At 37.4% G+C, this 72089-nt stretch overlaps 1 protein-coding gene and 1 long non-coding RNA gene across 2 annotated transcripts; one reads left to right on the top strand and one right to left on the bottom strand.

Moving 5' to 3' along the window:
• Positions 1 to 33550: 33550 nt before the first annotated feature.
• Positions 33551 to 36315, top strand: LOC115920555. The gene is made up of 2 exons (XR_004062393.1): positions 33551 to 34146; positions 35689 to 36315. It is a non-coding gene; the product is annotated as an uncharacterized LOC115920555 (long non-coding RNA).
• Positions 36316 to 50451: 14136 nt separating this feature from the next.
• On the bottom strand, positions 50452 to 68461 carry LOC115920632 (coiled-coil domain-containing protein 34-like). The gene is made up of 3 exons (XM_030976890.1): positions 68216 to 68461; positions 67167 to 67374; positions 50452 to 51589 (listed from the first exon to the last, which is right to left on the bottom strand). The coding sequence occupies exons 1-3, from the start codon at positions 68375 to 68377 to the stop codon at positions 51363 to 51365; spliced, it is 597 nt and encodes a 198-aa protein (XP_030832750.1). The 5' UTR covers positions 68378 to 68461; the 3' UTR covers positions 50452 to 51362.
• Between the last annotated feature and the right edge of the window lie 3628 nt (positions 68462 to 72089).

Below are 72089 nucleotides of genomic sequence, written 5' to 3'. Positions count from 1 at the left end.
AGGTATCATTATGTTGCGCTTGAGCTTCTCTATCTGTTCTTGACATCGGTTTATCTCTCTCATCTTTATTTCTTGCGCAATCAAAAGAAAACGATTAAATCGCGTATATACTGTCATTTTGCGCTATAAAAGGGCCATTTTGAAGCATGTTTTACATTTGCAAATATCTTTCTTAAAAAGGAAGCCATGGACTTCTAAGAGGTATCATTATGTTGCGCTTGAGCTTCTCTATCTGTTCTTGACATCGGTTTATCTCTCTCATCTTTATTTCTTGCGCAATCAAAAGAAAACGATTAAATCGCGTATATACTGTCATTTTGCGCTATAAAAGGGCCATTTTGAAGCATGTTTTACATTTGCAAATATCTTTCTTAAATAGGAAGCCATGGACTTCTAAGAGGTATCATTATGTTGCGCTTGAGCTTCTCTATCTGTTCTTGACATCGGTTTATCTCTTTCATCTTTATTTCTTGCGCAATCAAAAGAAAACGATTAAATCGCGTATATACTGTCATTTTGCGCTATAAAAGGGCCATTTTGAAGCATGTTTTACCTTTGCAAATATCTATCTTAAAAAGAAAGCCATGGTCAGCGATCACAAGCTATTTTTGCATACATAATGAACCGCATGACCTTTGACCTTGACCTCATGACCCCAAAATCTATTCAGCTCATCGGCTCTGCAAGTAACATACATGACCAAAGTTTGGCAGGAATCCATCAATCGGTTCTTCGGATAACGCGATCACGAGCTGTTTTTGCATACATAATGTGACCTTTGACCTTTGACCTTTGACCTTTGACCTCGTGACCCCAAAATCTAATCAGTTCATCGGCTCTGCAAGATACATACATGACCAAAGTTTGGCAGGAATCCATCAATCGGTTCTTCAGATAACGCGATCACGAGAACTGGACGTACAGACGGACGGACGGACGGACAACCCGAAAACATAATGCCTCCGGCTACTTCGTAACGGAGGCATAAAAACATATTTATGAAGAAAAAACGTAATACCGTAATTTGGAGGAAAAAACAGTAATTCCGGCAAAAACGGAATGGTTGGCAGCTCTGGCATATGGCATGTTGGTCCGGATCAAAAACTTGAAGCAATGCAGAACAAACGTATAAATCTTCAATACATCTTTACATCTCAATTTACCTTTAATTCCTGGATGGTATTGTGGAGTTTTCTCCTAATCGTTTCATCTTCTCTGATCCTGCCTTCTTTCTCCTCCACAGTAGCCTTGAGCGCCGCCACCTCTGCTTCCAGATCGGAGATCCTGCTACCTTTCTGTCTGCAAGAATCCACAGACTGCTCTTGCTGGTGCTAAATGTATAACAAGAGCAAGCAAACACAAAGAATACTTGTCAAAATGTACACAATGAGATCCATGTAACACTGTTGGTAGTTATTTGAGACAATTTATTGTCTCAAATAACTACCAAGGAAGACTGAACTGAAGCTTTGCTGTGGGGTAAAAGTACAGCTTTTTGCATCAATGACCCCTGCACTTGCTGATCTGTATGTCTAGGCTTGAAGTGTCATTGATTTTCTAAATGGCTCTGGGTTTGTTGACATATACTATAATGTACATGTGTCCCCAAGACAGTGAAAAATGAAATTATGTTTATAAAATTCAAACATGTAATTTTAGTATCAGGACCATTTATATTTTTCAGAAATGCCAATTTTTGGACCTTAATCCTATATTCATATTTAGTAATCAGATAGGAATACTATGATGAGTTTTTACAATTTTACTGTAAACTACCGTATTTGCCGGCGTAAAGGCCGCAGTATTTTCGGAAGAGAAAATTCAAAAAGTCTGGGTGCGGCCTTTGCGCAACAGCTAAAAATTCAGCGGTCAAAACAGCACGTCCATTCCTACATATGGGACTAAAATGACTATACAATGGTACAGGACATTTCTAGAATAACTCCACACATCTAACCGACAATTCTTTGTTGCATTGTTGACATAAAGACGAAAATAAACTTCATTTCTTATTTTTCTGACAAAATCTACCGGTAGATCTAGATTTAAGTATGTGCCATTGCATGGTTAAAAAGTAAAAGGGACCGTAACGGAGCTAGCTGCCGTGCAACGCAACTGCGCATCCTGGTATTCTATGTAGGATACCAAATCTGCCTGTGATGCAGTACTAATTTAAAAATCGATGAAGATTTGCTAGATTACAATCATTTTTGAGGTAAACTTCCTGTAAATTTATAAGAATATTGATAAATTTGGGTATCAGTTTGTAGAAAAAATAGTGTTCTAACAAGAAAATTAAGATTATTTTGTTTGGTCCGTTTGGTTTTTGTTTTTTTTGTCCTCTACGAAATGTCATAGTTGGGGGTGCGGCCTACAGTGTATGCAGCGCTGCGGCAAATACGGTATAGCAAATCAAATAACTGTGATATCAAACTCATTTGCTACAACTAGTCTTTCAGAATGTGTTTCAGAAATATTATTCATGCAAATTTTTGAGTTTCTTTTTTGAAGGCAATCACCGGATAGCATCTCACTTACCTGTGACCAAATTTAGTCAAAATACAATTAACAATTTCACAGTAATTAGAAATAAAGACATTTTTGAAGTTACAATCATTCAAACACAAATTGGCCACTCTATGACCTACATGAATCTTGCAAGATTCCCTTCCATTTGCTCTGTACTAAAACAGAATCAGAAATTTCTATTTACCATAAATTAGATATTCATTGAATTTAAAAACTAATTTTATGTTCATTATTGCAAAGTTGAAACGTTGATTCGACAAGGTTATCAAAATGTAATGCTTGGAAGCATTTGAAGTAAAGATTATTATAAATTAAAAAACGCTTAAATACAGCCCCGGCATAGCACATGAAGAGCTCTCCGAACGCTGCTGAGATTGTGTGAGATCACAGTATGGACATGATTTGCACAAGCAGACGATGTCCCATGACATCTCACACATTTTCAGTGCCTGTGTTTTCATCTTTTCTTGAGTTCTTTCTCTTACTTCACTACCGTCAGGCTAAATGTATAATCTATTGCCTCACTCTAAACCCCGCGCATGGTTGTGTTTTGATGACAATTAAATGCAGCGATACAAAACTAAAGGAGTCTGTCGCTTGTAAACAGAATAAGACGCCATTGTATATTCAGCTGCACACACCGCGGTATGTTCTGCGTTCCAAGAGGGAACAAATGCCGTCCTTACTATCATTCGGGGGTTTTTCAATTTGAAAGTCTGGTTTCTTTGACTGTTAATTAACCCCTATCCTGTGTATTTACAAGCAAAAGATTTTAGTTATCAGAATCGGGTCATATCCCCTTTTGAATGGTTTGACATGCCATTACATTTATATACACTAAACTAATAATTAGACAAATAATAGCTTTGCAATTATGTTTATTCTTTATGGGATGTCGTCTGCCTTGGCAGTATTGGTCCATATAGTGACGTCATTAAAACATCGTTATTTTTCCGGCGAATCTCTCGTATATCCCAGCTGCTATCGAGTCGCTATGGAGGTAGTTGTATTTGTAGTTTTATAAATCACCCGATATGTAGTTGACCTAAAACTTGTAAGATGGCCATCTGTTAGCTTACCAGTTTCTAGTGATACATGAGTTGACATATTTGTGATTTTCTTTGAATTTCACCTTTAAAGAAAATGTTCAATCATACATGTATCCTAAATAAAATTATTTCAAATATGTTCCTATACAACCCCTGTATCAAACAAAACTTTTCAATTATCACTAAGAGAATGAAAGTTTATGAAATTTCTGTAGAGAGCAAACTGGAGAGGAACTTGCTCGATATGTCAAAGTGTTGCCAATTTGTGTTTCACCGATGACAACTTTAAATATTCATGACTTTCCTGCTTTTAATCTGATATTGCTCAAATTTTTCATCAATTTGTTTCTTTTATTTTTCTGCTTTTATTTATACCAACTGATTATTAGGGTGGACTTCCTCTTTAATTGTAGGAGGTACATGTAGATAATAGACCAATATTTACCTTAGTGGCATCCAACTGCGCTATATGACCAGCTTGTGCTGCTGTCATGGAAGCTATAGAGCTTTTTAGACCCGAACACTCCCAACGTGATGCTGTAAGATCGCCCTCTACAGTCTCAATTTGTTGTTTCAGACTTCTCATCGTCATCTCCAAGTCTTCTTTCTGTTGATTAAGACGTCGCTCCACTATGGAATGCTCGTCCTCCGCATTCCTACAATCAGAAAACAAAGTTTGAAGAAGAAAATGATGGGGTAATCCCGGGTTTCGTTACCATTGACATTCTGGGCCACAAGACAGTCCACATCGTCATCATTCATACATTACAGAGATGAATCTATATTTTGAAAATAGTTGATACAAAGCAGTAAGCTTAACTCAGATCAAATACAGCTGCAAATAAAATTCACTAGGTTCTACTCTTAAACTATGATCCGTGTTGGGGGTACAATAATCATGAGGAATGATATCATATCCAGAATAAATTTGTATCAAACTTTCATCTCTGCATTGGCCACTATGCGGACATGGTAATGCAAGAAAGTAAAATACAAACAATTTGGAATTACTCACATGCTCTACAACCAATTAATCAAATACTCGTACACACAAACATACCCACTGACTACATGCCATATCCTGCCTTAATGCAGGCCTGCAGCTGTGTCAGATCTATGTTTAGATTTTTTAGATCTTGATGCATAGCTATTGACACTATGAAGTCAGAAGGTTCTCTATGAGATACACCATTGATATCTGGGCCCCGTTCATAGAAGCCAACGTTACTAGTTACTATCTCGTAAATTAATAGGCGAGTAAAAAGAACCAAGCCATAGCCTTAGTCGCAATACCACCGGAATATTTAAAAAAGTAATATTAGGAAAAATGCAATTATTTAAATGAATTAGTAACAAAAAGATTGAAAATGATACCAGGAAATAAGAGATGAAATATACTTCTAATTTTTTGTGTAGATTATACAATATAATTGTGAGTATTTCATTACATGACCAGGGCATCAGTTATGTTCTTGAGTTGGGTACCCCCCAGATATTTTCATTTAACAGTATAGTATTAATGACTGCTTTGAGAGACGCCTCGGGCAATAGCACAATTCTAACCTTCCCTTGAGCGTATAAAAACAACTATTTCTCGAATATCAAAGCAGTCATTCATACTTTTATATGCCGAAAACAAAAGAGTCAACTAATGACACCACCTTGGCCTTTCTCTAGTTTATCTGCACGGTTGTTTTTCATGAGTGTATCTTTGAGAGTAGACTAGGTCGCGCAATGCACGTAGACTGCATAGAGAGTAGCTCAAAATACACGGGGGCGGTGGGCGATTCGCCCCCGTGAGCTACATAATCGCCCCCGTCAGGTTGCTCACGGGGGCGATTGCAAAATTAAAAATCGCCCCGGTGGAATTATAATAAAGATTATCTTTTCTGTTATAACTTTATTACAATATTGAGTTTCAATTTTCAAACCTTAAACCAATGAAATGGAACTAAGATTAGCGTGCAAGATTTCTCGTTTTACGAGTAGGCCTATTATTACCGATTCAGCTTGCAGTGCAGTGCCGCCGTCAGCAGTGGTTATAGGCCTATCGCGCAAGGGCAGAAACATGGTCGGAGAAGTTTTTCGTTGTCAGCAAATAATGAACCTCGACCAGTAAATCAATATTAGGGACTTTTAGAATTGCACGTTGAGAACGTGGACTGCAACGTGTGACCTCCTTTTAAGGCACTGCCAGTGCTTAAAAGGACGCCACATGTGACTGTCAGTGCCTTAAAAGGAAGTAACACGTCCACGCAAATCTAAAAGTCACTATTGAGAACATGAACATGGTAACATGGGCAGATCTACGGGGGGGGGGGTTAGGGGTTTAACCCTCTCCTCCCACCCCCACCCCCGGACCCCTTCGGCTGCCAAGTGAAAATGTGATATTAAAGCGGGGGGAGGGGGATGCTGGAGAGGAGGACTACTAATCTATTTTATTTTTTTCAGGGGGCCAGGGGGCGAGGGGAAGTGAAGCGCCGTTTTAGCATGACTTTCTTTTTAACTCTTACTTTCACCTATCTCAGATAACCCTAAGTTTTTGGTTGCTGCTTTATATGTAGTTGATAATGCATGATTAAAGTAAAGAGAGAGAGAGAGAGAGTGAGAGAGAGAACCACCATCATTTTGCAATGGTTCAGGGTTCGTGTAATGTACATTTGAAACCATTTCTTAGCGTCTCAACCCTAAAAAAATAGCAAAACTATTTTTGAGGAAAAGCATTATACTGAATTATCTAAAGAATAATAGCTTTATATTGGATCATACTAATACTGATACGGGATAAAGACAATGTGGTATTTGTATAGAGGTATTCCAAAATGACATTCTGATAATCAACATTAATTTGTTCTGGTATCAATGTATATACGCATAATACAACTGATCAACGGTGTCGATTTGTATTCGTGGTTGGGGGGGGGGGGGGATAATAGGTGCCAAAATATTTTCGGCAATGGATCAAAGCAACCAAGAGGTAGGAGCGTGTGGCAGGTTGCACCCCTCCCTTACAAGTTATTAACCTTTTCAAGTCACCCTCAATAAAGATAACATTTCAGAGAATATGGGGCCTGTTAGGGTCCCACATGGGCTTGCAACTTGGGTTATTATCCTCTCAAGCGCGTAGCAAGAATTTCATTTTAGGGGGGCGGAAGTGAGCACGCGAAGCGTGCAAATCACTTACAGAGCGCGCAAAGGGCGCTCCCTAGGGGGTAGGTGCAGGGATTCGCGCGGAAGCTTTGATGTTTCATTAAATTATTAGAGAAAGAAGACGATTTGTTTTACCGTTCTCGACTCTTAATCCTTGTTTGAATAAAGTTCCCCTTCCTCCGCGCATAGCGCGGAAGCTCTGACATTTCATTAAATTATTAAAGAAAGGAGACGATTCGTTGTACCGGCATTCTTGACTCTTAATCCTTGTCTGAATTCAGTCCACCCCTCCCTCCCTCGCGAAGCGCGGAAGCTTTGACGTTTCATTAAATTATTAGGGAAAGAAGACGATGCGTTGAACCATTCTTGACTCCTTATCCTTGTCTGAATTCAATTTTCCCCCCCCCCTGTCCCGCGCGAAGCGCGGAAGCTTTGATGTTTCATTAAATTATTAGGGAAAGCAGACGATGCGTTGAACCGTTCTCGACTCCTTATCCTTGTCTGAATTCAACCCCCCCCCCCCTGTCCCGCGCGAAGCGCGGAAGCTTTGATGTTTCATTAAATTATTAGGGAAAGAAGACGATGCGTTGAACCGTTCTCGACTCTTAATCTTTGTTCTTCCTACGTCCCCTTCCTTTCTTCTTTCTCTCTCTCTCTTTTTTTGGCCGGCGTTTTTTTTTTTTTTTTTTTGGGGGGGGGGGGCGACAGCCCCTACCTCCTCCCACCTGGCTATGCGCCTATATCCTCTCTTTCTCTCATGATCTCTCTCTCTCCCACTCTCTACTTCTTTTTTGCACTTTTGCGCTTCGCGCTTAACATTTAGCTCGTTGCTTTTTAACGCTGCGGCTTTGCATTTGGCGCACTGCATTTCTATGATGCTGTTGATTGAATAAATTGAATAAATTCATCAATTCCTGATAAAGCCGTATGACCGAGAATTGAATTTATTTTTGTCTCATATACGGTTGTCTCATTTATTTATGTATTATGCAAATTAGATAGTAAAATGTGTATATTTATTGATGGTCATCTTGCGAGTAATAACCATTAACTACTCTCATCGGGCTCTCATTAATTTTTCTCTTAATTTTTTTTTTTGATGATGAATTATTGGGGGGGGGGGGGAATGATTGTACAGGCCATCCTCCCCACCTGAAATATTGGGGGGGGGGGATATATCCCACCCATCCCCCCCCCCCCGGGCTAAATAGGGTTAATAATACATGTACTTAAAAAAGAATAATGAAAAGAATAAAACTAGAAATTTAATTCGCCATGGGGACGAATTAGGTGGTCTGTCTTCAAGTCTTATGATAGATTATAATATTTACTATATTGAGAAAGGGAGAAGTTATATAGACATGTAAACAATGATGATCATCATGATGATCATGATGATCATGATCTTGATAGTAATGGGGATTACAATGATGATGATGATGATGATCATGATGATGTTGATGATTATCATCAACAGACCACGATGACATCAGACTGAAAAAAATGAGAAAACATTTAGATAGTATATAGTCTCAGCTACAACATACTCAAAAATCAACAAAAATCAAGCCGAAATAACGGCGATATTGCTCGCAAAAGACAAGAATGTAGAATCCAGATCTGAGAAAAAGTCATCTCCCTTAAGGATTACACGCCAAAAGTAATGGATCAAGTGATAATAGGGTAATATTAAAGTAAATATGGTTGTTTATTACATTATTTGCGATTGTACGTGTTTTAATATTCAAAGGAGATGGTACAGTGAAAGGTCAAAAAGAAAAAAAAGTGAAGAAAAAAAATTGTTGGAAACGCCCGGACTCGAACCAGGGACCTCGAGGTCGGAAGTCAAGTGCGTTACCGATATACCAAAACATTTCCAATAGAGATTACACGTAAACTGAAAATTGAATTCTCAAATCCCACTTTGTAAGTGAAATATGAGCATGATCCCGGCATCTGATCGAAAAATAAAGGGCACACTTGTGATAGCTTATTGTCTCAGCTACAACATACTCAAAGCTCAGCGTTAACGAAGATAAAAACGACGGAGATATTGCTCGTGAAAGACGGGAATGTAGAATCCAGTTTTCAGAAAAAGTCATGTCCCATAGAGAATACACGCAAAATGTGAAAAATTGACATGCCTCCATTAATTGCAAAAATATGCCATGATACCTTTGTCAAAATGATATATCGTGGTAACTACATTTGTAGAGAATATTCTCAGGTAGAACATATCAAAATTTGAAAGAAAATTGATCAATATTTACAGAGATACAATCAATTTTGCAAAAATCTGCTGACGTCATAATATGCAAATTGAAATTTTGAGTTCGGAGGCCATTATGATGACGTCATGAGTTAATTGAGGGTCAAATGAGACATGAAATCATATCTCCAACTCATGCTTTTTCCAATCATGATATAAAAGTTGGGGGTCAATTGACTATCTGAAGAGCTATTTCGATTTTTAAAATGGCATGTTTTTGATCAAATTTGCATTATATTGCCCATAGCAGCACGCGCAGATTCTAAACTTTGACGCGCGCTCAAGGCCTTATGAAAGGTCAAGAGTGACTGAAATTAATGCAAATTGTCATTTACGGTAAGAGGAATCTAAATCATGTACACAAAATTTGAATTTGACCTTTAACGCGCGTTGTGAGCGCGCGCAACGCGCGCGGGGACACGTACGGACGGAAAATTTCGAAATGCTTAAAATGACCTGATTCGTACTCTCCTTTAATATTTAAGTGATTTTGAGCATTTTTAAATTTTGACGCGCACGTACGCGCGCATCATGACCTTTATGTGACCTTTGATGACATGACCTATTGACCCTTGACCTGAAATATATGTAATATGAATATGAATGACCTTTGCTTATGCATCATGAAGATATGATGGGTAACGTGATTTCACAAAATGGCGCCTGGATGACGTCACGATGACCCGATGACCTTGAAAATATTCCTGTCACGTCTCATGACAATGACCTATGACTGTCAAAATTGACAGAAATTAACACAACCGATCTTGAGTTAACCGATAAACAAAAAACGGGAAGAAATAAATAAAAACTAGATTTGTAGTACTTGTTTGGAACAAGTATAGGTGGGCTCAGTGGCGGATCCAGGGGGGGGGGGGGGCCGGGGGGCCCGGCCCCCCCCCCCCTTTGAGAAAAAAAATCATGTAAAATCACGTGATTTTTACCTTTTTTGGGGGTTGGGCCCCCCCCCCCCCCTGGCGCTCAAGGGGGGGGGGTGCAAATTAATTTTTTTTGAGGATCAAAAAAAAAAAAAAAAAATTAAGAAATTAAGACAAGCGATCTTGAGTTAACCGATAAACAAAAAACGGGAAGAAATAAAAATAAATAATAATAATAAATAAATAAAGAAAGAAAATTCTGACGAAAACAATTGGTGATCTGTTTTCAACAGACCACCTAATAAATAAATAAATAAAGGCAATTCTTACGAAATTATAAGGTGGTCTGTACGATATACAGCCCACCTGAAAATAAACTAGATTTGTAATACTTGTTTAGAACAAGTATAGGTGGGCTGATCCAACCAAAAATTGAGACAAAATGAAGGATACATTTGAGAGAGCTTTTTGTCTCAGCTACAACATACTCGAAGTTCAGCGTAAACGAAGCTAAAACGACGTAGATATTGCTCGCGAAAGACGGGAATGTAGAATCAAGTTTTGAGAAAAAGTCATGTCCCATAGACAATACACGCAAAATGTGAAAAATTGACATTCCTCCTTTAATCGCAAAATTACGCCATTATGCTTTTGTCAATTTTGCCTTGGTCAATTAAAAATTGTGAATACTGCATTTGTAGAACATTGTCTCAGCTAAAACATATACAATTTTGGAAGAAAATTGATCAATATTAAGAGAGATACTATCAATTTTCCAAAAATATGATGACAACATAATATGCAAATTGAAATTTTGAGTTCGGAGGACATTATGATGACGTCATGAGTTAATTGAGGGTCAAATAAGACATGAAATCATAGCTCCAATTTATATTCTATCACAATATGAAAAAAGAACTAGATTTGTAATACTTGTTTGGAACAACATACTCGAAGTTCAGCGTAAATGAAGCTAAAACGACGTAGATATTGCTCGCGAAAGACGGGAATGTAGAATCAAGTTTTGAGAAAAAGTCATGTCCCATAGAGAATAGACGCAAAATGTTAAAAATTGACATGCCTCCTTTAATCGCAAAAATACGCCATGATGCCTTTGTCAAAATGAAAAATTGTGGTCACTATATTTGTAGAAAATTGTCTCAGCTAGAACATATTTAAATTTGGAAGAAAAACGATTTATATCTACAGAGAATATGCTGACATCATAACATGCAAATTGAAATTTTGAGTTCGGAGGTCATTATGATGATGTCATGAGTTAATAGAGGGTCAAATGAGACATCAACAAATACTTCCGAATCATACTCTATTAAAATATGAAAACAAATTTGGGGTCACCGTGCATCCTAAAGAGCTACAATGGATTTTGTATAGGCATGTTTTTGCCACTATATGCTATGTATTACAAGATGTCGCGCGCACGGAATTTTTTGTTAAACGGTCGATCATTCCGTTATTAATAGTCATAAAGAGACAAACATGGTATCAATTTGTTTGTAAAAATATGTGGAATATTATGAGAGGAAAAAAATGGCGATTCTATGTTGTGTTATAGTTTTACGGGCGAACACGCGCGCACACGATTTTTTTAAATAAATGCTTAAAATGGCCTAAAACGTATGCAAAATGATTTTAAAACGATTTTGAGCATTTGAAAATTTTGCGCGCGCATTGACGCGCGGACGTACGCACACGCGCGCGTTATTTGACCTGAAATTGACCGGACGGATATTGACCTTGATCATGATAAATATGAATGAGAAATAGCTTTTGGTTATAAAGATATGATCATGAGTTGATTTTCCGAAAATTTTACAAAATGGCGCCTAAATGACGTCATCAGTCAAGGTCAATGTTGAAAACGTTATTGTGCTTTGTACATTTCCCCATACATATGTGTGCCAAATTTGAAGGCATTTGATTGAGCCATTTTCAAGTAATCGTGCTTACAAAAAAGTGGTTAGAAATAAGAAAAAGATACTAGATTTGTAATACTTGTTTGGAACAAGTATAGGTGGGCAGATCCAACAAAAAATTGAGACGAAATAAAGGGTACATTTGAGATAGCTTTTTGTCTCAGCTACAACATACTCGAAGTTCAGCGTAAATGAAGCTAAAACGACGTAGATATTGCTCGCGAAAGACGGGAATGTAGAATCAAGTTTTGAGAAAAAGTCATGTCCCATTGAGAATACACGCAAAATGTGAAAAATTGACATGCCTCCTTAAATCGCAAAAATACGCCATGATGCCTTTGTCAAAATGAAAAATTGTGGAGACTGGATTTGTAGAAAATTGGCTCAGCTAGAACATATCAAAATTTTGAAGAAAATCGATGAATTTTTATAAAGATACAATCAATTTTCCAAAAATATCGTCATAATATGCAAATTGAAATTTTGAGTTCGGAGGCCTTTATGATGACGTCATGAGTTAGTTGAGGTTTAAATGAGACATGAAATCAAATCTCCGATTCATACGCTATCAAAATATGATAAAAAAATTGGGGTCAGCTTACATCCTAAAGAGCTACAATGGATTTTGTATAGGCATGTTTTTGCCCATATATGCTATGTAATACAAGAGCTCGCACGCACGGACATGTATCTTAAACGGACGCTCACTCCGTTATTAATGGTCAGAAAAAGGTGAACAAGGTATCAAAATGCTTGGAAAAATGTGCCAAATATGATGAAAAAGAAAATTTGGCTAATTTATGTTGCAAAAATTCAGTACGCGCGAAAACGCGCGCGCATGCGCGTGTGCGAGATTTTTTATAAATTTTTTATAAAATGCTTAGAATGGCCTAAAACGTATGCAAAATGATTTTGAGACGTTTTTAAGCAATTTAAAATTTTGCGCGCGTACTGACGCGCGGACGTACGCGCATTCGCGCGTTATTTTACCTGCAATTGACCGGACGGATATTGACCTTAATCGTGATAAATATGAATGAGAAATAACTTTTGGTTATGAAGATATGATCATGTGTTGATTTTCGTAAAATTTTACAAAATGGCGCCTAGATGACGTCATCAGTGAATGTTAATTTTAAAAACGTTATTGTGCTTTGTACATATGCCTATACATATGTGTGCCAAATTTGAAGGCATTTGATTGAGCCATTTTCAAGTAATCGTGCTTACAAAAAAGTGGTTCGAAATAAGAAAAATAAAGAATAACTAGATTTGTAATACTTGTTTGGAACAAGTATAGGTGGGCTGATCCAACAAAAAATTGAGACAAAATGAAGGGTACATTTGAGATAGCTTTTTGTCTCAGCTACAACATATCAAAATTTGGAAGAAAATCGATTAATATTTACAGAGCTACAATCAATTTTCCATAAATATGCTGACGTCATAATATGCAAATTGGAATTTTGGGTTCGGAGGCCATTATGATGATGTCATGAGTTAATTGAGGGTCAAATGAAACATGAAATCATATCTCCAATTTAATCTCTATCAAAATATGAAAACAAAATTGGGGTCACCTTGCATCCTAAAGAGCTACAATGGATTTTGTATAGGCATGTTTTTGCCCATATATGCTATGTATTACAAGAGCTCGCGCGCACTGGAATTTATGTTAAACGGTCGATCATTCCGTTATTAAGAGTCATAAAGAGACAAACACGGTATTAATTTGTTTGTAAAAATATGTGGAATATTATAAAAGAAAAAAAATGGCGATTCTGTATTGTGTAATAGTTTTACGCGCGAAAACGCGCGCGCATTCGCGTGTGCGCGATTTTTTATAAAATGCTTAGAATGGCCTAAAACCTATGCAACATGATTTTGAGACGATTTTGAGCATTTAAAAATTTTGCGCGCGCATTGACGCGCGGACGTACGCGCACACGCGCGTTGTTTCATCTGAAATTGACCGGACGGATATTGACCTTGATCATGATAAATATGAATGAGAAATAATCTTTGGTTATGAAGATATGATCATGTGTTGATTTTCGTAAAATTTTACAAAATGGCGCCTAGATGACGTCATCAGTGAAGGTCAATGTTGAAAACATTATTGTGCTTTGTACATATGCCTATACATATATGTGCCAAATTTCAAGGCATTTGATTGAGCCATTTTCAAGTAATCGTGCTTACAAAAAAGTGGTTCGAAATAAGAAAAATAAAGAATAATAAATAAATAAAGGCAATTCTTGCGAAATTATAAGGTGGTCTGTACGATATACAGCCCACCTGATAAATAAAGGCAATTCTAACGAAATTATAAGGTGGTCTGTACGTTATACAGCCCACCTGATAATAAAGGCAATTCTAACGAAATTATAAGGTGGTCTGTACGTTATACAGCCCACCTGATAAAGAATAAATAATAAAGAAAATTCTGACGAAAAGAATAGGTGATCTGTCGAAACGACAGACCACCTAATAAATAAAGAAAGAAAATTCTGACGAAAACAATAGGTGATCTGTCGAAAACGACAGACCACCTAAAAATTGTAATAACATAGTACAACTACTACTACTAATGATAATATATTAGTAACATCTATATACATGTAGCACTTAAAGCTACTTGCGCCCTCCATACAGCCAAAATGCCTAAACGGTACCCATTGGTCTCCCCCCCCCCCCATGGTCCCCTTTTTCTTATGTTAATTGAGAGCTGGGGTTGTAAAGGAACATATTTGCAATAATTTTATTAAGGAACATTTTCTTTAGGGTAAATACTAAATAGAAATTTCTGATTCTGTTTTTAGTACAGAGCAAATGGGAGGGAACCTTGCAAGATTCCACTACCAGCTATACAAACAATAACAAAACTAGAATTTAATTCGTCACGAGGACGAATAAGGTGGTCTGTCTTCAAGTCTTATAATAGATTAAAATATATTTACTATATTGAAAAAGGGAGAAGTTATATAGACATGTAAACAATGATGATCATGATGATGATCATGATCTTGATAGTAATGGTGATATCGATGTTGATGATGATGATGATGATGATGATCATGATGATGTCGATGATAATCATCAACAGACCATGATGACATCTGATTGAAAAAAATGAGGGGACCTTTATATACATGTAGCATAGTCTCAGCTACAACATACTCCAAAATCAACAAAAACCAAGCGGAAATAACGGCGATATTGCTCGCAAAAGACAGGAATGTAGAATCCAGATTTGAGAAAAAGTCATCTCCCATAGGGACTACACGCAAAAAGTAATGGATCAAGTGATAATAGGGGAATAAAAAGGTAAATATGGTTGTTTATTACATTATTTGCGATTGTACGTGTTTTAATATTCAAAGGAGATGGTACAGTGAAAGGTTAAAAAGAAAAAAATTGTTGGAGACGCCCGGACTCGAACCAGGGACCTCGAGGTCGGAAGTCAAGTGCGTCACCAATATACCAAAACATTTCCCATAGAGATTACACGTAAACGAAAAATTGAATTCTCAAATCCCACTTTGTAAGTAAGAATCTGATCGAAAAATAGAGGGCACACTTACGATAGCATATTGTCTCAGCTACAACATACTCAAAGCTCAGCGTAAACGAAGATAAAACGACGGAGATATTGCTCGCGAAAGACAAGAATGTAGAATCCAGTTTTGAGAAAAAGTCATGTCCCGTAGAGAATACACGCAAAATGTGAAAAATTGACATGCCTCCTTTAATCGCAAAAATACGCCATAATGCCATTGTCAAAATGAAATATCGTGATAACTGCATTTGTAGAGAATATTCTCAGCTAAAACATATCAAAATTTGAAAGAAAATTGCTTAATATTAAGAGAGATACAATCAATTTTCCATAAATATACTGACGTCATAATATGCAAATTGAAATTTTGAGTTTGGAGGCCATTATGATGACGTCATGAGTTAATTGAGGGTCAAATGAGACATGAAATCATATTTCCAACTCATAATCTATCCAAATATGAAAAATTATTGGGAGTTCCTATCTATTCGGAAGAGTTACAATGAATTTTGTATAGGCATGTTTTTGCCCATGTATTGTGGATAAAGATAATGCAGATCCGCACGTGCTGTCAACTTTGACGGACGCTCATTGCGTTATCACTGGTCAGAAAAAGGTGAACAAGGTATCAAAATGCTTGGAAAAATGTGGTTGATATGATAGAGAAAATTTGGCGTTTCTATGTTGTAAAATGTCAGTACGCGTGATTACGCGCGGAAACGTGTAAAAAATAAGTGCTCTCGCGCAAAATTTTGAAAATGCTAACAATGGCCTGAAACGTGTGCAAAAATTTTTTAGAACGAATTTGAGCATTTTAAAATTTTGATGCGCGCGTACGTGCGCGTCGAGTTGCGCGCGCGGAATTTGTTGACATTTTAAGTTGACCTTTGACCTCAAGTTGATTTATCCTAAATATGGTTTATTTTTGATGACTCATTATTGAGATATGATCATGACCTGATTTTTACAAAATGGCGCCTGGATGACGTCACGATGACCTAATGACCTTGAAAAAGTAAATTAAACTTGAAACCATAGGGCTTGATGACTGACAGAAATTCAAAGGAAATTGATTATGTCAATTTCGAGTAAACGTGTGCACAAAAGAGTGTATGGAAGAAATAAAAATAAACTAGAATTTAAATCGTCACGAGGACGATTAAGGTGGTCTGTCTTCAAGTCTTATGATAGATTATAATATTTACTTTATTGAGAAAGGGAGAAATTATATAGATATGTAAACAATGATGATCATCATGATGATGATGATGATGATCTTGATAGTAATGGTGATGACGATGATGATGATGATGATCATGATGATGTTGATGATTATCATCAACAGACCATGATGACATCAGACTGACAAAAATGAGAGAACATTTAGATAGTATATAGTCACAGCTACAACATACTCAAAAATCAACAAAAATCAAGCCGAAATAACGGCGATATTGCTCGCAAAAGACAAGATTTTGTAGAATCCAGATTTGAGAAAAAGTCATCTCCCATAAGGATTGCACGCAAAAAGTAATGGATCAAGTGATAATAGGGTGATAATAGGGTAATAATAAAGTAAATATGGTTGTTTATTACATTATTTACGATTGTACGTGTTTTAATATTGAAAGGAGATGGTACAGTGAAAGGTCAAAAAGAAAAAAAAAGTGAAGAAAACAAATTGTTGGAGACGCCCGGACTCGAACCAGGGACCTCGAGGTCGGAAGTCAAGTGCGTTACGGATATACCAAAACATTTCCCATAGAGATTACACGTAAACGGGAAATGGAATTCTCAAATCCCACTTTGGAAGTGAAATATGAGCATGATCCCGGCATCTGAATGAAAAATAAAGGGCACACTTGTGATAGCTTATTGTCTCAGCTACAACATACTCAAAGCTCAGCGTAAATAAAGATAAAACGACGGAGATATTGCTCGCGAAAGACGAGAATGTAGAATCCAGTTTTGAGAAAAAGTCATGTCCCATAGAGAATACACGCAAAATGTGAAAAATTGACATGCCACCTTTAATCGCAAAAATACGCCATGATACCTTTGTCAAAATGAAATATTGTGTTGACTGCATTTGTAGAGAATTGTCTAAGCTAGATCATATCAAAATTTGGAAGAAAATTGATCATTGTTTACAGAGATACAGTCAATTTTCCAGAAATATGCTGACGTCATAATATGCAAATTGAAATTTTGAGTTTGGAGGCCATTATGATGACGTCATGAGTTAATTGAGGGTCAAATGAGACATGAAATCATACCTCCAACTCATAATCTATTTAAATATGAAAGAAATTGTGGGTTATCTATCAATTCTGAAGAGTTAAAATGAATTTTGTATAGGCATGTTTTTGCCCATGTATTGTGGATACAGATAGCGCAGGTCGGCGCGTGCGTTCAACTTTGACAGCCGCTAATTGCAGTATTACTGGTCGGAAAAAGGTAAACAAGGTATCAAAATGCTTGAAAAAATGTAATAAATATGATAACAGAAAAAATTTGGCGATTCTATGTTGCAAAATGCCAGGACGCGCGGATACGCGCGGTAACGCGCGCGCATAATTACGCGAGTGCAAATTTTGAAAATGCTTAAAATGGCCTGAAACGTATGCAAAATTAATTTAGAACGAATTTGACCATTTTAAAATTTTAATGCGCGCGTACGTGTGTGTCGAGGTGCGCGCGCGGAATTTTTTGACATTTTTCGTTGACCTTTGACCTGAAGTTGATGTATACCAAATATGGTTGATTTTTGATGACTTGTTATCGAGATATGATAATGACCTGATTTTTACAAAATGGCGCCTGGATGACGTAACGATGACCCCATGAACTTGAAAAAGTTAATTAGACTTGAAATCATAGGGCTTGATGACTGACAGAAATTCAAAGGAAATTGACCATGTCGATTTCGAGTAAACGTGTGCACAAAAAAGTGTACGGAAGAAATAAAAATAAAGAAATAAAGAAAGAATAAAGAAAGAAAATTCTAGCGAAATCAATAGGTGATCTGTCATCGACAGACCACCTAACTAGATTTGTAATACTTGTTTGGAACAAGTATAGGTGGGCTGATCCAACTAAAATTGAGACAAAACCAAAGCACATTTAAGATAACTTATTGTCTCAGCTACAACATACTCGAAGCTCAGCGAAAACAAAGCTAAAACGACGGAGATACTGCTCTCGAAAGATGGGAATGTAGAATCCAGTTTTGAGAAAAAATCATGTCCCGTAGAGAATACACGCTAAATGTGAAAAATTGACATGCGTCCTTTAATCGCAAAAATACGCCATGATGCCTTTATCAAAATGAAAAATTGTGTTGGCTGCTTTTGTAGAAAATTGTCTCAGCTAAAACATTTTAAAATTTGGAAGAAAATCGATCAATATCTTCAGAGATACAATCAATTTTCCAAAAATATGCTGATGTCATAATATGCAAAATAAAATGTTGAGTTCGGAGGCCATTATGATGACGTCATGAGTAAATTGAGGGTCAAATGAGACATGAAATCAAATCTACAGTTCATACTCTATCAGAATAAGAAAAAAAAATTGGGTACACCTTACATCCTAAAGAGCTACAATGGATTTTGCATAGGCATGTTTTTTCCCATATATGCTTTATATTACAAGAGCTCGCGCGCACGGAAATTTATCTTTAACGGTCGATCATTCCGTCATTAATAGTCATAAAGAGATAAACATGGTATCAATTTTTTTGTAAAAATATGTGGAATATTATGAAAGAAAAAAAATGGCGATTCTATGTTGTGCAATAATTTTACGCGCAAAAACGCGCACGCATGCGCGTGTGCGCGATTTTTTATAAAATGCTTAGAATGGCCTTAAACGTATGCAAAATGATTTTAAAACGATTTTGAGCATTTAAAAATTTTGCGCGCGCATTGACGCGCGGACGTACGCGCACGCGCGCGTTATTTGACTTGAAATTGACCGGACGGACATTGACCTTGATCATGATGAATATGAATGAGAAATAGCTTTTGGTTATGAAGATATGATCATGAGTTGATTTTCCGAAAATTTTACAAAATGGCTCCTAAATGACGTCATCAGTCAAGGTCAATGTTGAAAACGTTATTGTGCTTTGTACATATGCCTATACATATGTGTGCTAAATTTGAAGGCATTTGATTGAGCCATTTTCAAGTAATCGTGCTTACAAAAAAGTGGTTAGAAATAAGAAAAAGAAAAATAAATAAAGGCAATTCTAACGAAATTATAAGGTGGTCTGTACGTTATACAGCCCACCTGATAAATAAATAAAGGCAATTCTAACGAAATTATAAGGTGGTCTGTACGTTATACAGCCCACCTGATAATAAATAAATAAATAAAGGCAATTCTAACGAAATTATAAGGTGGTCTGTACGTTATACAGCCCACCTGTTAAATAAATAATAAAGGCAATTCTAACGAAATTATAAGGTGGTCTGTACGTTATACAGCCCACCTGATAAAGAAATAAAATTCTAGCGAAATCAATAGGTGATCTGTCATCGACAGACCACCTAATAAATAAAGAAAGAAAATTCTAACGAAATCAATAGGTGATCTGTCATCGACAGACCACCTAATAAGGTTTCAAGAAGCTGGTACATGAAGGAACAAATGGATAGTCTTACCCCTACATGTACATCTAGCTTTGCTCTTATTAGGGCTTCAATTGATTAAAACATCAAGGAAAATCTGAGAAGCTGTCTGTTTATCACCAACGAAAAATGACTGAAATTTTCGATCAGTTGGGAATCGCAGACACAACACACTGTATGGTGTCCGCGCTAGCTCAAAGAACATTTTAAAACGTAAACTAATGGGTATTGCAGCAAGATTTTATTATTTTCCTGGTAACTGGAATTTTGCCGTGATTTTACTCTTGGGACTATTGATTGGTTTTGGCATTTTTCGTTTCTTTACGGGAATGGCTAAAATCACAACTGCAATTTTGACCAATCAGATGGCTGGATTTCTTAAGTAAGGTATATACATACACCATACCACAGACACTGATAACACGTAGGGTCGTGCATCTCAGATTTAACATTGTCAAACAGTGCCTTTAAGGAAATTTCCTGCAGACATATATCCAAGCTTCTTTTGTTTTCATTTATATTTGAACTTGTCGTCTCGAACATTAACTGGCCCACCACATTTTCACCAACACACAATATTCCAACACTTAGTCTTACACAACAATTATTTCAAAAAATCTAAGACATCAATCCAAAAATATCAAGATTCAAAGGACGTTTCAATTTATCAGTTCAATTCGGTTCTCACTGTAGACTACAGGGTACATACATTTTTCAACTTCTGCCAACATCTTTGTTTTCAAAACATACCTCAGCTCAACTTGACTCCCGCCGAAGGTTGCTCCCTGCGAATTTGGCTTTGCAGACCAAAAAAACAAACAAGTTCAGCTCAACAATCGAAGCATCAGAACATAAGACCTTCTTGAGGATCGTGACGAGGCATCGGCGTTACTTTCCTACCCGAGAGCTTCCCGATACTAGTTCTTCGGGTGCCAGGCCAGCTGGCAAACCAGCTCCAGAGAATTCAGCCAGACTTTGAGCAGCTCCTAGCTGTACGGGGGAACCTCCTAAAGGTAATACGTATCAGATCACCCAAGTAGGCCTAGAAATGGTTTGCAAAAATTTAAACGAGGGGCAGTCGACTAAACCTTTTTTTCGTAAATATAGGCCTATATCTATACCAAAACGTTCAATTTCTCGGCATTTTCTCCCTTCGCGACCGTGTTGGTAACAGGTAAGAGGGGGGTCTCGGAAACCTCTCTCTCCGTGGTTATCCTAATCACATTCACCGAGAAGAATGTGCAATGTGTTCCAAGAAAGGCCTCCAATTGCCCATTGGCCCTTTTCGTACTGGACTACTCCGCTGATAACATGCCTTCAATAAACGCCACGATAATATGTCGCTAATCTGTCGCTAACTCCACCGGTGAGAAACAGTTCAGCAGCAGCAACTAAAATACTTCTGTGTGCTCCGAGCAAATGATATCGAGTTCGAGTGGTGGGTCGGGACGACGAACCAGTGGTAATCGCTAGCATGCCAACTGCAAACTTCGCCGTGAACGAAAGAAAGTTGACCCCATCCGTACTACCAAATGTGGTGTGCCATTTAATGAGTTGGGTCGAGACGACAAGTTCAAATATAAATGAAAACAAAAAGCTCGGATATACTGTTGAAGTCCACTTTATTAATTATAAAGTCAACCGAAAGCTCCAATCGTTACAAACGAAGAGTAATTATGTTATAAACATTTTAAATATAAAGCTGCTTCTCTCAGAGGCTGGACGGCCATATCGACAGTAAACTAGCAGCACATCCTAAACGGAATGAAATAAACTCTCAAATAAGATGACCACAAATCCCCGCACATGCACATGGCATTTAATTATCACCAGCCAACCAGGAGGACCCTTACGAAGACACCCTTAGGTCATCCGACCAATCAAGAGAGGAGTAATACCTTTAATTCATTATAACCAATGACAACGAATCTCTTTGATTTGCCAAACAACCGTGTCAGTCACACGATTCGTATATGATGGGCTTATTAAACTGTAACAAATACATGGGCTTGTCGTTCACATGTGTCTAACGTTTGGGCGTGGCTTCTCCGCGCCACGGCTGACCGATCTTCATATTGGTCCTCAGTGGTGCTCTATCTCAGAAATACTCGACGCATGGGTGCGATGGGTCCATTGTTTGACCAGCCTAACTTTCTTTTCAAAACCGCATTAAATGTGTAAGGCATTTGAATCTTGAGAGAATTGTATTGTTGTCACTAATCTCAAATTGTCATGACCTTTCGGGGGTCATGCAGCTCCAGTTTGTATCATGCAGGAATGTATAGCTTACCCTCCACTGGCCTAGGGGTCGTAGACAAATTTGTATTAACCTTTGATCTTGATTACTGGGATTGTCAAGAACGAATTCCTCACCCTTTATCAATAATCATCTGTATAGCGTTCAACTGTTTTAGATCCATCTGTTTTATTGTGGTTGACTGAAATTGTTTTGATGACCGGGAATTCATGTCAAAACCCTCTTTGCCACTTAATAATTGTACTCCGAATTATCATGCTATCAAACATTATGTCATAGTCTGCTTTAGCATGCATGAATATTTCTCATCTGCACAACGAATCTCTTTGATTTGCAAAACACCCGTGTCAGTCACACGATTCGTATATGATGGGCTTATTAAACTGTAACAAATACATGGGCTTGTCGTTCACATGTGTCTAACGTTTGGGCGTGGCTTCTCCGCGCCACGGCTGACCGATCTTCATATTGGTCCTCAGTGGTGCTCTATCTCAGAAATACTCGACGCATGGGTGCGATGGGTCCATTGTTTGACCAGCCTAACTTTCTTTTCAAAACCGCATTAAATGTGTAAGGCATTTGAATCTTGAGAGAATTGTATTGTTGTCACTAATCTCAAATTGTCATGACCTTTCGGGGGTCATGCAGCTCCAGTTTGTATCATGCAGGAATGTATAGCTTACCCTCCACTGGCCTAGGGGTCGTAGACAAATTTGTATTAACCTTTGATCTTGATTACTGGGATTGTCAAGAACGAATTCCTCACCCTTTATCAATAATCATCTGTATAGCGTTCAACTGTTTTAGATCCATCTGTTTTATTGTGGTTGACTGAAATTGTTTTGATGACCGGGAATTCATGTCAAAACCCTCTTTGCCACTTAATAATTGTACTCCGAATTATCATGCTATCAAACATTATGTCATAGTCTGCTTTAGCATGCATGAATATTTGTCATCTGCACAACGAATCTCTTTGATTTGCAAAACACCCGTGTCAGTCACACGATTCGTATATGATGGGCTTATTAAACTGTAACAAATACATGGGCTTGTCGTTCACATGTGTCTAACGTTTGGGCGTGGCTTCTCCGCGCCACGGCTGACCGATCTTCATATTGGTCCTCAGTGGTGCTCTATCTCAGAAATACTCGACGCATGGGTGCGATGGGTCCATTGTTTGACCAGCCTAACTTTCTTTTCAAAACCGCATTAAATGTGTAAGGCATTTGAATCTTGAGAGAATTGTATTGTTGTCACTAATCTCAAATTGTCATGACCTTTCGGGGGTCATGCAGCTCCAGTTTGTATCATGCAGGAATGTATAGCTTACCCTCCACTGGCCTAGGGGTCGTAGACAAATTTGTATTAACCTTTGATCTTGATTACTGGGATTGTCAAGAACGAATTCCTCACCCTTTATCAATAATCATCTGTATAGCGTTCAACTGTTTTAGATCCATCTGTTTTATTGTGGTTGACTGAAATTGTTTTGATGACCGGGAATTCATGTCAAAACCCTCTTTGCCACTTAATAATTGTACTCCGAATTATCATGCTATCAAACATTATGTCATAGTCTGCTTTAGCATGCATGAATATTTCTCATCTGCACAACGAATCTCTTTGATTTGCAAAACACCCGTGTCAGTCACACGATTCGTATATGATGGGCTTATTAAACTGTAACAAATACATGGGCTTGTCGTTCACATGTGTCTAACGTTTGGGCGTGGCTTCTCCGCGCCACGGCTGACCGATCTTCATATTGGTCCTCAGTGGTGCTCTATCTCAGAAATACTCGACGCATGGGTGCGATGGGTCCATTGTTTGACCAGCCTAACTTTCTTTTCAAAACCGCATCAAATGTGTAAGGCATTTGAATCTTGAGAGAATTGTATTGTTGTCACTAATCTCAAATTGTCATGACCTTTCGGGGGTCATGCAGCTCCAGTTCGTATCATGCAGGAATGTATAGCTTACCCTCCACTGGCCTAGGGGTCGTAGACAAATTTGTATTAACCTTTGATCTTGATTACTGGGATTGTCAAGAACGAATTCCTCACCCTTTATCAATAATCATCTGTATAGCGTTCAACTGTTTTAGATCCATCTGTTTTATTGTGGTTGACTGAAATTGTTTTGATGACCGGGAATTCATGTCAAAACCCTCTTTGCCACTTAATAATTGTACTCCGAATTATCATGCTATCAAACATTATGTCATAGTCTGCTTTAGCATGCATGAATATTTCTCATCTGCACAACGAATCTCTTTGATTTGCAAAACACCCGTGTCAGTCACACGATTCGTATATGATGGGCTTATTAAACTGTAACAAATACATGGGCTTGTCGTTCACATGTGTCTAACGTTTGGGCGTGGCTTCTCCGCGCCACGGCTGACCGATCTTCATATTGGTCCTCAGTGGTGCTCTATCTCAGAAATACTCGACGCATGGGTGCGATGGGTCCATTGTTTGACCAGCCTAACTTTCTTTTCAAAACTGCATCAAATGTGTAAGGCATTTGAATCTTGAGAGAATTGTATTGTTGTCACTAATCTCAAATTGTCATGACCTTTCGGGGGTCATGCAGCTCCAGTTTGTATCATGCAGGAATGTATAGCTTACCCTCCACTGGCCTAGGGGTCGTAGACAAATTTGTATTAACCTTTGATCTTGATTACTGGGATTGTCAAGAACGAATTCCTCACCCTTTATCAATAATTATCTGTATAGCGTTCAACTGTTTTGGATCCATCTGTTTAATTGTGGTTGACTGAAATTGTTTTGATGACCGGGAATTCATGTCAAAACCCTCTTTGCCACTTAATAATTGTACTCCGAATTATCATGCTATCAAACATTATGTCATAGTCTGCTTTAGCATGCATGAATATTTGTCATCTGCACAACGAATCTCTTTGATTTGCAAAACACCCGTGTCAGTCACACGATTCGTATATGATGGGCTTATTAAACTGTAACAAATACATGGGCTTGTCGTTCACATGTGTCTAACGTTTGGGCGTGGCTTCTCCGCGCCACGGCTGACCGATCTTCATATTGGTCCTCAGTGGTGCTCTATCTCAGAAATACTCGACGCATGGGTGCGATGGGTCCATTGTTTGACCAGCCTAACTTCTCAAAACTTTATTTATTTATTTGTTTATTTTTTTTTCGGTTTTTGTATGTGACAATTATCATGATGGAAAATTCGATTGTCCAAATGGGTAAAGCATTTGAATCTTGAAAGAATTGTACGGTTGTCACTAATCCTAAATTGTCATGATTGTATTCCTTCCAGGGGACATGCAGTAGAACTTTGTATCATGCAGGAATGTATTCTTTACCCTCAAATGGGCTTGAGACAAGTATTCGTTATCCTTTGATCTTGACGACTGGAATTATCAAGACCGAAGTCCTCACTCTTTATCAATCATTATTATCTGTATAGCATTCAATTGTTTTGAGTCTATCTGTTATATTGTAATTGACGAAACTTTTTTCTTTTTTATGATGAGCGGAAATGTCAAAACCCTCTTTGCCATTTAATATTATTGTACTCCGAATTGTCATAACAGTTATCAAGTATGTACATACGAGCCTGTCTTAGCATGCATGTATCTTTCTAATCACCTGTGTCAATCAAAAATACATTCGCAATTTCGTGTGCTTATAACCTTAACAAATACATGGACTTATCGCTTACGCGTGTCTGACGTATAGGAACAGGGCGTGGCTTCTCCGCGCCACGGTTAACCGATCTTCGGCCCGCTGTGGCGCTCTATCACAAACATACTCGACGCATAGAGCGATGGGTCCATTGTTTGAGCAGCCTTACTTTCATTTCTAATCTGCATTTATGTTTTGGTGTGTTTTATTGTTTTGTGACCAATAATAATGGAAAAAAACATTTGAATCTTGAAGGAATTGTACTTTTTCACTAATGCTAAATTGTCACGATTGTATACATTCGGGTGTCATGCAGCTCCATTTTGTATCATGCAGGAATGTATATAGCTTACCCTCCACCGGGCTGGAAGCTGGAGACAAGTTTTTATTGACCTTTGATCTTGATTACTGGGATTATTAAGACCGAACTCCTTACTCTTTATCAATAATTATTATCTGTATAGCATTCCAAAAATTTGAGTCTATCTGTTATATTGTAATTGACTGAACTTTGTTTTTGTTTTTTGAGCGGGAATATCAAAACCCTCTTTGTCATTTAATATTATTGTACTCCGAAATGACGTTATTGCTATTAAGCATCATCTCAGAGTCTGCTTTAACATACATACATTTTTCTCCTCCGCACAACAAATCTCTTTGTTTTGCAAAACTCCTGTGTCAATCACAGAATCCATTGTTATAGACTGAACTAGTTTTGATGAGCGGGAATGTCAAATCCCTCTTTGCCATTTAATAATCGTACTCCGATTTGTCATTATTGTTATCGAGCATTTTGTTTCTTCCCAGCCCCTCTATTTTGCGTGTCAAAAATACACCCTTTATTCGGGCGGTCGGGCTCCGCTCTGTTGCTCCTAAGGTCTTATTGTATTTTCATTTGTATTATATTTTGAAGTTACCCGCACACTTGCACTTCGTACACACACAAACGCACCAGCATCACACATGCAGTTGTTCATCCTCCAAATTTTCGGTACTTTACATAATACGTATCGTTAAATGAATTCGCACGCGCACACTCCCGATATTCTTGTCGACGATATAAACGAGAGCAAATACTACACACCCCAAGAATTCAAAAATTCATTTTCTTACAAACCAGACAATATTTCACTTTTACATATAAACTCCAGAAGTCTGAACAAAAATTTCGAATACGTTGAAAACCTTTTACACTCTTTAAATAATTTTGCATTTTCCGTCATTGGAATAAGTGAGACATGGTTACATCAGAATTCTCCAGATATGTTCAATTTGCCTAATTATAAGTTGATTAGGGCGGACCGCAAAGGAAGAAGAGGTGGCGGTGTTGCGTTTTATATTACACAAAACATAAACTTCAAAATCCGTTCAGATATTAAACTAACACAAGCAGAATCTTTATTTATCGAAATTAATAACTCAAATGCCAAAAATGTCATCATAGGTTTGATTTATAGACCCCCTGATTCTAATTGTGATTTATTCTGTGACGAACTGGATTTTTATCTTCATAAAATAGGGGATGAAAATAAACACAATTTTATCCTTGGTGACTTTAACATCAACTTCTCACCCTCATCTGATAACAGTAACTCAACCAGTTGTATGCAGTTGATGCATTCATACGGCTTTTTTTCGATTATCAATAAACCCACCAGAATAAATCCACATTCATCAACTCAGATTGACAATATTTTTTCAAACGTACATAACAACAAAACCATCGGTGGAATATTGTGTTCTGAAGTGTCGGATCACCTACCCATATTTTTAACTTGTGAATGCAAACTATCTGGCCGTAAATCATTTGATGAGCTTATATATCGCAAAGAATCCAAACGTAATATAGAATTGCTGAAACAGGATTTATTTTTCGAGGGATGAGCTGAGGTATATAGTGTAAATGATGTCAATACTGCATATAAACATAACAAATTGCAATATTATTATGAAAAGAATATTCCCTTAGGCAAAATGAGTAATAAGCGAAATAAACCCAGGAAGCCTTGGATAACGAAAGGTTTATTGAAATCAATACAAACACGCAATCGCCTCTACAAATTACATTTACACAATCCAACTGACACTAACCTAAACACATATAAAATTTATCGAAACAAATTAACAAAACTTATCCGTACATCCCGTAGATTGCATTTTTCTAATAAAATAAAAAAGGCCAGTTCAAACACAACTGCAACTTGGAAAATTATCAAAGAGGTAATGGGAAAAAAAAACGAATCCCCCACCCACGGATAATATCACATTAAATGGCACTAAAATACATGATCCTAGTCTTCATGCAAATTCATTTAACTCATTTTTTACGAATATCGGCCCTGAACTCGCCAGCAAAATTAATAGAACTCACGCTCACTTTAAAGACTATCTTTCCAATCAAAACCTTGAGTCTCTCTTTTTAAATCCGACAAATCCTAGCGAAATTATTAACATTACCCAATCTCTTAACAACTCAAAATCGCACGGTTTTGATAAAATAAGTATGTCTCTCCTAAAAGAAATAATGTATCCACTTGCAAAGCCTTTAACTCACATATTTAATCACTCGCTATCGCAAGGTGTTTTCCCTGATCTATTAAAACTAGCTAAAGTCAACCCCATTTTCAAAAAAGATGATCCTCACGAAATTAGTAACTATCGTCCAATTTCCCTACTCCCAAGTATATCCAAAGTCTTAGAAAAGATCGTTCATAATAGGCTACACAAATTTATCACTAAACACAAAATACTCAATTCAAATCAATATGGCTTCAGAAAAAATTACTCAACTGACTTAGCATTAATTCAAATTTATGACAAAATTACAAGTGCCATAGCTAACAAAAAGCATGTTATAGGTATATTCTGTGACTTGAGTAAAGCATTTGATACGCTCAATCACGCTATTCTACTCTCCAAACTCAGTCATTACGGAATTCGGGGTCAGCCACTCTTATGGTTTAAAGATTATTTAACAAACAGAAGACAATATGTTACATTTAATAGTTATGATTCTGATCCTCTTTTAATTCAATGCGGTGTTCCTCAAGGCTCCATCTTAGGTCCACTGTTATTTCTTCTTTATGTAAATGATATTATCAATACATCCCCCTTCTTTCTTTTATCTTATTTGCCGATGATACAAATATCTTTTATTCCCATAAAGACCTTAATTCGTTAAACAATACTTTGAATTATGAAATTAACAAAGTATCAGATTGGTTTAAATCCAATAAACTTTCACTTAATACAAAAAAGACTCATTTCATGTATTTTAAACATCATTCTCATAATACAGAAACACCTATATATATTAAAATCGATGGTATGCTACTAGAGCAAAAAACTAATTCCAAGTTTTTGGGTGTTCTTATAGATGAAACCTTGACTTGGAATGATCATTTACACCAAGTTACAATGTGCATTTCCAAAAGTATTGGAATAATCTCCAAGTTAAAGTTTCTTCTACCCCATGCAACCTTATTCCTACTATATAATTCGCTAGTTCTCCCGTATATAACATATTGTAATAGTGTATGGGCAAATTGTGGTTCGACAAAAATCAATTCTATTTTCAAACTGCAAAAGAAAGCCATACGTATTTGTACAGGTTCGCATTTCTTAGCTCACACTGATCCTTTATTCTATAAACTTAAAACACTAAAAAATTTCGATCTGAACACTACTCAAGTAGCAGTTATTATGTTTAAGTACATTAATAATCTGCTTCCACCATCCTTTGAAAACATGTTTAGGTTTAATAATTCCGTTCATTCATACTCTACTCGCATATCTGGAAACTTCCATCTTACAAACCCCAAATTATCAATAACACACAAATCTGTTAGACATTCTGGCCCGGACATTTGGAATGATTTACCCGACAACATAAAGTCTTGTTCAACCATCTACTCCTTAAAAGCTACACTTAAACGACAACTAATACAATCATATGCTCCCCTCTCTAAATTAGTATAACAAAACCGTGACTTATTTATTCTTTATTATGCAACTGCTCACTACACCTGCACTTGCACCGCACCCTCTTGATCACTCAGTTTTTCGAAGAGAGTTATGTCGCCAATTCTTTTTACGAGGCCGCCATCCATCTCCAAGCCTAACCGCTCACGATGATTGTCTCCTTCGTTCCGAATTACCTCTCTAATTTATTGAAAATATTTCATATTTCTTATGTTATTGTATGCTTCGTACATGTTTATCGAATGATATAATTGTACATGATTTTTCATTTAATTACTTTTGTAAACATTGTATTAATTGTATTTGTTATTGTTCGAAATTTTGTACTTTGACTTTGAATTTGTATATTTTTGAACGCAGAAATAAAATCAATCAAACAAACAAACAAAGCATAACTCTTAGAGTGGTCTAAACTAGTCACCGACAAAAATGGGAGGAGTCTGTCTCTTGGCGAGAATGTCGCGTCCCCGGAAAAAAAACAGTCTATTGTCTAACGTGTTATTGGAAATGAACACCTGTACATCTTGATGCAGGAATTCATTTCCAACGTTCTTATCGAAATGAACACTTTAATATAATGCAAGAATTCAAAACCAGGGGTTGTTTACCCGTTCCCGGCATACTATTGGAAACATAATTAATGCTATTTAACTTTTAGGTGTATACAATTATTAATCAGGTAGGCACTTTTTAGGGGGGGGGGGTGTCTGATTCTGAACGATTTTTCAATTTTCTCTTTTGTCTTTTTGACTTTGGTTTTGGTTTTGGTCACACATAGATCTAGTCTAGGTGCATTACTAAATCCTGGCTGTGTATTAAAAGCTGGAAATTTCTTTCAGACAAGGCTTAAGAGTCTAGAACGGTACAACGAATCGTTTTCTTACTCTAATTTGTCTAATAATTATTAAAGGAACATCTAAGCTTTCGCGTGGGAGGGGACTGAATTCAGACAAGGATTAAGAGTCAAGAACGTCACAACGAATCGTTTTCTTACTCTAATATTCTAAAGAAACGTCAAGGCTTCCGCGCTTCGCTCGGAAGGGGGAAACAGAATTCAGACAATAAATTAGGGCTTATTAAGAGTCGAGAACGGTATATTCAACGAATCGTCTTCTTACTCTAATAATTTAAGGAACGTCTAAGCTTTCGTGCTTCGCGTGAGGCCTTAATTCACCCACCCCCTTTAAGTGATTCGCTTGCTCACTACCGTCCCTCCCTAAAATAAGATCCTAGCTAAACGCCTGCATTAAAATATATAGCTATGATGCTGACTTTGACTAGTTGACGAAATAAATCGTATATTTATGTCGTCGAGGAAAATGACCATTTGCGCATATGCAAGTATTATAGATAGTTCATAGGAAAAACAATATAGTCTTCGGCCCCGGGTTTATAGGGTTAAATTTGTAGATATTAGGACATTTAATTTTGTCGGTATTTGGTGGCTAGTTTTGTCGGTAATCGTTGGCCTCTACACGCCCCCCTCCCCCCCTCCCCCCCCCCCACTGAAAAAGGTCTAGCGACGCCCCTGTCTGTAAGTTTAGAACCACGCCCTTCCCGCTCAGGCCACTCTACATTATCAAGTCATTATATCCAAAAAATTCGGCTCGCGCTTTGCGCTCGCATGGTTTAACTGCATATGGAATTCCGAACGTGATTAGCATCCGAGAACCTCCGACGCCCTATTTGTTTAATCTATTTAACCTATGTTAGAATGATTATTTCAGGGGATTCATTTAAAATAAGGGTTTAGAAAGCAGCGATTTCAGGTCACTTTATCGAGAGAGAAAAGAAAAAAAATCAGCTCGCGCTATGCGCTCGCATGATTTTATTGCCTATTGGGTATATAATTTAGACCCAAAAGGCAAAAAATATACTGTGTTTCCAGGTAATCACCCTACCCCCCCCCCTCCATAAAAAAAGGAAGGCTTAACAATTTTGGATTGTCTAAAATGGCGACGACGGGAGGGGGGGGGGGGGGGAATCTTCAAACGGCGGGTCAAAAACAAATAAGCTTATGCAAAGTCACGTGACCTTTTGTCTTTGCATATCAGCTTGAAAATCACTCATTTTCATAATTTATGTTCAAAACATGGAAATCTCATTTTTTTCCAAAATAGGATAAATTATTGGTTATTTGGTCTTGTTTATAGGTTCATAGTTAAGGTGTTTATTTTATTTTTTGGGGGGAGGGGTTCAAACATAGGCGCCGGAAGTGGGTGGGGGGCAGGGTAAAAAAAGTGGGGTGCAAAACGCATTTTTGCCCCCCCCCCCCCCAAAAAAAAAAAAAACGCCCCCCCCCCCCCTCCCCTCAAAAAAAAAAAGCAGTAAAGGAATAAACATGGTTTGTATTTTTAATCCAAAAGAACATAACAAAAATAAAAACCTTAATTAAATCACATATACCATTCCATTCAAAGAGAAGGAAAGTTCACAGGAATTAAATTTCATAAACATTGCGCATGCTACCTATACGGTTTATAATAGCGATACGCGCATATCGTGGACATATTGTGCGAGAATGGGAAAGCGTGTCTGTTTTTTTGTTTTGTTATAGGGGTGAGAAGACATGAGCCCCTGAACGCTGGCGTACTGATGGGGAGGGGGGAGGGATATCTATACGATACCAGTGATTTACAAATGTTGCTGTTATGACATGATTTTCCGGTATTTTTTCTCCATTTTTTTGTAAGTCGTACCTTTTTATGCGTTTGTCGGAAAATAAGAAATTCCCAAATTACAGTCGGGCGAAAAATACGCTTATTTAGAAGCCTTTATGTCATGGTCTGCAAAGTGGCTGGGCTCGAGCCCCCCTCCCCCCTCACTTTTTGAAAAAGTATGTAAAAGAGAAAAAGAAAGAAAGACGGAGAGAAAAAATAAGTGACCTGCCAATGTCACAAATAAGATATAAAAAATGCTCATCTGACCGTAATTAAATACCTAAAAACCCTTAGCTTCAAAGAGTTATGCCCCCTGGACCCCACCAAGGGCCCTAAGGCGGGCCCCTGGATGCTCATCTGACCGTAATTAAATACCTAAAAACCCTGAGCTTCCGGGGGCCCTGCCCCCTGGACCCCACCAAGGGCTCTAAGGCGGGCCCCTAGATGCTCATCTGACCATAATTAAATACCTAAAAACCCTGAGCTTCCGGGGGCCCTGCCCTTCTGGACCCCACCAAGGGCCCAAGGGCGTTCCCTGGATGCTCATCTGACCGTAATAAATGATAAAACCTCTTAACTTCTGGGGCCCCCCCCCCCCTCTGGAACACGTCAATGGCCTGAAAGAGGCCCCTGGATGCTCATCTAACCGTAATTAAATACTTAAAATCCCTGAGCTTCCGGGGGCTCAGCCCCTTGACCCCCTGCCGAGGCTCATATGCCCTGGACCCCACGCCAATTTACGCTGTACCTGATCGTTAATACTCGACTTTGAAAAACGTTCCGCGGGACCTGCATGTAACGTGTAAGACTGGTGGTGATGCAGATTTTTCGTCTCCCCCCCCCCCTTCCGAACGTTTTTTCTCATTACGTCACTGCCCTTGGAAGGTGAGCCCCCTGGAATGTTTGCCTCCCGAATCCCAAATTGCTTCTGGCGCGCCTGGTTCAAATATTTGAATTATAGTTAGAATTGAAATAAAACAATAAAATACATAAGTTAAAAAAACAAAGAAATACACTGAAGTTATCAAATTAATAGAATAGATAACATTAGGGATAACTTGGCTCTTCCTTTTTTTCCAAAATTCAAATTACCATAGTCTACACTTCACTTAACATGCATGCAAATTTTGGCAGTGATTGGCCGTTCAACGGCCGAGATCATAGGGGGAGAGGGCCTTCAAAGTCCCCCTCGGGCTATGCAGTTTCAAAATATCCTTAGGCTAGATATATATCACTTTTTAGAATTAACATTTGAAGATTTCGTAGAAGGGGGGGGGGGGTCCAGTACATGAAACGGAATGGCGAGCAAAAAGAAAAAAATAATTGACTTTCAAATTTTGCTGAAAAGTAACTATTGAAGACAACTAAACTCTATTTTATTTGTATTTTCTTACATATTTGGTTAATATTTATTGAAATGTTTATAAAGCTGTTCCAGGGATTGAGAAGGAGGGTTTCCTGTGGAGAGATGGGGTGCCTTGAGGTTCCAGTCTTGATGTTCTGCCCCTTGACTCATAGCGGTGGAGTCTTGTGCTTAACAATATAGGAGCAAAGCACAATCGACTGGTAATTCATAGTGAATATTACAATGTTTACAACGGGGAAAGAAACAGATACATTTATTTATTGACGTGAAACGATTGATATTGTTATCGTTCAAGAATGCATCATTCAGTTGTTTCCTTTGGACAGCCAACACAACAACCTTGCTATGACGTAAATAAAGCATATATATATATATATATATATAAATATATATATATATATATATATATATATATATTAATATATATATATATATATATAAATCTGAAAGTTCTGTGATGGGTCCACATTAAAAACACACAATTAGAGATAAATATATAAATTATAAATATATATTTGATTATAAAAATATATTGGATCACTATACCATCAAATTAAATGACATGTCAAGTGCTAAAAATAGTTATAATAGAAATTGGACACCAAGTATTGAGAATTCCTCACTGCTTTTTTATATTTTTAACAGCTAGATATCTATCAAAGAAATATTTAAGTTAAAACAAGTTTGTTTTTTCAACACTGGTATTTCGGAAATTTACGATGCATATATACTGCTCAATTTACTTCATCACTAAACAAATGTAATGCTTTTCTGCAAATGAGATTCTTTGACATTAATACATTCTACATTCTACATGCCCAAGTCATGATGAAATAATCACATAAGTCAAAGTATCATATTTGCATTTCACTGTTCGTAAGAATAGATGTGCCTATATGGGATGAGCATTTTGGGGGGTTTTCTAACTGGCTTCTATCGGAGTCACACAGATGAAAATACCGATTGAATTTTCCTTATGTAAACAAAGGTGAAACCGCAGTTTTCCCCCTGTCGCTTTCTAACTGCCGGTGAAATTTACTCGCTGTGGCCAGCCCTTGCCGAAAGTGAAGAATTATTGAGTAATTATTAAGCCCGCGCTCCATCTAGCTAGCATGCAGCATGTTCAACCATGAACCACAAACACAGCTGGTTACGATAAAGCGCGTGTATACTGCGACCTTTGACCATTTTAATCGCTGTTTTAATCACCCTTTTCTCCCAAACACTTTCTAACTGGCCGTTTCATCGGTGTCACACCGATAGAATGAGAATTTCTCCTGCTCTTGAGCAGGGGAATTTAATCGCCTATTTCTCTTCTTTTCATCGGCTATTTAATCGCCTTTTTCTCCTCTCTTGCTTTCTAACTGGCCGTTTCATCGGATGTGTCCGGATGCATCCGATGAAAATCAGTGCAGTTAGAAAAGGGTATATGTAGTTACCTGACTTGTTCATTTTATTTCAGTTTTCAAGTAAGGAACTCTGGAAGATTTGCAGAAAGACACAATCACTTAGTCTTAATTGATTGGAATGTATTCTTTTAATGAATATATAAGGAGATCCAGAAAAAGGCAAGTAATATAAAATCAATGATTAACAATGACAATGATAGAGGAAGTGATAATAGCAGTACTTATACCACTAACACCACTAATATTACAATCCACAAACAATAACAATTATTTAATATATTAATGTTTTTCATAAGATGATAATAGCATTATAAATATGAATTTCAATTGCAGTTGATTGAATCACAACAGCATCAAGAGAACCAACATTTTCCAGAGACTCAGCAGCAACAACCAACAATAGCAGGAGCAGCGGCAACAACAACAGCAGCAACAACAGCAGCAACAGCAGCAACAACAACATCAACAGCAGCAGCAAAAGCATCAGCGCAGCACCAGCAGCAGCAACCTGGACAACAACAAAGATGGCAGCAGCAACATCGACAACAAGGACAACAAAGAAAATGCACAGTTGGTGGACAGCTGGAGCTGTTGGAGATTGAGAGGGAGATATTTGGAATATTAAAATTGAGGTTTAAAAGGAAAAGTTGCAAGTAATGATAAGATACAAAAATCAAATTAATCAATACTAAACAATGAACTGTAAATTTTCTTCATCATTTTTAACTGCATTTTTCAACCTTTGAGGGTTTTTTTCCTCTCAGTAGTTTAAGTAGATCTCAAGATATAGATCTATTGATCTAGATTAAGTAGTCTGTTCTTTGAAAATTGATGGAAAATTGACACAACGAATGTCATTCTGATTTTATTTTATTAATATTCCGTTCAATTGAGAAGGCCCTTCAACATTAATTTCAGCTGTTTGTTGTGTGTTTATTTTTATTTCGTTGTCTCTACCAACAACAACAAAAAAAGGTAATAAAGTTGGGTGAATGTGGAGTCTGTATCTACACGCTTAGTCTTATCGTTAGACCCCATTCATTCACCTTTGTTATCTAGATTAAAATGAATGAAAGAGTGGAATAAAATTTTAGGTCCCAATTTAAAAAAAAAAAATCAAACAAACAATTTGTACATTGCGATGGTATTGGGTCTACTTTTCATAGGACTTCAAGCTCAAGTCAGTTCATTTCAGGAAAAAAAAAGGCAATACTTACTTGGTTTTTCTTTCCGCACATGACTTGCTTCACCCTTCTATTGTCGCAAAAAATAATCTCAAAGCCACAAAGACTTGCAGATGGGCAGATAGATCCTTGCTCCTCTTTTTGGCATGCTCTAACTCATTTATCATGTATAACACTCCTTCCCTAGTAAATCTGTATTTTTGTAACATAGCTGCATCAACTCTAGATTCTACCGAGGGCAGCACCCCCTAGGATATTCATGATTGCTGCCATTTTGCCCTTTTGGTGCCTTTTTGCTTGTTGTTCGTCGGTGTAAATTGACTTTGTCGGGAGGTCCAAGGCAACCGACAAATTTATTGAAATTAGTCGGTGAAATCCACCGACTAAATGTTTGATGAAACGCCCCCCTGATGGTCACACACACTCATCTCACTCTACGTTCGCCTCACCTCACTGTACGTTCGCCACATAGTAAATCCAACAGGATTGTTTGCATAATTCAATTGTTTTAAATTCTATATTCTAAAGAAGGCCCTATTATTTTCATTAAATTCGTGTTGCGCGCAATAATTTTACGTTCACTCTTGCTAAATAAAATGCTTCATTAAGATAAATAACGTTGTTTTAATTCAGTATAATTATGATACCTCATTCTACGTTTGCCTCACCTCACTGTACGTTCGCCACATAATTCTCTCACATGCCAACATGATTTAGTTTGCATTGAATTTTTTTTTAATTATATAGTCCAGATTAATTAGCCTATAGGAATATAATTATTGTGCCAAATCTCATGTTAGCACCTGTAAAGAAATCATTAAGAGAAGTGAAACATAAATGTTTTAATTTCTTATAGGCCTGGTACCTCACTGTACGTTCGCCACATAATTCTCTCTACATCAGGTAATCCAACATGATTTTGTTTGGATTGAATTGTTTTGAATTCTATAGTTCCCAATTAATAGGCCTATAGGAATATAATTATTGTGCAAAATCTTATGTTAAAACATGAATACAGAAGAGAAAAATGAAACATAAATGTTTTAATTCACGTAGGACCTACATACCTTACTCTACGTTCGCCTCACCTCATTGTAAGTTCGCCACATCATTCTATCTACCGTTCAACATGACTTTGTTGGCATTTAATTGTTTTTAATTCTTAATTGGCCGGATTAATAGAACTATAGGAATATAATTATTGTGCCAAATCTCAGAACCTTAATATCTAATAAATGAAACATTCCTGTTTTCATTATATATGCCTACATCACTCTACATTCACCACATAATTCTCTTTATCCAGCATGACCTTGTTTGCATTAAAATGTTTTGAATTACACTGTTGGTCATAATGGTGGAATATTTATTTTTACCCCAGTTTAGGGAAGGATTTTTAAAAATTATTTATTTCTAATAGATCTAGATAATGGCATACATTCTCAGATTTTATTGAATATTAAATTGCGAGTGTTTGTTTTGCGTGACTGCTATATCATATGTGTGCTACTATGCTAATCAGCTAGGGAACCTACGTCCTTAAATCATAATTGACAGTAATGAGGATTAATGCCTCACAAAAGGGCACTAATATAGCTGATCAGCACGATTTTTATCCTGGGGCCTCACAGTAACGAGGCCATTGCTTACCCCCTGAATCATGACTGTACGCAGTGTTTGCTAGGGTACGCGGCCTCTTCCACAAATCCCCCAAAACGACGAAAATGCAATAACTTGTCAAAAATTCATTGCATTTTCCCCCGGCCCCCTACAGGAAAAATTCCTCTGTGTGGCCATGCAGTATAAATGCATGTTGTGTATTCTTCTTTTTCTACATACTTGTATTCAGGGTAGCTGCCCGCCGCGGAAGGGGGGGGGGGGTCTCCGAAGGGGGATGTGGGGTGCGACCACCACCCCCCCACACACACACACCTATCAGGATATTATTGTCGATATTGCGCTGCCGTCGGGGAAAATGAGAAGGGATGGGAAAGAAAAGGGGAAAAAAGGAAAAGAAAGGAAAGAGAAGAGAAGAAAGAAAAAGAAAAAAGAAAGAGAGGCAACAGGGGAGGCAAAAAGGAAAAGAAAAGATAAGAATAGAAAGGAAAATAAAGAAAATAAAGACAGAAAAAAATTGTAGACATTGGCACATTGACATATTATATTTGTCGGTAATTGATGGCCTCTACAACCCCCCCCCCCCACTTAAAAAGGTATAACGCCCCTAGCTGCCGGTCCATCCCATTTTCATTCTTGCAAACCATTCGACGTATTAATTTCAAACTTGACTCATGTAGACATCAAAGTGGCTCGTTCTGGCAATAAAATTGGACAACTTAATTTAACTTCAAACCGTTTTTTGTCTTCTATGGGTTGAGGGGGGCACTTAACTATATTGTTGTACATACGCGCGACCACAGGTTTCAACCACCCCTAAATGCATTATATTCTTGTTCAATTTATACCCTATTCACCAATTTCCACTTGTTTCGCTTTACATTTTACCCCCTATGAAATGTACCCCTATAAAAACATATACCTAATGAGGTCAATTATAGGTCGCAAAAAATCTAGACCAATATGGTGGAAAAATATACCCGAAACGCAGGGGACGCAGAGCGTTTTTGAAAGTGTGGGGGGGGGGGCTGAGCATGCAACAAATGTTTTTATTTTTTTTATTTGGGAGATTTTATGAAACGTGAGTTTAACATACTCTTGAAACGTAACTTTAACTGATTTTTTTGCCTACTTAACTCCAGAAACATACCCAATCTTTGGCGTTTTTGGCAACCTAAACGCATCATGCGCATTGATTACCTTAACCAACAAAAGCTACCGGTATATCCTTTTTACTCGTTTTTCTTTATCGCGCGTGTGTACAACAATATAGTTGAGTTTCTGCCCCCCCCCCCCCCCACAAGCACATTTATTAAATCTCTGCCAAGATTCGCTGAAAGATTTTCAGTTCAGGTTACAGTTTTAGGTGTGCCAAAAGTTTTATTATAATGTGTATTGTGTATGTATATGTATACAGAAATGTGTCTTTCTTGTACAATCTAAAGCAGCCCTCAACCCCCACCCCCACAAAAAATCTCTCTTTGTTGAGTTTGTAAGATTAACAAAAGGAAAGGTTTCTGGTTGTTTAGTGTTAAAATGTTCTATAGAAATATCAATGTGATGTCCCTAATATGTATATACTATTTGTGATGAGGGAAATGCCTGGGGTGGGGTCATATACTTACCTAATGTAAAATACAGGGATGTGCCTCTCTAATAAATGAGATGAGAACAAGTTTGGTGTGATGGGAGCTTTAATAAAAAAAAAAAAGACATCATATTTCGTTCAAAGAACAGGAGAGTTTCCGGAGACATTAATGACATTTCTGTTAACAACGTAGTCCTACAACGTGTACATTCACTATCCTTTCTTGGTGTTACTATAGGCGAATTCCTGGACTGGAAGAACACATTAAAAATGTAACTTTGAAAGTATCTAGAAGCATTGGAGTATCATCAAAATTAAAATTTACCGTTCCCCAAAATGTTCTAATGTTATTTTACAACTCGATAGTATTACCCCATTTATCTTACTGCAATATAGTGTGGGGAAATTCATATTCATCTCGTCTAAATAAAATGGAAATACTTCAAAAGAGGGCAATTCGAATTTTAACATATTCAATGTATAATTCTCATACGAAACTATTATTTAGCAGAATGAAGGTTCTTCCTGTCCAAGAACTAATATCACTTAATACTTGTATATTTATGTTTTATTTCCACACTGGTAATCTTCCACACATTTTTCAAAACATGTTTATTAGAAATTCATCCGTTCATTCACATAACACAAGGCAAAAAATGTTATTACACAAACCCCCTGTACGTACAACCCATGCACTGAAATCATTTAGAAATGTGGGAATAATAAGCAAATGGAATGATTTAAACGAGGATATAAGATCAAGTTAAACTTTGTCTAAGTTTAAAGTTTTGTGCAAAGGGGAACTATTTATCAATTTGTAAAACTGGGTAGGACTATATTAAAAGTTTTAATCTCACATTTCGCATTTTTCATGTGTTTCCTCTTCTTCCTTTTTATTTTTAAATATGCTACTCTCTTCTTCTTTTCTCTCTCTCTTATTATATGTTTTAAACTACATTGCATTGCGCGTGTGTGTGTGTGTGTGTGCGTGCGCGTGCGTGTGTGTGTGTGTGTGTGTGAGTGAGTATGGCTGAGTGTGTTTGCAAGATATTTGTAATTGTTTTGTAATACGTATGAATATACATGTATCTCTTTTTTGTTTTGCTTGTTATAGCATATTTTTATTATACAGTATGTATTTAATTCTATGTTAATGGGCCCCATTTACAAGCTCTGCTTCTCAGGGGTTCATAGCCTGTCATCATATTATAATTATTGTTCCAGTACAAGGCAGTGTCATAAATTGTTTTTAATGATTGGCTGAATACATTGAAATTGAATTGAATTATGAATAGAGAGAATATGTGGCGAACGTTCAGTGAGGTTAGGTGAACGTAGAGCCCCCCCCCCCCCCCCCCACTCAGTGTTATTTAGGGTACGCATATGCGTGTTCCAACCGACCCCCCGGTCCGGTTTGTAAAGTCAATACGGCTCGACCTTTTTCTTTTGTATACGAGCCTTTTTCAGCACCCCCCCCCCCCCCCCCCCCACTTTTCAGCAAAAGTCCGGTGTGTAAAGTCAATACGGGTCGACCTTTTTCTTTTGTTACGAAAAGGACATTTTGGCAACACGCATGGGGTCCGTCCGTTCTCGGAGTGGGGGGGGGGGGGCGGGACGTAGAGTGAGGTCACAGGCCTTTAGTAAATTTAAACATCTACTTCAGTATATTTAGGTTCTAATATGAGATTCGACACAATTAATATATTCATATAGACCTATTAATCTAGACTATATAATTCAAAACAATTCAATGCAAACAAAGTCATGTTGGATTTGAGAGAGAGAATTATGTGGCGAAAGTACAGTGAGGTGAGGTGAACGTAGAGTGAGGTGTATAGGCCTATACAGCGAATTCAAACATTTATGTTTCTTTTCCCTTAATGATTTCTGTGTTTAGGTTTTAACATGAGATTTTGCACAATAATTATATTCCTATAGGCCTATTAATCGGCGACTATAGAATTCAAAACAATTCAATGCAAACAAAGTCATGTTGGATTTGAGAGAGAATTATGTGGCGAAAGTACAGTGAGGTGAGGCGAACGTAGAATGAGGTGTATAGGCCTATACAGTGAATTAAAACATTTATGTTTCTTTTCCCTTAAAGTAGATATTCATTGATTTTAAAAACTAACGTTATTTTCATTATTGCAAAGTTGAAACTTTGATTCGACAAGGTTATCAAAATTCAATGCTTGGAAACATTCGTAGTAATGATTATTATAAATTACAAAACGCTTAAATACAGCCCCGGCATAGCACCTGAAGAGCTCTCCGAACGCCGCTGAGACGTGTGAGATCACAGTATGGACATGAATTGCACAAGCAGACGATGTCCCATGACATCTCACACATTTTCAGTGCCTGTGTTTACATCTTCTCTCGAGTTCTTTCTCTTACTTCACTACCGTCAGGCTAAAAACATAATCTATTGCCTCACTCTAAACCCCGCGCATAGTTTTATTTTGATGACAAATGCAGCGATACAAAAATAAAGGAATCTGTCGCTTGTAAACAAAATAAGACGCCATTGTATACTCAGCTGCACACAACGGGGTATGTTCGGCGCTTCAAGAGCGAACAAATGCCGTCCCTAATATCATTCCGGGGGTTTTTCAATTTGAAAGTCTGGTTTCTTTGATTGTTAATTAATCCCTATCCTGTGTATTTACAAGCAAAAGATTTTAGTTATCAGAATCGGGTCATATCTCCTTTTGAATGGTTTGACATGCCATTACATTTATATACACTTAACTCATTATAATTTGAGAAATAATAGCTTTGCAATTATGTTCATTCTCTATGGGATGTCGTCTGCTTGGGCAGTGTTGGTCCATATAGTGACGTCATTAAAATATCGTTATTTTTCCGGCGAATCTTTCGTATGTCCCAGCTGCTATGAGGTGGTTGTTTTTTATTTTTATAAATCACCCGATATGTAGTTGACCTAAAACTTGTACGATGGCCATCTGTTAGCCTACAAGTTTCTAGTGATACATTAGTTGACATATTTGTGATTTTCTTTGAATTTCACCTTTAATGACTTCTGTGTTTAGGTTTTAACATGAGATTTTGCACAATAATTGTATTCCTATAGGCCTATTAATCGGCGACTATAGAATTCAAAACAATTCAAGGCAAACTAAATCATGTTGGATGTATGCCCGCCCCCCCCCCCCCACTCAGTGTTATTTAGGGTACGCATATGCGGGTTCCAACCGACCCCCCCCCCCTTTTCAGCAAAAGTCCGGTGTGTAAAGTCAATACGGCTCGACCTTTTTCTTTTCTATACGAGCCTTTTTCAGCAGCCCTCCCCCCCCCCCCCCCTTTCAGCAAAAGTCCGGTGTGTAAATACGGGTCGACCTTTTTCTTTTGTTACGAAAAGGACATTTTGGCAACACGCATGGGGTCCGTCCGTTCTCGGAGTGGGGGGGGGGGGGGGGGATGTATGTACGAACGTACAGTGAGGTGAGGCGAACGTAGAATGTAACTCCGGGAAGCTCCAATACCGGCGCCGGTGTTGGAGCTTCCCGGAGTTACGTAGAATGAGGTGTCATATACTGAATTAAAACAATCAACGTTGAATTTTATTTAGCAAGAGTAATTATTGCGCGCAACCCGAATTTAATGAAAATAATAGGGCCTTCTTTAGAATATTGAATTTAAAGCAATTAAATTATGCAAACAGAGACAGAGTCATGTTGGATTTACTATGTGGCGAACGTAGAGTGAGATGAGTGTGTGTGACCATCAGTAACATTTGCCTCGCGTGACCTTTACTGTGAATTCACTTCCGCCTCACGTCAAAGTCGCCTAAAAAGTGCCTACCTACAACCCAGCCAGCCTTATTAAGTATATATCTCTATGAACCCAGCCCGGCTCTTCTATGGCTCTAGCGCCCCCTTTAGATCAAATTAGTTGCCCAAATGAGCGTACCGGCTACACATATATACGAAGTAAATGAGACAATATGAGACGAGAATAAATTGAATTCTCGCTCATACGGCTTCATCAGGAATTGATGAAATTATTAAATTTGTTCAATCAACAGTATCATAGAAATGCAGTGCGCCAAATGCAAAGACGCAGCGTTATAAAGCAACGAGCTAAATGTTAAGCGCGAAGCGCAAAAGTAGCAATCTGCAATTAATGCACATCAGACAATCCTGGATAGTGTAAACATAGATGAACTCTATCTGTGTCGAATTCGTGATGAGATCGGAGAAAAGGAGAAAGATTTTCGGACATTAGTATGACTTATATTTTGTTTCCGTTCACCCTTTTTAAAATTCGCGTCATTGTATCTTTATTTGTTTGTTTTTCACTCATTTTATTTCCTGATATTTCCTAAAACATTTTTCATATTTGGAGAAAGAACGCTGATGTAGGTCTATGTATTGTAGTCAAACATAACAGGCATAAGATAGTTAACGTGTTTTTGAAGGTTAGAATGTTATTAAGTTTGAAGTTTTGTTTATAACACCCTTCCAATAATAATGCACCTTCTAAGACTGCATAGTTTTTGAGAAAAAAACAGTGCGCTGGTCAGGGCCTATTAAAGGGGAATATTATGCTTATATTTTAGAGCGTATCTGGTATAATAAGTATATCTGGGTGAAGAAGGAGATAATGGAAGTTTGTTGTTTGGTAGTTGGAACGTAAGTTTTATATTATGTTTTTAAGAAACAGACAGTTTGTATGAGATCAGGTCTGGAGTGGATATTTTCTGTCATTTTGAGAACCAAATTTTGCATCAGTGATATTATGTTTCATTGAATTGAGTTTCCCGCAGAGAGGATTCAGTTGGTTTAATCATGGACCTATTACGAATGGACATTCATCGTTTCAACGAATTCATTGTAATTGTCTCCGTCAATGTCGTCTCAATAACATTCCGTACATGTTTCTTTACTTTGATCTCATGATGGTCACCGCCAATAAGCCGGGACAGAATCAAGATAGTGATTTTAAACATGTTAATCTACATGCGCAGAAGATAATAAAACGCTTAAATCATGGGAAATCGATGTGCATGCAGTTCTGGTTAATAATTGGAAATTGTTGTTCCGTGTACTGTGTTCTATATTTGAAAAACATGTTGATATTACCAGATAGGTTTTGTTTGGATTGTTTGTGATTTAAAATCCCGTTTTCCCAAATTTCCTCATACTATTCCAGAATTACAACGCACAGGGCTGATAAAGATCATGGCCTTCTAATTGTTTTAGAAGGTCATTGGTGCGTGCAAAAGTGTGAAAATCAGTAATAATAAATTTCATATTGCCCAAATCGTCTACTTTTCAACTTTGCTGCTCCCCATTGGGGATGTTTTTATTGAAGACATACTCTTACAGAGCACACCATCCAAACAAAGCCCAAGAGAGGGAAACTGCTCCTTTGTCAATGCCCGAAAATGCTTACGCAGTCGTTATTGTTAAAACAGCTGAATGTTCTCATTAAGATGCACATAATCAGAAAGCGGTGACTATCATTGCATCAAAGAAAGAATCACGTTAAATGTCCATCGGTAATAGGTCCATGGTTTAATTAAAGAAAGGAAGAGAGTCAAATGAAGAACCAAAAGCAATGTTTTTCATTTACTAATGAGAACTATGTTTTTTTTTATAGATCTCCTTGGAATGGTTTTTCCACACTTTAACTCCAGATTATTATGCAGAATAATCTCTTTTACAAAGAAACCAATTATGCCCTAAGAAATGTCGATAACTTAGTCTTGCCCAAACCTAAAAATAATTATTGAAAACGAACATTCTTGTATCGCGGATCTAAATTGTATAATGAACTACCGATTAACTCACGTAGACCGAACACACTCGATCTATTTCGGCAGGGCCTAAAAGAATGGATACTAGATTTCGGATGTATAAACTTTTGGTGTAAACGAGGAGGGGGGAGGGATGGTAACAGTCGTATTCATAATGTGTTATAGAGGGTTTTGGGGGGGGGGGGGTTGTAGATAGTGCGTTTGTAATGTTATATTTTTGTAATATTTTGTGTTTTATTTCTATGTTTGATTATTTCTGGACCTCTAGGAAGAACAGAGCCATTTTAATAATTATGGCTCTGAATAGAACTTTCCAGCCGTTTTTAATTCTTGATTTGTATTAATTGTAAATAATTGCATTCTTGTATGTATTTGATTTTTTATACGGAAAATATAACCAAACCAAACCAATGGTCTATTGTGTACAGGTGGTTAGCTCTGCCCTTACAAAAAAGTTGTATAGAATTCTATAGAACGCTTTATAGAGTTCTATAGAACTCTATAACATTCCAGATTCTCTATAGAACTTTTAAGGATTCTCTATAGAAAGCGGTTTCCTCTATAGAATTCTATAGAATAAGTTTTCTATAGATTGAAATTTCTATTTTCAAAGATGCTAACGGCTTTCCATAATTTTTAAGTCCAACTTAGAGACAAGTTCAACTTAAGATCTTTGTGAAACACCCACCTGGTCGATAATCATTTCAAAGTGTAACAATCACGTTGGAAACAAATAATTTGTGCATAGCATGTATCAAATCAACCACCAATTATTTACCTTGCAATCTAGAGGTCAACAGTCAAGGAGTATGAAGAAAATATAACATTTTCTTAGGCCTGAGTTGATATGGTTGCCCACCCTGGTCTACAACCACCTGTCTCAATTTGGGGTTTGACTTTTAGATGTAGGGAATTTCGCAATTTGATTTTACCGGTACACTGATATTTTGCAATACCTTTGTACAAGTACATGCAAACAAAGGTCTAAAGCGATATTATACAAATAATGCACTGATCCCTCCCTCTCTCTCTCTATCTCCCATAGGAAAGAAATGAGCCTGCCGCATACTCCTGCGGCAGACTTGCCGCAGATCTGCAGCAGACCTGCCGCAGACAGTCATCTTTTTCACATGCAAATTAGTTTTGCCGCAGACTTGCCGCAGACTTGCTGCAGACTTGCCGCATACTCTTTCAGTATGATGAAGAGTCTGCGGCAGACCTACCGCATACTCTTTCAGTATGATGAAGAGTCTGCGGCAGGTCTGCCGCAGACTTGCCGCATACTCTTTCAGTATGATGAAGAGTCTGCGGCAGGTCTGCCGCAGACTCTTCGTCATGAATATTCATATCTCATATAGACCTGCCGCATACTCTTTCATATCCAGTACGTGGCAATAAAGTATGCATGTAGAAGAACCAGTGATAAACTGATTGATACTTCATAATCGATATTGGCAATATCGATATTACCAATAAGGTAATACCAATATATATCGATATTACCAATTAGGTATATTCTATTCTCAATTGTATACTTCATCACATTGATCATTTGAAGTGTATTCCAGAGTAACATTTAGAGTGACACAGGCTCGTACACATATATATACTAAATATGTATATTGTTTCTTGGTTAGTAATCATAGTTTCTTGGTTAGTAATCAATATATCTATTGCTTAAACGTGAATGTAATTGTAACATGATCAGACAAAATAATCTATTGGTTAATAATGGCAAAAGGAAAATAGAAATCATAAAAATGATGTGCATTGTCTTAATTTGCTTAACAAATCATGATAAATGTATTTTTCTGTCACACGTGTAAAGTAATAATGAATATGCATGAGATGATTGGTTTCAATTGGCCCTATTAGACTTTAATGGGATTTCCTGGGGCAGACCTGCCGCAGACTGTTCCTGTGGCGTACTGGTATGCGGCAAGTCTGAAGCAAAGTCTCATCCTGCCGCAGATCTGCCGCAGACTGTTCCTGTGGCATACTTGTATGCGGCAAGTCTGCAGCAAAATTTCATCCTCCCGCAGACTGTTCCTGTGGCATACTAGTATGCGGCAAGTCTGGAGCAAAGTTTCATCCTGCCGCAGATCTGCCGCAGACTGTTCCTGTGGCATACTAGTATGCGGCAAGTCTGGAGCAAAGTTTCATCCTGCCGCAGATCTGCCGCAGACTGTTCCTGTGGCATACTAGTATGCGGCAAGTCTGGAGCAAAGTTTCATCCTGCCGCAGATCTGCCGCAGACTGTTCCTGTGGCATACTAGTATGCGGCAAGTCTGGAGCAAAGTTTCATCCTGCCGCAGATCTGCCGCAGACTGTTCCTGTGGCATACTAGTATGCGGCAAGTCTGCAGCAAAATTTCATCCTGCCGCAGATCTGCCGCAGACTGTTCCTGTGGCATACTAGTATGCGGCAAGTCTGGAGCAAAGTTTCATCCTGCCGCAGATCTGCCGCAGACTGTTCCTGTGGCATACTAGTATGCGGCAAGTCTGCAGCAAAATTTCATCCTGCCGCAGATCTGCCGCAGACTGTTCCTGTGGCATACTGGTATGCGGCAAGTCTGCAGCAAAATTTCTTTCTGCCGCATACTTCGGCATACTCTTTGCCGCAGACTAAAAGTCTGCGGCAGGTCTGCGGCATACTTTTCACTTTCCTATGAGCTCTCTTGTTTTCATCAAATTATTTCCTAATATATTTCTTGTTATATCTCATTATCTATCTATCTATCTATCTGTCTCTCTCTCTCTCTCTCTCTCACACACACACACATCCTTTCTTTCTCTCTCTCTCTCTTTCTTTCACACATACGCACACACACAGATATCCTATTTAGTTCAAGAATCTGTCCTTATGTCTCATTTCCTTGCCAAAAATGATGACATACAATTGAATTGAATTGAATCAAGGTTTATTAAAAAAACATGTGTCGCAGCCCAATGGCTGAATTGATCATGTGTGCAAACAAAACACTCATTGCATATTTCAAACATAAAATACAGTTACAATTAATTTGACAATATTGAAATACATGTATATATAGTTAATTTGATAAGATTGCTTGGGCAGTAAAAATAAGAAAACAGAATATAACATGAAGTCTGGAAAACGGAGAGGAGAAACATGAAGAAAAAAGTATAAGAGGAAGTTGTAGAAAATGCATGTACATCAAAAAATATAAATAAACAAGAGGACTATAGTATAAATAACATAAGAAAGAATTATTTTTTTAAGTTATGGGGGGGGGGGGGGGAGGAAAAATAAAAGTCTACAATAAAGAACAGATTGAAATAACATTAGGTGAGGAAAATAAATCAGAATTTTGTATCAAACAAAACTATGACTTGACGATCAGGCCGGCAGTACGGACAGTTTGATTCTTCACTAAAATAAAACTTGAACGTTCTTCTTCCTAAAGTACCTCCTATGATTCAAAGTTACTTTTATTACAATGATGTCAAACGTAGTTTAAGAATGACTGAAGTACTCCATATTTATGTAAAACTAGATCATGCGCCAAAAAAAACTGAGTGAGTGGCTTCCCCCGATACGCACTATCGGGATGCTACTTCTCACGCAAGGGCAAGGACTATCACATTCAACATGTTGGCCAAATATCTAGTGGATGTGTTACATTACTGGCGGACTGGTCACAGTTCCTTGAGACTTAGTCTAATCTTATCAATTTACAATCAAATCTAGGCCCATTTACACATCCCAAACATTTTTAAAATCCTTGATTGTTTGGACTACCATGCACTACTGGCAAAAACATAACAGTTTGCTCAAACCAACCTTTTTTTGTTTAAAGGAATAGTGCGCATGCGCCACTTGTCGGTGCCCTGTATTCTTTAACATTGAAGCAAGGAAAGTCGCAAGAGCAAAAAATCAGTGAAACTCCAGCAAGCGTTTAAAAAAAAACGCAATCCATTGCAACTACTTGCGAAACACCGGATGTGAGAAAAATCAATGATTTGGGGTTGCAGTGTAATACAGCTTCTGTTTAGTGCTTTTTTTTTTTAGATGTTTAGTGCACGTAAGAGAAATCATAAACAAATATGAGAGTGTCCCATATATAATATGCTTCTTTGTTGTGTATCTTGATTTAGTTGTGTATCTTGATGTTTTTAGTTTTTCATCACATTTGCAAATATCTTTCTTAAAGGTACTATGTCCCTTTTGCAGCCAACCTCAAATGCAGTAGAAATTAACAGGAATTATGAATATGTCATGTATGTCCTATCTGTGAAATTTAAACCTTAGCAGTGTCCTCATATTCAAATTATGCAAGGAAACCCGTTTACTTGCTAGACTTCACTGTCAGACACTATTGAGTGACTGACTGGCTTTTCTTCTTCGGTGGTAATAACATACATGAAAAGAGTTGTAAAGGGTACATGAGCATTTGTCTACATCAATAACCCACTTCTTGTGATGGCCAAGATTAAACTGATTGAATCTTTGCGCAGCATAAAACGTATGACCATTCGGTACAATTGTCTGAAAATCAAGACTATTACTTTTGGGCTCTATAGCCCTAAAGTCGATTTGACAACTAATAGTCGTTATTTTCCCACTTGAAGACATTTTCAAGCCCCACCTTTTTTAGGGAAGTTCTAAATTAGTATTATCTTTCAAATGCAGTTGGAATTTAACCTTTTCATTTTTTTGGCCTGCAAATGGGACATAGAACCTTTAAAAAGAATGGTATGGTGTCCAAAGTGGTATTCATTATTTTGCGCTTGAGCTCCTCTACCTGTTCGTGACATCGGTTTATGTTTCCCATCTTTATTTATTGCGCAATCTTGAAAACGATTAAATCGCGTATATACTGTCATATTGCGCAATAAAAGAGTCATTTGAAGCATTTTTTTAGTTTTTCATCACATTTGCAAATATCTTTCTTAAAAAGAATGGTATGGTCTCCTAAGTAGTATCATTATGTTGCGCTTGAGCTCCTCTACCTGTTTGCGACATCGATTTATGTTTCTTATCTTTATTTATTGCGCAATCTTGAAAACGATGTGTATAGCTCTCAAATCGCGCATAAACTGTCAAATTGCGCAATTAGAGCCATTTGAGGCGTATTTGTTAGTTTTTCATCACATTTGCAAATGCAAAAGAATTGATGTTGGCTGCAAAAGGGAGATAATATCTTTAAAGAGAAAATAAATAATTTTAAAGTATTTCATGAAAATCAAATGTTCTTATTGCAAATTAAATGAATTAGGCAGGTTTGGAGCAAGACACTTTTCAGTCAATCAGCTATTGGCATTCAATCAATTCATCTGATAATGCTATTCCGCGTTTATATACCCTGTAGTGCTTAAAACATTGACAATGTCTCTAGCACTTTACATATATGTTACTGCCCCAGTCATAGAATTCGGGTTTGCCTGCAGACAGTGTATGCACATTTTTCACTCCCTGGAGAGCATTCCAGACAGGCGCCATTTTACAGACGCACACAATACTGAGCAAACTACATTGAATTTGGTTATATTACAAATCTGTGTTGTGAGGACCCTACGTCACAAAAAATGCATTGTGCAGGGGTGATAGTGTGCAGGGGTGATAGTGAGCACTAAACAAAACAAATCCCCCCCCCCCCCCCTCAACTACCCCCCTTTCCCTAGCTTCTCTTGTGCTGACCGTTCTCTGAAGAGCAGAGGGGGTGATAACGCTTGTTGCATCTGCCTCCCTGATGAGGTAGCATTGGTCCTCTTCACCCGCCCTTTAATCTGTTGCTAAGAACAGATTAAAGGTTTTTATCAAATACAGGATTTACAGAAGAAATGTTCTTCACTGTCTTTTACCCTTAATGTCACCTCAGTTTCCCAAGCTTATCCTTTGCTGACCGTTCTCTGAAGAGCAGAGGGGGTGACAACGCTTGTTGTATCTGCCTCCCTAATGAGGTAGCATTGGTCCTCTTACCCCGCCCTTTCTTCCCCTTTGCAACAGGCTTGGTGTGCTCTTTAGGGGTGTGGATAGGCATCCAGGGGACTGGGTTGTAGTAGCTGGGAATGGCGTAGCTTGCCTTGTCATGGTAGCCTATGTGTGAACACAAGTAGTAAAAAAAAATACAGCATTTTTTAATTAAGCTTCTGATAGTGATGTAAAAAAGCAGTCAACAGCAGACAAACAATCCTCACATTTACAAGTTTGCTGACATGACTGCAAAATTGTTTCAGGTATAACTATGAGCTAACAGTAAATAACTTATTTCTTTAGCAAAACATATAAAAAGGTACCCATGTGTTTTCTGATAGCAGGCAAGGGTTAAAAGATATAACAAAAGAAATTTGGAGTAGGGAGTATCACCCCTTAAGACAAAAATCAATTAGACAAAATAAGTGTTTCAAATCAAGACTTGGCCTGGTATTGGTAAGACTTGGAGAGAGCTCTGAAGGTATCCAAAGGGATAAGCTAGTTGTAGTGATCTCGTCTTGGCCTTGGACACGTTTGCCTTCTTAACCCTATCTAGCCTGGGCTTTTTTGAAACTGCATTGCCTGGGGGGGGGGGCTTCTAAATTGTTAGAGATGCTGAAATGTCTCATGATAGTTGTCAGTTATTTGGAAACATTTATTATTGTTGGTTTAAGGTCAATACCTCGTAAATTCGGGAGTACACATGAGAACTATTTTTCTTAAGCTTTAGGATTTCTTTTAGTATTAATTGTAGTACACCTACATGTACACACAAATTATAAAGCGGTGTGATATTTTTAGGCAAAATTTGAGTGATTCGCCTTACAATTAGCCTTGTTTAAATCGTTCTAGGGGTAACATCGCGTTTTAATACTTGTTTTAATAGTTAGGAAAGAGAATGAATCATTGTAATGTGATTTATAATTTGCTAATGATAGATTTATGATTCAGAAACAAGACAAAGACAATATATTCATTACTTTGCTTTAAAGAAGACAACATTTATTGAAGTATAGAAGTGAAAGAAATAGTTACATGATAAGAGTTTGAACGTGAATCTCAATATTTCTAATTGCTTTACTCTAGTCTCAAACTTGATAAATACTCTTTGAAGGTTACTTAGGTTTGCTTACAAAGAAAGCATTCTAAGAGAAAAGAACATATTACAGATGAAAGTGTAGAAAGTATTAATGCATTTTCCAGTTTAAATAGTTTCAATTATTATTACTATGTGAAAGGAACAATTTGTGTACTTTGAAACAATAGTCATATTTTGTTTTATCTCTGTTATTCACACACAGTAGTTATTCAGCACCACTACTGAGATACTCCCGAGTATTCTGCAGGATGTTAAAGGTACTATGTCCCATTTGCAGGCCCAAAAAATGAAAAAGTTAAATTCTAACAGCATTTGAAAGATAAAACGAATTTAGAACTTCCCTAAAAAAAGGGGACCTGAAAATGTCTTTAAGTGGGAAAATAATATAGTATTAATGACTGCTTTGAGAGAAATGGTTGTTTTTATACGCTCAAGGGAAGGTTAGAATTGTGCTATTGCCCGCGGCGTGCCGAAGGCAATAGCCAAATTGTAATCTTCCCGAGAGCGTATAAAATCAATTATATACCTCACTTAAGAAATCCAGCCATCTGATTGGTCGAAATTGCATTCATAAACTTTAACTATTCCTAAAAAATAGTTCTAAAATCCCAGTAACCATGGTTACCGAAAAAATAGTTCAGTCTTGGTGAAATGGTTTGAGCGATTGAGGATACCGTACGTGTGCAAAGAATTGGTCAGTATTTTCATACAAGACAAGACAATTCCAAGCAAGACAAAAATGGCTAAAGAAACTCTCCCAAGTTTTCAACTTATCAAATGCAAGACTCGCTGACAGCAAGAACAACAAAAAGGGTACGTGAAATTATCCATAAACATGTTCGTTTAGTTGCTGAAAATGCTTAGATCTAGGCCTAGTACTAGTCAGGGTGTCTGATCGCACACCCGATGTTGTGTGCTAATTCTTCCCATAGAGATTGCACGCAATGCAGTCTCTATGCAGTCTATGTGCATTGCCCGACCATGCAAAAAAAGTTTTTTTTTCTTTCAATTCAAGATTCAAACCTTTATCTGTTGTGATCCTGAAGGTGATACTCAATAAGTGAGGTGTCATATGAAAGCGCAGGTTTTTCTCCATATTCCCCACAGGGCCGGCCCACCCCCAAAATTGTAAAAATATCTTGCTTAGACTAGAATCTAGATATAGTCTATACTCTCAAAGATACACTCACGCCTCGGGCAATAGCACAATTGTAACCTTCCCTTGAGCGTATAAAAACAACTATTTCTCTCAAAGCAGTCATTAATACCATACTATTTCTAGAATATTAAAGCAGTCATTAATACTTTTATATGCCAAAAAAAAAAAGAGTCAACTTATGACACCACCTTGGTCTTTATCTAGTTTATCTGCACGGTTGTTTTTTATGAGTGTATCTTTGAGAGTAGACTAACAATTTTTTTTTGTTTTTTGTTTTTTTGTCGAAGATGGGATTCAATCTCTTGCGTACCAACGATGATGTGATTAAAATCACAGCCTTAGACCGCTCGGCCATCGCGCACCGATACAACACTAAGCAGTTTTCTCTGATGTATACATTAAAATGGATTGAAAACGGCTTCGCGTGTTGGATGCTTCGCGGCAGCTCCATTAAACGGGCCCTTCTTTTACTTTTGCAATGCATTGGCATGAACTTAGATCATATCTATCGGCAGATGTTGTTTTTGGAAGTTTATTTCGTCTTCATGTCAACAATGCAAGATAAAATTGTCGGTAAGATCGATCGAGATTCAATTGTATTGAAATTACCGACCAATTCATCGCACACGTACGGTATCCTCGATCGTTCAGACCTTTTTTTAACATGTGAACCGATGAGTATTTCACCAAGACTGAACTAATTTCCCAGTAACCATGGTAACTGGGATTTTAGAACTATTTTTTAAAACTATTACATGGGTTTGGAATTTTACCGGGAATTTTACAGGAATAGTTAAAGTTTATGAATGCAATTTCGACCAATCACATGGCTGGATTTCTTAAGTGAGGTATATAACGACTATTAGTTGTCGAATCGACTTAAGAGCTATAGAGCCAGTAAGTAATACCGGTAGTCTGATTTTCAAACCATTGAACTGAATGGTCGTACGCTTAATGCTGCGCAAAGATTCAATAAGTTTAATTTTGGCCTTTACAAGAAGTGGGTTATTGATGTAGACAAATGCTCATGTACCCTTTACAGCTCATTTTATGTATGTTATTACCAAAGAAGAAAAAAAAAAGCCATTCAGTCACTCAATAGTGTCTGACAGTGAAGTCTAGCAAGTAAACAGATTTTCTTGCAAAATTTGAATTCAAGGACACTGCTAACTATAAATTTTCACAGATAGGACATACATGACATATTCATAATTCCTGCAAAGCTCTTCATAAGATGATGTTGGCTGCAAAAGGGACGTAGTATCTTTAAAAGGAAGCTAACTAAGCTCACACCTCCTTTCGTGGTTATTGTAGCAACGTGGATTTTTGACACGGTCTTATAACATAGATTACTATGGTAATTATTATTCTTTCACTCATTTACTCATTTGCATATTTATGGTAATTTATGGAAGTAAGGTAATAAAGTTCACATTTTTACCCATAAATCATATTATCTTCATATTCAAACATCAGTTTTCACTACATATATTCTTTAGACCATCTGGGATAATGATACCAAAAAAAAAATGAGGGAAACGCTCTCAGCGGTCTCGCCTGCATTACGCAATTCGATATGATGAAAAATTGAAGTTGGAACATTATTTATAGGAAGGGTGGCCCATTAGCAGGCCCCAAAAAACGAAATTCTCTGAATATAGGTTAAGTTTTTGATGTTGACGCCTCCGCCGCCGTCACCGGAAAAGCGGCGCCTAAGTCTCGCTTTTTTGCTACGCAGACGAGACAAAAATTGTATTTTACTGCTACTTAGGTGTCATAAATTGTCACTTAAGTACCGATTTTTAGTGAAATCAGTTGAGTTTTGAACAGTGGTGTTTGAAATGTTGAGAATCAATAGAACAGTTTTTAATACAGCAGCAATTGCAGCCACAGTTTTCCAATTAAATAACCACTAAAAAGAAACCAGTTCAAACCAAGTACAGGTTGCGTAACGTCACCCTGGAAGAAGTGCAACACCACCCCTACCTGAATTCAAAGGGACTCGGTTGTGCCACACATATTGACCAAACTTCATCAAATTACATGTAGGCCCAAATTAGAGTTATATGCAGCTACATGTACAGTTTATGGGACCCACAGCATAAGTCAGACCAGGACAAACTAGACATTCACAACGAGGGACTATGACAGGGAATCGAGTGTTACAAAGATGCTGGAAAATCTAAAATGGGAAACTTTGAAAGTCCGCAGAACCAAAGCCAGACTACCTGCATTGTATAATGAAACACATTACACATTACACACAAATTAACACCCAGCAACATATCGACTTATCTTCTCATTTGAAAATGGCGCTACAGTACGTACTTTATACTCTTTGCATTGCAGCTTTTTTGCATATTTATCAGGTGGGCTGTATCTAATACAGACCACCTTATAATTTTGTTAAAATTGCCTTTATCAGGTGGGCTGTATATCATACAGACCACCTTATATTTTTGTTAAAATTGCTTTTATTATTTATTATCAGGTGGGCTGTATATCATACATATTTTATTTACTTTATTATTACACTATTTTCGCTTGATCCATTACTTTTTGTGTGTAATCCCTATGGGAGATGACTTTTTGTTAAATTTGGATTCTACATTCCTATCTTTTGCGAGCAATAACGCCGTTATTTCTGCTTGGATTTTGTTGATTTTTGAATATGTTGTAGCTGAGAATATATGATATCTTAACCATCCCTCATTTTTTCAATAAGATGTCACGATCACGCTCATGATTAAGATCATCATCAATATCATCATGATCATCATCATTATCATCATGATCATCATTCTCATAATGATGATAATCATCATCATCATTATTATCATCATCATCATCATCATTATTATCATCATCATCATCATCATGACCATCGTCATCATGATCATCAATTTCGTTCACATCATGAATCTACATGACCTTGTCTTTTTAGCAGTATCTCGCTTATTTTTGCTCTATTTTGTCTCAAATTTTAGTTGACCAGCCCACCTATACTTGTTCCAAACAAGTATTATATGTCTAGTTTCATTTCATTTCATTTATCTTCCACATTAAAAACCAGAAAAATATACAAGATAACAGAATACATTGTACACATTTGAAACACAGAGCAAATGAAAAACAGATACATAAGCATAAAAGAACAATGAAAATCTACATCAGTTAACAAACATCAACATTAAAACATAAAAAGGTAAGTAATGTAGATGGGGCTAGAAAAAGCGAAGCTTATCGAGTCTAGCCCCGGTAGCAATGAACGGGAAGTCCACCCTGAGAATGTGTGTGGCCAAGTAAAGGCGGAGAAAACCCATCCTCAGGGTGGACTCTACCTTCAAATGTCTGGTTTTATAATTAGATTAAATTGACCCGATGATAACATAATTTTGATTTGAAACATAATAATAATTATTTTTAAATTGATATGACTATTGAGAATTGCAAAGATATTGTTTATATTTCAACTTAAATTGTCCTAATGATGCAGATTGTTTGAGACTGTCATCTAAAGGAGACCAAGTGAGGTAACCCTGATACTTCACACTTCTTTGGCCAGTAGCAGTTCTGTAATAAATGCTATGCAAATTCTTGGAGTTATGGGTGTTATAACAATGTACATCACTGTTGCATCTAAACCAGTTTTGAAGTGAGTTTGGTAATAGTCCCTTTTCAGACCTGTACATAAATTTTCCCAGTTGTAACCTACCTAATTCATATAAAGTCAAAACCCTTAATTGTTTAAAGATATTGTTAGTATAGGCCAAATAATGAGACTTGGCAACTATGCGTATTACACGTTTTGGCAACAAATGTAAACGATTTAACAATGTATTTGATGCATTTATCCATAGCATATTACCATATTGTAAATGAGGAAGAATTAATGAAATGTATAGCAAAAGCAGTACCTTTGACGGTAAATTTCAGTTTTGACATTTAAACTCCAGTAATTCTTGAGATCTGCAATGCAATATCATTAATATGTAAAGACCATGATAACTTGTCATCAATATTAACTCCCAAGAAGCGGGCACTATGTACTTGCTTTATGGGCTCTAGTGAATCAACAAACTTAAGAGTAAGTAAGTTCTTATCATATTGTTTATTCAATGGTGCAAAATGCATAAAATTTGTTTTCTCAATGTTTATCCTTAACCCATTCACTTTGTACCAAATATTAACCTTTTGTATTTCTTTATTCATATTATGGACAAGAGTATCTAGTTTCTTCTCGCTTAAAGAGACATTGGTATTAAAGTTGAGGAAACATTTGGCAAATCATTTATAATATAGAATAAACAACAGTGGCCCAATTATTGACCCTTAAGTTGGGGCACTCCGCATATAACTTCTTTTTCAAATGAAGTTGCATTATCATAAACAACATATTGTTTTCTTTCCTTTAAATAATCATTTATCCACTGTAATGGCAAACCCCTCACACCATAGTACTCCAATTTGGATAATAAGGCTTGATGATTAATTGAGTCAAAAGCTTTTGAGATATCCAATGACAAACAGAGTGAATGTTTGCCATCATCAAGGGAAGTAAGTACTTGGTCCAAAAAATACGTCAAGGCCAATATAGTTGAATGACCAGATCTGAAGCCATATTGAAAATTTGACAAAATCCCTTGTTTCTCAATGTAGGACAATAATCAAGAGTAAAATAATTTTTCCAAGATTTTGGAGAAAACGGGCAAGAGTGACACCGGTCTATAATTACAAAACTGATCGAGAGAGCCTTTCTTGTAGATCGGAGTCACCCTCGCCAGCTTCATACTGTGAGGGAATTTACCAGTGGAGAGGGAAAGGTTAAAAATATGTACAAGTGGAGCAAGAATGAAATAGATCGATTCTTTAATGACAGAAACAGTTAAATTATCATGACCAGGACTTTTACCTATTTTCAGTGCCTTCACTATATCTATAATTTCATGACCTTCTATTGGTTTCAGAAACATTGACTGTTGATATTGACCATTCATATAAGATCTACACTTCAGCATGTCAATATTACTTGTATCTGTGAACATTGTCCCAATGCTTATGAAATATTCATTGAATTTGTTTGCAATATCAACAGGATCTGTAAGTTTCTTATTATTTTCATCACGAAAACAGTCTTGGTTGTTTCTTTTGATTCCCATATTCAACATATTGTTAATAATATTCCAGGTTCGTTTACTGCAATTACTTTCTTCAAACTGCTTTGCATAGTAAGATTCTTTTGACCCTCGAATAATTGAAGTTAAAGTATTTCGATACTGTCGGTATACTTTTTTCCTGTATGCAGAAGGGTTCTTCAAATACTTTTTGTATAGCTCTATCTTTTTCTTACATGATTTCAATATTGCTATTCCAATCCATGGTTTAGATTCCCTTTTTCTGCAATGCTTTTCTTTCAAAGGAAAACAAGAATTCTGTATGATATTAAATTCACTGAGAAATACTTCATAAGCTCTGTCAAATGACTCTTCATGCATCACATATTCCCAAGAATGTTCAGTCAGGGCAACCCTAAATTTTTCAAAGTTTGAGCAAGACATGTCTCTTGTACAAGTTATATTACATTGATCACGCTTAAGCCATTCACTAAGTTTTGACCGATTGAATACAAAAATTGGAAGGTGGTCTGAAATGTCTGCCAGTAAAATACCGCTTTTTAACACTAGACTTGTGTCATTGACAAAAATATTGTCAATAAGAGTTGAACTTGACTGAACAACAACAACCACTGAACTGATAAGATTTTTAAGCAACTACACAAAGGTTGATATTTAAAAACTAGATATCTTTGAAACAATGATATTTCCACCTTTCAATTAACATCAAATACTCCACTTTTGAAATTGATCATGTCTGGTGACATGGAGCGTAATCCGGGACCTGAACATTCAAATTTGTTACGTCATACACTCAATTGTCTACTACTAAATGCCTGTTCCCTTGGTAATAAACTGAATGACCTGAAAGTGAGAGTTACTTCCGAAGAAATAGATGGATGAACTCTGATTCCTGCGATGGTGAAATTTGTAAAAGAACGCAATCACAACGGAGGAGGTGTACTTTTTGCATGAAAACGATTCATCGCCCCGAATTTGAGATTCCCAGCTGCGAGTTGTTATGGGTTCAATTAAGTTTACCACGAAATGAAGGCAAGCTCTTTTTGGGTGTATGCTATCGTCCCCCATCATCTAATGCTACCGTCTGTGATGCACTAAATAAGTCCTTTGTTCTTATCACCCCACATTTTTCTTCTTTCAAATCCATCATTTTATGCAGTGGTTTCCATATATTCATAACTCGGTTCCATTTGAATTGGACTGTAGTCTTGTGCCACAGTTGCTTCCTAGGGTTTTCCATCACTTTCACAAAGCAGATAACGTAGATTTACAGAAAACAATTGAATGTATTCCATGGAATCTATTTATTGATGAAGAGAGCATTGATAACACATGTGAACTTCACACTTGTGTTGCAGGCAGCAATCAAAGATGTATTTATCAAAGGAAATAGAATGTCCAGAAGAAAGAGAATAGCTTACAGAAGAGCTTACAGGAAAGCAAAGAAAGCAAATAATCATATACTTTACATGTAAAGAGGATTTCCATAACAATGAAACACCTTGCTCTATTGTGTACGCTCCAAGACATTTAAATGCCATTACCAAATCATGCACGCCTAAGTCTTGCCAGTATCATTCTTTGAGTATTTAAATAGAGGAACAGCTGAAAAGTCTTTTATCTATTCACACATTGAAAAGTGATCGTTATAACTTTCACTGATTGTGCATATATTAAGATGCATGATTTTTCACGTCAGTACTTACGTCGGTCACGTGACCAATTTTTTTTAGATCAGGTGATTAAACAGGTAATAAATTCACAGTGCGCGAAAATCTGATACAAAGAATAACATGAGGATGACAGAAATAAAAAGTTAAAATGATAAAACAAAAAATAACATAAGAAAAGGTGATAGAAGAATAAACAAAGGATAACATAAGGAAAGACAGAAAGAGAAAGTGATATACACTGTATAATGATAAAGACAAAGAATTACATTGGAGGTGGTGGTAGAAGGTCGAAACAAAGAATAACATAAGGAAAGATAGAAAGAGGAAGTGATATAATGATGAAACAAAGAATAACATAAGTAAAAGCAAAAAGATAAAGTGATAGAATGGTAAAACACAGAATAACATAAGAGAAGGTGATAGAAGGAAGAAACAAAAAATAACATAAGGTAAGATAGAAAGAGGAAATGATATAATGATTAAACAAAGAATGACATAAGGAAAGACAGAAAGAGTAAGTGATAGAATGCATGGTAAAACGAAGAATAACATAAGAGAAGGTGATAGAAGGAAGAAACAAAGAATAACATAAGGAAAGATAGAAAGAGAAAGTGAAGGATTTTATAACGAAGAATAACATAAGAGAAGGTGATAGAAGGAAGAAACAAAGAATAACATAAGGACAGATAGAAAGAGGAAGTGATAGAATGATACACAGAATAATATAAGGAAAGACAGAAAGAGAAAGTGATTGAATGAAAAAAACAAAGAATAACAAAAGAGAAGGTGATAGAAGGAAGAAACAAAGAATAACATAAGGAGAGACAGAAAGTGATAGAATGATAAAACAAAGAATAACATAAGAGAAGATGATAGAAAGAAGAAACAAAGAATAACATAAGGAAAGATAGAAAGAGGAAATGATAGAATGATAAAAACAAAGAATAAAATAAGAGAAGGTGGTAGAAGGACGAAGAAACAAAAAATAACATAAGAAAAGGTGACAGAAGTAGAAACAAAAGATAGCAAGAGGAAATAATAGAATAATAAAAACAAAGAACAACAACAAAAGAAGGTGATAAAACTACACTCATGTTGACGTTTTCACGGCGACGGCGACGGCGACGGCGATTGCCCGGAAATTGCCCGACTCCTGTCGGGTGATTTGGAAGGGAACGTGGGCCCAGAAGCTCACGCATGCGCAGGGTATAAATATGACGTCACGCGTAGTAGCTCACGTCGCGTGCCTTAAATCGAAAGCTCGCTATTATAGTTGATCAACACGATTGTTATTCTGGGGCATCACAGTAACGAGGCCATTGCTTAGCCACTGAATCATGACTGTATGTTTGATATTTTCAGGAAGTATTTCCCAACTGTAATATCATTAATAATAATTTAAACATTATTTAAAGCGATGTTTGCTGCATTCAGCACGAGAAAATACTAATATTTTCATTTATAAATTGTCCAAACTTGCACTTGAATGCAACACACACACACACACACACACACACATAACGCTGTTTTGCTTGGCAACTCAACCAAAATGGCGACTTATACGGTGTCTGCCCATTGCAAGCTCGATACAAACATTTTTTTTTTTTTTTTTAATTTTTTCTACGTCAAAATGCTGTTCATTCAAATCAGGTTCTGAAGGTTCTAAAACTCATTTTAAAAGGTGCTGTATTTTAAAGCAAACATTTCTTGCAAACATTCAGTGTAAATATGTTAAAAAAGATGATAATAAACTAGTCTTTTATCATATTAATGTTTTGTATTGACCACAAAAAAAATGTACCGTAAATCTCTGTGTAACACTTACAATGCAGAAATGTCCTCATATTAGGACCTACATGAGTGTATACTTTATTTACAAGTACAGTGTAGGTAGGTTTTTGTTGTTGTGTTTTTGTTATCATCAATGTTTTATTCTTTTTGAGAATATTTACACCTTTTAATTTTTTTCCCTTTTTACTATTTGTAAATTCGCACTATCAATAAATCTCTATAGAAGTTTTTTTATTGAAGTAGTGATCAACATTCAAGGGCAACTGACTGACGTGCGGTATATGCAACACACACAGAAACAAACGTACTAATAGTTTTTGAGAAAGAAAACAAAATATTTCTGGGAAAAACATAATGGTTTGCAGCTCTATCGGTGCATTCAAGGAATAAATCTGGCCAGGTACACCTTGGTGGAGTGTGGCAAATGTAGATAAATGTCTTGCTAAAGAAGCTTAGAGCTGCGGCAGAAATTTGAACCCTGTACCTTGTGGTGCACAGTATGGAGACTTATCCACTAGACTACAACATCTCTACAAAATGTAAAACTTTTAAAAGCACGCAGTGACAAACCCTGCATCGTGCATGAAATAAATTGGCCTTGGACCAATCACTCTGACAGGGTAAGAAACTCAACACTATCGTGTTTACTATCATTAGAGATATTCGCCAAAGCACCGCATTTGACAGCTTTTTACTTTGTAAGAGCGATATACAAAAGAAGTTAGTGAATGTGATCCTAAACAGAATGTACACAAATGAATGTGTAAGAGTTTGATATTATAGTGTATTTTGAAGAGGTTGTTTTTTATAGGGTGTAAATCCATTCTTATTTTTAGGTGATTTGATGCAGTCTATACTAAAAGTATCCCATCCCCCCCCCCCTTCCTAACAAAAAGGATAAAACAGTGAAAATATATCAGTTATTACATATTTGTTTTGCATTTTCGTGTTTTTTTAAATTGAAATTTGCCTAGAAGAAAAATGATATTAATGAGCCAATCTGTTTGAAGGCAGTAACACTACATTTACACATTCATGTTAAAGGTGAAATTCAAAGAAGATCACAAATATGTCAACTAATGTATCACTAGAAACTGGTAAGCTAACAGATGGCCATCGGACAAGTTTTAGGTTAACTACATATCGGGTGATTTATAAAAAATACAAATAGAACCACCTCCATAGCAGCTGGGATATACGAGAGATTCGTCGGAAAAATAACGATGTTTTAATGACGTAACTATATGGACCAACACTGCCCAAGCAGACGACATCCCATAGAGAATGAACATAATTGCAAAGCTACTATTTCTCAAATTATAATGAGTTTAGTGTCATATAAATGTAATGGCATGTCAAACCATTCAAAAGGAGATATGAACCGATTCTGATAACTAAAATCTTTTGCTTGTAAATACACAGGATAGGGGTTAATTAACAATCAAAGAAACCAGACTTTCAAATTGAAAAACCCCTGGAATGATATTAAGGACGGCATTTGTTCCCCCTTGAAACGCCGAACATACTTTAAACTTATATCTTACTACTCCACAGTATTGTCATAATAACAATAATATCAATTTTTGATGCAGTTTGAATATATGCAATACTAGCAGGACCCGCGGAAATCCGCGGGATTCTAGAGGGGGGCGAGGGGTGTAAATAGATATATAGGGACTCTCTAAATTAAAACCACCAAGAACTTTATTTGCCATTCATAAAAACAAAACTCTACCGGTAGTTATTCTTTAAGCCTCTTTCACACTGTAACTGCGTAGAGTTGCGTAGTGTTGCGTACCGACTACACATAAATTAGGCTGCATATTAATGGAAAAATGTTGCTTCACTTTAGTCCTTGCGTAGGTTATGCGTAGGCTGGCATACAGGTTTGCTTACGGTTGCTTACTGTGTGGAAAGCTTTTACTGCTTCACTTTAGTCCTTGCGTAGGTTATGCGTAGGCTGGCGTACAGGTTTGCTTACGGTTGCTTACTGTGTGGAAAGCTTTTACTGCTTTGTCGATCTGGCGTAGGGTAGCGTGCTGTTGCGTAGGCATGGCGTACAGTAGCGTAGTGTTGCGTACTTTCTGTGTCTAGTTTCTACGCCGAAAGTACACGAAAAAAATTAAACATGTTGAATTGTTTGCGTCCATCTTGCGTACCCCTTTGCCTCCCTCAGCATATAGTAACGTAGGCCAGCGTAGTTGTTACACAACACTACGCAAATCTTCGTATGGACCCCACGCCAATTAGTGACCTGCCAGTGTCACAAATAAAGTATTAAAAATATGCTCATCTGACCCTAATTAAATGCCTAAAACCCCTGAGCTTTCGGGGGTTTATAGCCCCTTGAAACCCGTGGACCCCACGCCTATATACACTCAACCCGCTGCGATCTAACTGACCCCCCCCCCCCCCCCCCCCCCCCCACTTTGAAAAACGTTTCTTGGAGCCTTCATGTAACATGCAAGAATGGTGCATGGTGATGCAGATTATTTTCTGCACACCCCCCCCCCCCCCCTCCCCCCAAACAATTTTACTCATTACGCAACTGACTGTTTTGCAATGCATAAAGTCACATGCTACTGTCTTCTTCCAGTAAAGTGCCACTTCATGGTGATGAAGATAATCTGGTTGATATTGAACTATTAATATGCAAATGTACAATTCATTACCTTATTTAATGCTTTCTTGTAATTTACTGTAAATATAAGAAACAAATTTATGGCACTTCGGCCCGCACGCTGTTGTGTGGACGGGTTCTTTGATGGATGGATAGACGTATGTGTACTTGTATAGTTGTACGAATATTGGCCTGCTTGGCCCCCATACTCTTCGACTCTAGCGCAGCTCACTCAGTCAAAGCACCGTGTATACTGTATACTGTGTACGTGTGTTGACTGAAGTTAGCTTGCGACTGAGCTGTCAGTCCAATGGTTTTCTTGTGAAAACTTTCCTTTAGAAAATGATAATCAAAATTCAGTAAACATGGCCGTAATAATCACAAAATAAGCTTTGATTTCATACCTCCATTCACGAAAACTGTATAAAAATCGCGGCAATCATGATGGAAATAGGTCTGTAAGTTTGGACGTCGACGGGAATTAGCCCCGTGTATCTCTCTGGCCTGTGCAGCTAGTACAAAGCACATCCCATAGCAAGATGGTTTACTCACGGTAATCCAACCCTTTGCATAAAGCATTTAATACGCAACATAATGTGAGTTGATGGTCATCTGTTGTGTGTCTCTTTGATACGGATGTAATGTTGAATATGCATGAGGTATCTCTGTCGTCACGCATATCATGTCTGTTTTCGCCGTGGACATCGACACGGAGGAGGACCTCGGGCGGAGTATATCCAATTCCACAGAGTAGACTCTCCCCCGGACGATGGCACCGGGCACCGGGACCCCGAGGGGAGGGTTCAGGAGGAGATAGCTGCACCAACTTCGGTCGGCGATCTCATTAAAAAACAATAGAATACAAAGGCTCGCGGAGACGTCATGCCCCTCGCGGTGTCTTAGCGTATTACTTATAGTGATGTTTTTGAATTTATATTTCCCAATGTATTTTAAACATTTGTACAAACGTATTTATGTCATTTAAAAAAAAGGAATATTTGTAAAATCATTGCAATTCGGCTATGCCGCAATGATGTTTTTCATTAATAAACCAGTTATCTATCTATCTATCTATCTAACATACCCCGGTGTGTGTAGCTCAATATACAATGGCGTCTTATTTTGTTTACAAGCGACAGATTCCTTTATTTTTGTATCGCTGCATTTGTTATCAAAATAAAACCATGCGCAGGGTTTAGAGTGAGGCAATAGATTACACCTAATAAAACAGCAATCACTGAAGGGAAGTTCTTAATAAGTATTATCTTTAAAATGCTGTTGAAATTTAACCATTTCATTTGGTTTGGCCTGCAAATGTGGCATAGTACCTTAAATGTATCACAATGTCATCTTACCACACTATTGGTGCAGTTGTTATGTACATTTTGTGTGCAAATTAGAGATATTCATCACTGTATGGCTGAATGAGCACAGATTAAAGACAAAATGGCCTGATTCAAAAGTCACAAGACATTGTGTGTGCCTGACTGCCAGTACATTGTTGTGAAACAGCACATGACTGAATGCATTGATTATGGTTTATGAAATAATACTGTTTGATATTCAATTATAAGTATCATATTCCATCCATTTTTATTTTTGAATGGCAAATGCATTATTTGCAATTGTAAAACAGTCATGGTCTCTTTGACATTATTACTGACATCTAATGACATCTAATGTCAAAGAGACCATGAAAGAGCTAGATTTGTCCATCTAGGCCTAGGCCCTCTCAGCTCCCCGTCCGGTTCCTGAGCTACCACCGTCATAATTCTATTGAAAATCGTGCGCGTGCGGGTAGTGCTACGATCGGCAGCGCATATATGCAATCTCTAAATCGCGGCTGGAATGGCATGCAATATCTGTTGCCATGCCAGAGCCATCCTCTTTCAGGTACTACTTTGAGTTTTCATATTTCATTTAGAGATTTCAAACAACTTATTTAAAAAGTGGAAAACCTTTAGAATGATCAGCAATCAGAATGAATGATACTTGGAATTTTTTCGTCCCGAGGCGTGCAAAACCCTAAAAGTTTTAAATATCAAAGGATTTCCTTACTCAAATTATAATATAAACGATTATGCTGTGGCAATTATTTGTATTGTATAGCAGCACAAAAGTGATGTGCATTGTTTTGATGTGGTCCCATTCACACACTTATATAATGCTCCTTTAAGTTGGGTTTGTGAATGGTGCATAAGGCAGTAACTTTGACTGGTTTACCTTTGACAGAGCCCTGAGGATAGCCAAATCGAGTAGCTAGGGGAAATGGTCTCGTCTTGGCCTCTTCTTTCCACTTCAGGTATGCATCTTCCGCCTCTTCTTTCCTCCTCCTTTCGGCTTCTTCTTCAGCACTTTGTTCTTCCTTCTCCTTCTTCTCCTTCATCTCTTTTTCAGCCTTCTTCTTGCTCCTCCATTCTCCATAGTTCTCCTTCAAAATAAGGGAAGATGAAAGGTGATTTCTTATTCTGGCAATTGCAGAAAACAGAATCTCACAGATTTAAACAACACTATTTTAAAGACTACAAAGAATGATAATACAATCACAAAGGTTCATTTTAAGTGACATCTTTCAATGGGAGATGACAAAGGTTGGTCTCTTGATTTGATCAAATTTTGATTAGAAATGAGAAAGATATTTATTTTTGAAGTTGCACTCAGTTAAAAACAAATTGGCAACACAGCCAATACTATGACATATTTTGCATTGAAATTTGCAAGCTCCCCTGCTATTTGCCCTGTACTTAAAAACTTCAAAAATCTATACTTTCCGTAAAGCCCCACTGCACTACTCATAGCTACTTACGCCCTCTATGTAGCAAACAATGCCTAAGCAGTAATAATAATAATAATGAACGTTATTTGTATAGCGCATATCACTAACACCATGATAGTCCCTATGCGCAGTGACAGTTGGTTCCTTTTGCCTATGTCAATTTAGAGCTGATAACCACCTGTCAGTAAGAAAATTTGCAATGATACGTTCACCCTAAATATAATTATTTCGAAGATGTTTTTATACAACCCCTGTATGAATCATCTTTTCCCTTACCAATCAGTAAGAAAACGAAAGTTTATAAAATTGGAGAGGAGCTTGCAAGAAATGTCACAGTGTTGCCAATTTGTGTTTCAATGATGACAACTTTGAAAATTCATAACTTTCTTATTTCTAGTCGGTTTTTGCTCAAACTTTCACTGACCTTTTTCTCTCAATTTCCTGCTTTTATTAAAAGCAACTTAATATCAGGGTGGACTTCCCCTTTAACACTCACCTTTGCTTTCTCCTGTACTCTTCTATTCTCTTCTGCTTCAAGTTGTTTCTTTGTCTTCTCTAGCCTCCAGTTGGCTTTTCTCGATTCTTGCTCCTTAGTTGTTCTTTCCTCAATCCACATGTTGACCTTGACCTCAATGACCTTAGCTTTCTCCACCTTCATCTTCTTCTCTTCTGCAATCTTCAGCTGTTTCTCCCTCTGCAGCTTGGCCTATACTCGATAAAGAGAGAAAAGAAGAGAAGAGAGTGAGAGTGAGAAAGTGAGAGTGAGAAAGGGGGAGGAAGGAGAGGGAGAGTAAGAGAGAGAGGGAGAGAGAGAGAGGGAGAGTAAGAGAGAGAGGGAGAGTGAGAGAGGGGGAAGGGGTAGGAGAGGCTGGAGAGAGAGAGAGAGAGAGAGAGAAAGATAGAGAGACAGAGTGACAGAAAGGGAGAGAAAGGGAGAGAAAGGGAGGAGAGTAGGGGAAGGAGGAAGAGAGGGAGAGAGAGAGAGAGAGAGAGAAGAGAGTGAGAGAGAAAGGGGGAAGGAAGAGAAAGGAGAGAGAGAGAGATGGAAAAGGGAGAGGGGGAGAGAGAGGGGGGGGGGAGAGAAGATTCAGAATATGGTGAAAAAATAAGGATCACGACACCTCACCAACAGCTTAGGTAAAGATAATATACTCTCAATTTGTGGTCATAAAGGGTGCTAGAAATTCTAGCACCAACTTAAATAATATTTTACATCAAATACCACGCTTTAAACAAAATGAAGTTAGCAAAACAATATGTGGCAAATGCTGGAAGCCCCCCCCCCCCCCCTACATTTGTTTGTGATTATTTTTCACCGCTAAAGAATCTTGTGCTGAAATTTTACGACTTTTCTTTTGAGTCTTGCGCATCAAGTTAGAATTAAAATAAAACAAAAACAATAAAATATATAAAATTTAAAAAAACAAGGAAATACATAAGGAATAACCTGGCTATTCCAATTTTCTTTTGATATTACTATCCCTAATGGTCTAAAGAATATATGTACCGGTGGTGAATATTAATGTTTAAATATGAAGAATATATGATTTACGATTATTTTTCAACGCTAAAGAATCTTGTGCTAAAATTTTCCGACTTTTCTTTCGAGTCTTGCGCATCAAGTTAGAATTAAAATAAAACAACAAAAACAATAAAATACATAAATTTAAAAAAAAAGGAAATACATAAGGAATAACCTGGCTATTCCTATTTTCTTTTGATATTAATAATAATAATAATAATAATTACATTTATAGGGCGCTTTATACAGATGTTTCTAAGCACACAGGTGGTACTGTCTAACTTTTAATTATTCAACATGTTTAATACCTTAAAAGCAACAAAGTTAAATGAAATATTACTAATACAATGCAATACAATACAATTGAGTTGAATGGAGTTAACTACTTGTGTGCGCCTCCAGTAAACTATAACTGATTAAAAAGGTGGGTTTTGAGAAGGGTTTTGAATGATTGGATGGATGGGGCATTTTGAATATGGGGTGGGAGTTTTTTCCAGAGGGCGGGGGCAATCGATGAAAAGGCACGGTCACCATAACAGGTTTTTGTTCGTGGGCCGTGAATTAATTGCATGGAGGAAGATGAACGGAGGGATCTGGCAGAAGAGGAGGATCGAAGGGAGACTAGGTCAAGAAGATATTTAGGGGCAAGGTTATGTGTTATTTTGTACAAAAGAAGTAGGATTTTGAAAGTAATGCGAGAATGGACCGGTAGCCAATGAAGTGAGCGAAGAACGGGTGATATATGGTCATATTTCCTACTTAATGTGATCAATCTAGCTGCTGAATTTTGGATGCGCTGGAGAGGAGATATATGAGAAATTGGGAGGCCGGCAAGGAGGGAGTTGCAATAGTCCAGATGGGAAGAGACGAAGGCGTGGACAAGTCTTTCAGTGGAGGCTTTGTCAAACAGTCGCCTGATCTTTCCAATTTTGTAGATGCCCCAAGATGCAGATTTGCAGACGTTTTTGATGTGCTTTTGAAGAGTAAGGTCTTTGTCCAATGTGATGCCCAGGTCTCTAACATATTCAGAGGTCTTTAGTACACCCTCGTCGGTTGTCAGAACTTATAGAGGCACTGTGCTCCTGAACTGTGAGGAAAAATGGATCAGTTCTGACTTTTTCATTAAGACGGAGTCTGTTATTGGCTGACCAGACCTTGATGTCTAAAAGAAGACAATCTTTTAGGGAATTAACAGCATCGACTTTACCACGAGGTGACATAGTTAAATAAATTTGAGTGTCATCTGCATACATAGCGTAGTTCACACCCTGATGACGAGTGATGGTTCTTGCGAGAGGACCAGTGTAAAGAAGAAACAGCAAAGGGCCGACGACGGAGCCTTGAGAAACTCCGCAGTGGAAAGCAAGTGGAGCTGAGCAGGTCCCGTTGATTATTATCTTCTGTGTACGGTCTTGTAGATATGACTTGATCCATTGCAGGGCAGTCCCTGAGATGGAGTAGTCATTTTCAAGACGATGTAGCAGCACGGTGTGGTCAAGCGTGTCAAACACTGCGGAATAGTCCAAAAGAAGTAGAACGGCCTCATCACCCTTGTCAACAGCAAGGAGTAGATCGTTGAGTACTTTCAACAATGCAGTTTCTGTTGAGTGGAGGCTGCGGTATGCGGACTGGTTTCCGGGGAGCAGATGGTGACTGTCCACGTAATACATGAGTTGGTTAGCCACGATTCTTTCCAAGACCTTGCTCACAAATGGCAAATTGGCAATTGGGCGGTAATTGCCAAGGACATTTGAGTCTAGGTTAGGCTTTTTCAACAGAGGGACAACGAGTGACGTTTTGAATGTCGGAGGAACCACACCTGATGACAATGATGCATTGATGATGTAGGTCAGGACCGGAAGCAGTTCATCAAGGCAATCTTTGAGCAGCCAAGTTGGAATAGGATCCAGACTGCAAGATTTCGGTGGAGTAGACTTGATTAGACGTCGAAGCTGGACTTCAGTCACTGGCATAAACCCACTCGGGCTACAATTTAGCGGGTTCTCAGGAGGTTGGACGTGTGACTGCACATAATTAACATTAGGTGCAAAAGAATACACAATATCACTGATTTTCTTCTTGAAGTATTCACTGAACTGATTGGCAAGTTCAGAATTGGAGAAGTGTTCGGGATAAATGGAAGACTGAATAGGAGATGAGAGTTTCTTCACGATGTTAAACAGCTGTTTAGAGTCAGCATTGGCAATCTCTTTCCTCAGGTATTGCGATTTAGGTGATGTGAATGTAGTATGACTCACATTCTTGACGATACAGCTCCTTGTCAATCTGCAGGCCTGACTTTAACATGCGACGTTCAGCGCGACGCCTATGTCGCCTGGCCTCCCTAATCTCATCAGAGAACCAAGGGGTATTAGGTCTGATAGTAACAGTCACAGTTTTCAGAGGGGCATGCTTGTCCATCAGTTTAACCAAACTGTCATTATAGAATGAAACTGCTTCAGAAGGACAAGAAGGACACGGAGAAGATGTCAATTCCTGTTAGATGTCCTGACGAAAGAAGTTAGAGTCGATGTTGCGAAGCTTTCTGAAGCTCACCTTCCTTTTAGGGTTTTTAGGCCCTTTGAGATTAATGGTGGAAAGGATGGCAGAGTGATCAGATGGGAGAGATGACAAAAGAGTAATGTGGGAAATAATATCTTCAGATTTTCTACTGAGAACTAGATCGAGTGTATGGCCTGCGTGGTGCGTGGGACCCTGGACATGCTGTTGGAACCCAAGGGCTTCTATAGCATTAAGAAAAGATTGAGCAAACCTATCAGAAGAATCATCTACGTGTATATTAAAGTCGCCAAGAAGGATAGGATGGTGATTATCTACAGCAGCACTC

The sequence above is a fragment of the Strongylocentrotus purpuratus genome, unplaced genomic scaffold (genome assembly GCF_000002235.5).
Source record: "Strongylocentrotus purpuratus isolate Spur 01 unplaced genomic scaffold, Spur_5.0 spur5_scaffold_9, whole genome shotgun sequence".
Lineage (NCBI taxonomy): Eukaryota > Metazoa > Echinodermata > Echinoidea > Camarodonta > Strongylocentrotidae > Strongylocentrotus > Strongylocentrotus purpuratus.
This window is presented reverse-complemented; position numbering and strand designations above follow the sequence as displayed.

Excerpts from the sequence above, each read along its gene's own strand:
- LOC115920632 (XM_030976890.1), bottom strand. The coding sequence starts at position 68,377 with ATGAAGGTGGAGAAAGCTAAGGTCATTGAGGTCAAGGTCAACATGTGG. Across the intron at positions 67,375-68,215 it reads GAGTACAGGAGAAAGCAAAG|GAGAACTATGGAGAATGGAG; the intron begins GTGAGTGTTAAA and ends CTTATTTTGAAG. Across the intron at positions 51,590-67,166 it reads TCCTCAGGGCTCTGTCAAAG|GCTACCATGACAAGGCAAGC; the intron begins GTAAACCAGTCA and ends GTTCACACATAG.